General features: G+C 35.8%; 2 protein-coding genes across 3 annotated transcripts; one reads left to right on the top strand and one right to left on the bottom strand.

Annotated features, from left to right (window-relative positions):
- Positions 1 to 20,473: 20,473 nt before the first annotated feature.
- LOC132303375 (uncharacterized protein At2g33490) lies at positions 20,474 to 41,580 on the top strand. 2 transcript variants are annotated; one of them, XM_059800613.1, is made up of 13 exons: positions 20,474 to 20,613; positions 20,732 to 20,856; positions 26,834 to 26,906; positions 30,078 to 30,152; positions 33,554 to 33,615; positions 33,700 to 33,768; positions 35,138 to 35,166; positions 35,257 to 35,464; positions 35,568 to 35,813; positions 36,623 to 36,676; positions 37,195 to 38,230; positions 39,722 to 39,829; positions 41,260 to 41,580. In XM_059800613.1, the coding sequence occupies exons 2-12, from the start codon at positions 20,737 to 20,739 to the stop codon at positions 39,745 to 39,747; spliced, it is 1,998 nt and encodes a 665-aa protein (XP_059656596.1). In that variant the 5' UTR covers positions 20,474 to 20,613; positions 20,732 to 20,736; the 3' UTR covers positions 39,748 to 39,829; positions 41,260 to 41,580. The 2 variants fall into 2 exon arrangements, with proteins under 2 accessions (XP_059656596.1, XP_059656597.1); XM_059800614.1 differs by having other exon boundaries at positions 20,485 to 20,856; positions 39,731 to 39,829.
- Positions 41,581 to 43,469: 1,889 nt separating this feature from the next.
- Positions 43,470 to 47,597, bottom strand: LOC132303374 (leucine-rich repeat protein 1-like). The gene is made up of 7 exons (XM_059800612.1): positions 47,367 to 47,597; positions 47,102 to 47,234; positions 46,223 to 46,294; positions 45,178 to 45,321; positions 44,328 to 44,399; positions 44,161 to 44,232; positions 43,470 to 43,839 (listed from the first exon to the last, which is right to left on the bottom strand). The coding sequence occupies exons 1-7, from the start codon at positions 47,437 to 47,439 to the stop codon at positions 43,764 to 43,766; spliced, it is 642 nt and encodes a 213-aa protein (XP_059656595.1). The 5' UTR covers positions 47,440 to 47,597; the 3' UTR covers positions 43,470 to 43,763.
- Positions 47,598 to 72,089: the final 24,492 nt, after the last annotated feature.

Genomic DNA, 72,089 nt, shown 5'->3' with positions numbered 1-72,089 from the left:
TGAGTTTACCCCATCCCTATTTGCCATGAGACAAAGAATTGCCTTTTCCTCATCACTTTCGGATCCATTTGAGTCGTCATCTTCCCAAGTGGCTTGCATTGCTCTTCTTTTTTTCTTTTCCTCTTTGTAGGCATGACAATCAGCTTTAAAGTGTCCCGATTTTCTACAGTGAAAACAGGTAGAGGTATCACGTTTGCCTTGCTCATTAGATGATTCTCCCTTTTTTAACCTTCCCTTGTGTTGCTTCTTCAATTTTGTCCTTGTATTGTAGTGCTTGTTTTGATGAATGCTTTGCTCTGTAATTTCACTCAAGAAGACATTAGTAATCATAGAACATGATTAATGAATTATGATCATCAAAAACCTTTGATTCAAGGTCAACAGAGACGACACTAAGCGAAAAGAAACAGAGCTCAGAAAAGAAAATTAAACGAAAAAAATTTATCCGTAAAATTTTCAGGAAAAAAGGAAGGGAGGTAAATGACTGGGTTGTTACAACCTATCCTCCTTAAAGGAATTTCATCCCCCGAAATTTAGAATATACAGGAAAAGAACAGAATAGGGGCCAACCAATTGGTCAAATGAAGGACAGGTCATAAAGAACTGAAGAACAAGTACAGAAGTCTCAAGATTAACTGAAGGGACACGAAACCACGAACTGAGACAACACCTCACATGAATCGGCACGTCAACTCAATGTCAACCACCGAGAGAATCCCAAGACAACAAAACGCTGAATCGCGATAAAAGAAGAGAGTGGCAAGGCAGTACGAACAGCAATCAGAACCCGCCCACACTTACTTTGTTAGTAAGGTAGCATGATGGTATAAGGCACTAGTTCATAACATGCCCCAAACCAGGTCAACTCTGGAAAACCTATTGATACAGATGACATCAATGTCGGAATGATCATTACCAAAAGCACTGTGAGAACCAGGCAACTGCAAGAGTGGGGTATGGTCCAATGATGTCTGGCCAGACCATCTTGGCCAATCCCAAAACTCTGACAACAATGTCATAGGCACCATTATGCTTAAGGCCTTAAATCTAGAAGTCACGAAGGAAAAGAATGAAACGGTACCTCCTTGGCTCACGTCTCACTCCACCAAAGAAGGACTACGACGCTACGCTCACATGAGCCTTACTCGCATCAACTGATAGAACAGACAAGAAGGTTCCCTACATGGGTCCTTACGGAATGAATTTCTCCTATCTAATGAAGAAACTCATAAAACAAGAACGTATCCAAGGGATACAGCAGACCCTAAGAGACAAGCTAAGACAACATGCAATGTCAAAACCAGACATGAAAGGAAACAGCTAGCATGCAACATAGCAACGAACTACCTACTCACACAAGTAGCAGGATCACATAAAACATGTCAGAATATACAAAAGAAGAACATAAAACATGACGATATGCTGCATATAATCATGTCAAGATGAACAAGTTTCTAAACAAGTTGCCATATAAGCAAACAGATATGTTATCAAATCAAAACATGTTATCAAGAAGCACGTAAATACACAATACGATAATACACGTGAATGCAAAATGTAAGGTATGCCAACATACGTCGCATACAGTCATGCTAACACAAACACAAAGACATGATATCACACTAGGACATAATAGCAACCTAAACCATGTTATCAAGAGCATATATGCACTTAAAGCATGCTTAACAAACAATAGATGTCTCAAAACATCTAAGCATATGAACATGTTATCATACAAGACATGTTATCAAACAAGGCATGTTATCAAGATACAAATGACATATTAAAGCAAAACAATGTGAGCATGATATGCACCCAAAACCCGTCGTCCAAGGTATTCGAACCCGGACGCTCTGATACCACCTGTAACAACCCTAGATTTTTGAACCCAGTGCGTTCTGTGATGACCAGAACCGGATCTAGAAATGCGGAAGCAGAAGGAGCAAAATGGCCTCAAGAGATGTACATCATCCCTAAGGCACCAAGATGACTCCCCATGAAGCCATGGAACTCAAAGAAAACAAGTGCGGAAGCAACGGTTCACAAACGGACAAGAATGAGCCAAAGGGCAAAATGGTCATTCCACACTAAAATAGGTCCCACCGTGTACACCATTGGAAAGACAACGAAAAATGAACGAGGTTGGACTCAAGAATCGCCTGATTCTGAGTCCGGACGGAAAAGATACGAATTTAAAACCAAATGGCCTTCGCCGTTTAAAGGTTACCATGAACCTATCTCACTAAAACTGGAATAACTCTCACTATGGGTGGATTTTTGATGAGTAGTTAGTACCAATGGAAAGCTAACTTCAACCTTTTGAATTTAGAATCAAGAATGGCTAGATTTAGATTAAAAACGAACAAGATATGACCTTCTAAAGTCAGAACAAGAAAACTGTCCAAGGAAAACTGGAAGGAGAAAGCTCCAGGGAGGATCGGTCAACCAACGGCAAGGATCAACCAGTCAAACCTCAACCTTCAGTCGGCCGAACCCCAATGATTAGCCAGCCGAAATAAGGTTTTGGCTACTGCAATGGTCTCGAGGCTTGTCAGCCGACTGATGATGCTCCATCAGCCGACTGACACATCTACTGCAGCTCAAAAAAGCTGATGCAATGTGTGTGTGTGTGTGTGTGTGTGATGCTAGGTCCATTTCTAAGGCTCTCTAAGCTTTCTACTTGATCCGAACACGTTTGAGAACATTTTCTAACATCATTAAAGCATCTAAAACATACCGAAACAAGGAGGAACTCAAATGACACCCCATGTAGGAATTTTTCATAAAAATTCATAAAAATTTCCCAAAAATAGGTCAAAAGTTGAAACTCAAAGTTTTTGTGAAATGTGTACATGCAAAATATGACCTTTTAACGGCCAAAAATACTAAAAAAAAAAATGGAATAAATGGAACCACAATGCAAAACCTAGAATGAAATGGTGTTTGGCCCTTGGTCACACCTCATACACGATCATAGAATCCCTGTGAAAAAAAAGGAATGGAATTCCCACACCCGATGCAAAAGTTATGAAGTAAAGACTTAGCATTTTTCAACATTTTCATAATGACTTTGAAAGTAAAAGTGCATAGAATACAAGTTATATGTTGTTGGCCTCCGGCCTCATCTTATACATGTTGAATACAATAAAAATGGTGTACTTATGTACATATTACATATATGGAATCAAATAATACAAGTTTTATACAAAAGGCTATGACAATGGAATTTTCATGCTAACACTTGCATGAAATAGAAATTGAAAAGCTAGAAGCCATCCCACTAAACAGCAAGCATCACGAACCCAAGTCTTCATACCTGATCAAATCCCCCAGTAACTTCGAGGTGAGTAAACAAGTTTACTCGTAGAGAATGACCATGCATCGACTCGATTTCTTTAGAGATTTTTAAGACTAACACGATATAGTTCAAAAGAGATCATGCCACCTAACGTCTATGTCAAAGATTAGACTCAGGGGTCATCCTAATCTACCATGGAGTATAAGCAACAAGAATCATGATACATCTACGTATATGAAATGAATCAAGGTTAGGATAATCCAAGGAATACGACAAGTTTATAGTTAACATGAATCACATTATCAATGTAATTGAACAACATAAAAGCATGTTATACAAGGTAACAAAAATACAATTCCTCAAAGCCATCGACTTGAAATCTAATGCATGAAAACAACAAAAGTGGGTCATGCCACCTAACGTCTATGTTCTAATTGAATCTATAGGATCATTCCTAAGCTACATTACAACATCAAAACACAAATCACAATATCGATGCCATTAACCAACATTGGAACCTCCAATATAATGCATAAAGCATGATATCTTAAAGTAAACATCTTGAAACTCAAAATGGGAAATCATATAAGGAACAACAAGTTACGATATCATCTAGTTATCAACTTGAAATGAAATGCAAAATCAAACAAAGTGAATACTTGGACGTCACGCCGGATCAGACCGACACCATAGTTACTTTAGAGTTACTAGCCCACGAGTAACCTCCCTATGTGCGCACTAGACTATATAGAGGGACAATCCCCCGTACTAGAACCAAGTCTTAGCCGTAGCCAAACAACGACATCCCCAAGTTTTCAAAATCAACAAGTTGTGCAACAACGTATATATCAACATGTTTATACAAGATATCGACTATCTACCAAGCACAACCAAATTTGGAAACACATACAATACATGCTCTAAGTCCACAACTACTATGGCATGACAAATGTCGAATCTTCAGTGTGCGATTCATTACACGCTATAACAAAATCATTCAATATTGAAACCTTAAACTCATGAATTTAAATACAATAACAATGTTATCAATTGCTCAAATATAACTAAGTGGATATGCAACAACTCCAAGTCCATGATTTAAGTATAGAAACAACTTCCAAGACGCAATTAAATTCCATGGAGCAATTAGATAGAATTTAATTAAATAAACACAATTAAATTCTTTAGATTCCAATGCAATTCCAAATAACCTCAAATTAATACATATTAAAGGACATAGCATGGTCATTACCTATATCTATTCTAAAACTCAATTAGGTTGTTGGAACAATAAAGTAGAATTTTAATTAAATCATGCTAATTTAAATACTAAGGTTCTAAAACAATTTCAAATAGTCCCAAATTAATATATGCTACTAAACAAGTCATGGTCATTACAAATATCAAGTTAAAAACTTAATTAAGCCAATGGAACCATTAGATAGATTTTAATTAATCCTTGTAATTAAAATCTCTGGATTTTCAAACTCATCCAAATGTTCTCAAATTAACATATGTTAGGGAACATGCCAAGGCCTATTGTAATATTACATCACAAGTTTATTTCATTCAAATTACAACCATGTGAATTAAACTTTCACAAAAGAAAAATATTAAATAAAATTTGTAATTCTTATTCAAATGATTCAAATTTAATATATGTTAATAAGTATACCAAGGCCTAAATTACTAGCATGCCACACTTTAATTCCAAGTTGTATATCATCATGAGGATTAAATCTCAAACAAAGAAATTAATTAAATGAAAGGTTTCAAAACCTAATCAAATATTCTATATTTAATATATGTGAAAGTATATGGCAACCACATCAAGAATATCAAGTCGAAAATCCAACGAGATGAATAGTACACTTGGAGCAATTTAATTAATCTTATTAATTAAATATTACTAGATTTCAAAACACTTCCAATTTCTCTCAAATTCACTTATGTTGAAGAGCATGCCAAGGCCTAATATAATATACTAACACATATTGATTTCAAGCTAGTTAAGGCCACATGATTTAATATTTTATTCAAAATAAATATTAAATAAAAACTTGTCCAAATAATCTAGATTTAATATATGTCAATGAACATGTCAAAGGGTAATATTCTATCATGCCACAATGTTTAAACAAAGCTATGGACTACCGGAAAAATTAAATCCTTCACAAGAAAAATAAATAGTACAATCTCTAGATTTTGTGATTCAAGCATGCAATCAAGTTGTATAAGCATCACAAACATGTAATATAGCAAGAAAATAAATTATAACACCCCCTACCTCAATTTGAGATGAAAATCTCAATTCCCCACCTGAAGAAAAGTGTTCCGAATCCGCCGAAATCAAAGGGTTTTGTCAGGAACAACACGATCTACATGAATCCGAAGGAAGCCCTATAAAAATCACAACTTGATTTCAAACCCAAACTCAAGAAATGGTCAAAAATGGATTCTAATAAGGGGGAATGGTAGAGCACGTCGAGGGGAACGATAAACGTGAAGGCCGAAGAATTTTCACTTAAGAAAAGTATATCAAAGGAGGAGAGAAAAGGTGGCAGCTCCATGGGCATCCATGGCTGCTTCAGGTCGTGCAAGGAGAGTGGGGAAGATGAAAAATGAAATATCTCATCCCCCTTTTATAGAAATCTCAAAAAGTGCCCAGAAAGGGCCCCACTGGGTCCGGAAAAGTGGATTTTGAGCAAACGCGCTCAAACGGTAAAAATCCGTGAAAGAAAAAGATTCAAAATGAGAAAATATGAACAGTAGAAGAAATGACATCAAAAACGAGTCCCGAGCAGAGAGATATGCCCCGAACAAGTTCGGCGGCTACCGGGTCCAAAAATTCTGAAACTGGAGAAAAACGATCAGAAGGAAATTCTAGGAGTCCACGACTCGACAAAATGTAAAAATGAATCCTGTACAAGGATCCAGGCTCCAGACGAGGCATTTTGCAATAACTTTCGTTAATTGCACAATGGCCCCTACAAAAAGGGTTAACTGCGAAACTGCCCCAGAATGAAAATATCTTCCAAAAGATATTTTCTTAGATACCCTTGAAATAAAATATCTTCAAAAAATATTTATAAAAAACACCCCAAGAAAAGAAAAAAATTCTGAAGAATTGTGCATCCATACCCCTATGGACACCTGGAGCAACCAGAGTACTTTTTTGCAAAAGTGAATATACGTATTTCGAGGAAACCACTGAAGATGAAGAAACGTGAAGTCAAAAACCAACTCCGAGCATAAAAAGTGAGGTTGTGCTAAAAACTGACAAACGGAGATAAGACAGAATAGGGAAAAGGACGAAATAGCGCATAGTGTCCGAAAAGTGAAAATGCAGAAATGACTCTGTCCTCAAAGGAAGTTGTCAATCCATGAAAAAGAGCCTCAGAAACCAATTTCGAGCACTCGAGACGACACTAAGCGACAAGAAACAAAGCTCAGAAAAGAAAATTAAACGAAAAAAATTTATCCATAAAATTTTCAGGAAAAAAGGAAGGGAGGTAAATGACCGGGTCGTTACAAGCTCTATAGCAGCCCCCCTTTTTGCCCACACAAAACCCTATTTTTCTGTCCTTTCTCTCTCCAAAATAATACAAAAACTGAATAATATGAATATATCCTATAGAGATATATATAACCGCTCTTAATAATCAGACTCCTGTTCAAAAACCCATTAAAATTGTGCATTCAAGTGGGGGAGAGAAAAATTCAAAACTGAAAATCTTTTGACAGCTCATTTATTCACAGGTGGATGTTTGGACGCAGCTTGTCAAGGCTGGCTTCCTCACGCATGCAAGGTGATAGCAACGACTGAATCTGGTATGGGGCGTCTGGACACAGAGATGGGCGTCCAAACGGAAAATCCATTGGCTACTAGAATTTTTATTTCTTTCTTTGGAATTGATTACACCAATGACAAAGTAATCCCAAACCAATTCCTCTGGCTTAACGGCAAAAAAAAAAAAAAAAAAAAAAAAAAAAAAAAAGAAAAAAGAAAAAAGAAAAAAGGAAAATACACACACACACCTAAGCCATCAGTTATGCATGTATATACATATATAATTATATAATATTTATATATATATATATATATATATATAACTGACTATCCATATATATTATTACTAATAATAATAATAATAATAAAAACACTATCCTTGTGACGGCTTTGGTTTTTTAAACCAGTGCGTCCTGTGATGAACCGAAGATTGACATGATAACGGATCCAGATGCGGAAGCAAAAAATAAAACAACTGTCTCCCAAGGCACAACACGCCTCTAAGACACTTTGATGACCTTCCATGATGTCGTGAAACTCAATGAGAACTGACACGGAAGCAAAAGATCGGAAATATGACAAATAAGCCCCTAGGGGCAAAATAGTCATTTTGTAAAAATATGAATTCGAGTGCTACCGAGCACACCGCTGGAAAGACAATGAAAAACTAATCATGATGGACTCAAGAATTGCATGATTCGGAGTTCGGACGAAGGAGAAAAGACAAAACAAAAAAAAAAAAACGGACATATCAAGCAAAAAGGGTAAACTGGTAATTATTCAGAAATATCCAGGTATAACCGAGCACACTGTTGAATAGACGATGAAAAATAGCCAAGTTCAAAAAAAAGTTTACTCGATTTGGAGTCCGGACATGGGTGAAAGGTCAAAAATAAAAACAATGTCGAGGCAGCCCGATGAGGGTCACGACTGCTACAGTGCTGCCGACCCACTACTACTGCAACTGAGAGTAAAAACGGGCATCTAAACAGACTTTTTTGAAAAACTCAAAGAAGAAACCCACCTAAAATCAAGTTTTCCACCCAGCAGCGCGGACGAAAACAAAAAAAAAAAAAAATGCATTGTAAAATGCCCGAAATGCCCCCAAGAAAATCAAGTCAAGAGGGTAAAAATCAGTCCTAGCTACTGCCCATGAAAAGGAAATAGGGCTTCAGGAGGTTTTTAAATTGCCTAAATTGAAAATGCAGTCTTAAAATACACCCACAAGACCCCCGGAAGTTTTGGATCGGTCGTCACACTTTTCAAGAAAAAGTCGATGAATAGTACCAAGTACACTTGTATTAAAATTCAACAAAAACCTGGCAGCGAGGATTTTTCGGAAAAAAATGGGTTTTTGAGGGTCAAGATGACGTTTTCTGGAAAAACCCAATGAAGAAACCCCCTCCGAAATCGAGTTTTCTGCCCGACTATAGGAGCAAAAATGAAAAAAACACATTACAAAATACCCGAAATGCCCCTGGAATAGAATAAGGTAAAAACTCAAAAAAATTGTAACCTTAAGTTTTTGTTTCATCAAGAAGGGTATTGTATGCCAAAGTGAACATACAAGCATATGTAATATGATAAACTAGACATACTACAATGGCCTACGGCCTCATGGCATATTGTATGTAAAATATAACCCTTTAATGCATGAAATCTCCTAACTTCCATAAGCAACAATGAAGTTAAAAATTTGCATACATATCACATAAAGTGTCGTTGGCCCTTGGCCTCATTTCATACAAGTCAAATACATTGCATAGAGTGTACTTATGTACACATTACGTAAATGAAATCAAATATACACATTTTGACTTAAAAGACTACAAGTGGCATTTCAAGCCAACCTTTACAAGAATTAAAACCTTTACAAGAATTAAAACCTTCAAGTCTACAATCATCCAAGCAATAATGAACATCACGAACCAAGTCTTCGTACCTGAACAAATCCCCCAGTAACTTCGGGGTGAGTAAACAAGTTTACTCATATAGAATAAGCATGCATAGACTTGATTTATTATAGATTTTTTAAATTAACATGAAACAGTTCAAAATGATCATGCCACCTAACGTCTATGTCAAGGTGAGACTCGGGGATCATCTTAAGTTACTCATGCAATTGAAATAAACTACGGCATGCAAGTATATATGCTCAAGTACACTAGACCGTATTAAAACATGATACACAGCATTCAAGTACACTAAATCACGTTAAATGGGATAAACAATATCTACCATACATACATAAGTATAAGATATATATATATATATATATATATATATATATATATATATATATATATGTATAGAGTACTCATAAATCAAATATACAAACACAAGTATACTAAGCTAAACAAATACCCAAAGTAAACATCAATTCTCAAGCTACAAGTAATCCATGATTAACAGCTTGAAATTAAATACGAAAACAAATAGTGAAAAGACTAGGACATATAGTCGCTAGACCAAACAAGTATTTTCGGGTAATTACGACCCATAAGGTACTACCTAGTGCACACTTATGACTTAGAAGACTCTTGTCTCCGTACTAGAGCCAAATCCTAGCCATCACATAATTTATGTCTTCACAAGCTTTCCAAAATCAATAAGTTCAAAACTTAACAAAATCGAATGCAAGTTACCATATTCCATGCACAAGTAAGGTTGAATCCACACAATTCCTATCCTAGAACTCAAGTCTAAATAGCATATGATAAATCATGTCCTCAATATGCAATTTATACATAAAGTAAGAATATTTTAGAACAATTAAGCCACATTACCATCCTAAGCCACAAGCACTAAATAAACTTCAATTTAGTAACTAGCTTCCAAGGTAAACAATTGTAATATTCTAACAAGCTATATACCTACACAAGATACATTTAAACAAGCTTTGCAAATCAATGATATTCTATATCATGTTAAGTTCAATTACCATTTTAAGAGGCCACAAGTACTAATTATACATCAAGTTAGTAGAATGCTCACAAGGTAATTAGAATACTACATTTTAAGAGATTTTCAACCTAATCATAGAAATTCTTTAGATTTCAAATCTATCCCAAATAACCTCAAATTAATATATGTTAAACAACATAGCATGCTCATTGCATATATCAAATCAAAAGGGCAAAATGAGTAAGACATCATCATGTAGATTTTAATTAATTTAAATTAATTAAATCTCTAATTTATCAAAGTTGTTTAATTGATCCTAAATAAATATATGACAAGAACTAAGTCATGGACATGCCATATATCAAGTCAAAAATGGAAAACAAGTAAGGTACAATCAAATAGAATTTAAATCAAATTAAATTCATTTAAATCTCTAGATTTGAAAACTCATTCAAATGGCTCTAATTAATTATATAACAAGGATCAAGTGAAGGCCATGCCACATACCAAGTTAAAAGTGAATTATATGCAATTTATAGTAATCATTAATTTCTCAAATTAACATTAAAACATGCATATCACTTGTATTCCATTACAAAAGCAATCAAAATGACTTGGAAAATAAACTATAACATACCCTACCTCATAAGAGGATTGTTCCCCTTGAATCCAAGGCAAATCAACACAAAATGGTAAACCTTTCACGGGTTATGTAGAGAAGGATGAGGGGAACAAAAAGTGTTCCAAGCTTCATGGTCAAAGGTGAGTGGAAAGGCTTCAAAAATCAAGGTCAAAGCTTAAACATCAAGCTCCTTTAATGGTGGCTAGGGTTTTTGGTGACGGAGGAAATGAAACAATGAGATGAAGTGTAAGTGGAGGAATTAGAAATCCTCCACTCACTATGTGATCTTACACCATGGTCAACACACACAAATCTTGGTCAATTGCACAAAAATCCCTCTTTAAAACCATAATCCCAAAGTGGCCCAAAAATAATTGCAAGACTTAATTTGGAGCATACACTTGTCACTCATCCAAGCATCCATTGTGGGCTTAATCCTAAGCCTACACTTGTCAACCATCCAAGCCAATAAGTGCACCTATCCTAGGTTAACAAGTGATTGAATCTCCACCCTCCACATGTCATCATCCAAGGCATCAAAGTGTCCCCACACAAATGCCAACAAGTGGACCAATGAGAATGTGACACTTGTCACACTTTTCAAAAATTGCAAAAAGGTCCTTTTTAAAAATATCTTTCAAATTAAATTACAAAATAGTCCCTAAGACGAAAAATAATTATTTTACATAATTACACTAAGACCCCACAAGTTAAGATTATTACAAAAAAAGTTATGCATCTATACCCTTTATAAGAAAAGTAAACACTTAGCATGCTTTTCTAAGAAAATAGAAATACACATTTCTAAGAAATCATATATTATGAGTGCATGCAAAAATGGAAGCAAAACCAAACACGAAAAGCGAGGTTGTGCCAACAAAGTGACAAACGGAAAAAAGATAAAAAGTGAATAGTGTTGAAAAATGAAAAATGTGGAAATGACTCAGTCATTAAAGTAAATTGTCAATCCAAAGGAAAGAGACTCAGAAACCATTTCTGAGCACTCGAGACGACACTAAGCGACGAGAAACTGAACTCAGACAAGAAATTTCAATGAAAAAAAATTCATCCGTGAAATTCTGAGGAAAAAGAAAAGGAAGGAAATGACCGGGTCATTACAATCCTTATATACACATATATATACATAAATATCCTTGGGTAAATATCCATACCTATTAAGACTCCTATCCAAGTAGTTCATGTGACCCATTGGGTTGGTTCATTACTACTATCAAAATCCAACTCTTTTTAAATTAAAAATAAAAATAGATATAACACAATTAAATCATTTAATTCTAACAATTAATTGTAAATAAACATACATCATTAAAACAAGCAAATCATACAAACGAATAATTAAAATACACACCATTAAATCACATAAACAACTAAAATCAAATTAACACATAATTCACATAGCCATAAAATCAAATAATAAATTTAAAATGTAATAAAATAAATAATTAAATCCCAATTCTATCCTTTTAAAATTAAGGGTATTACATTATTCCCCCAAAAGGAATTCCGTCCTTGGAATTCTCCCTTACGTTATTCCATAATTTCCGGACATTGTGAGCAAATTTCGTTCTCCCGTTCCCAGGTAGACTCAACCTCATTATGATGGTTCCACTGAACACGCACAAGAGGTATAACCTTATTGCGAAGTACCTAATCCCTAAAGTCTATAATACGATACGGTGACTCCACATATGTTAAATCTGGCTATAACTCAATCTCACTAACATGAATATGCTGATAACGATTCTCATCTAGCAAAAATTTTCGCAACATGGAAACATGAAACACATTGTGGACACGATGTAAATAGTTTGGAAGTGCTAACTGATAAGCTATAGCTCCGATGCAATCCATAATCATAAAAGGACTGACAAAACGCGGTGATAACTTCCTTTTCTTTCCAAAGCGCATTGCTCCCTTCATAGGAGATACTTTGAGCAAAACCTGATTGCCAACCTAAAACTCCAATGCACGAGTACGATGGTCTGCATAACTCTTTTGCCTACCTAGGTAATGCGCATATGATCCCTAATAAGAGCGATCTTCTAAAAGGTATTCATAATGAACTCAGGACACAAAAATTTGCTCTCTCCAACCTCTAACCAACAAATAGGAGATCTACATGGTCGGCCATATAATGTCTCAAATGGTGCCATACCAATAGTCATCTGAAAGCTATTGTTGTATGCAAACTCCACAAGTGGCAAATAATCCTCTGTGACCCTTAAAGTCAATGACACAAGAACACAACATATCCTCCATGATCTGATTAACCTTTTCGTTCTGTCCATCAGTTTGAGGATGATAAGTAGTGCTAAGATGTAACTCTATACCCAAAGCCTACTAAAAACTCTTCCAAAATCCTAACATAAAGCTTGAATCTCTATCCGGTATAATGGATAACGATATGCCATGTAACTTCACAATCTCTATAATGTAAAGTCTCGCCAACTATTCCGAATTGAAATCAAATATAATTACTCTCACACTGGGACCACAACTACATGTCACACATTAAAGCCTTGAGCAAAAAAAACCAAATTGCCCTGAAAGGCCACTTGTCACTTTCAGCATAAAATTATTGCTGAGGCTGTATAAAACAATGATGCTCAATTCAAGGTTATTTAACACAATGCAACATGCTGAACAAGTGTGAGAATATATAATTCAACTGCAAAAAAACTACACTACCCCTGAATATCCCTATAACCAATTTTCATATACAGAAACTCAAATATAACATAAAACTGGTTGTGAACTGAAGTACAATCATAATGCCATTGTGGACAATAATAGTGATGAAAGAATACCTCAACAACCTTGTGAAGCATAGTTTTGACATTAAAAGGGTAAACACATAGAACTTCAAGAACTAGCATGAGCCTTTAGAGAGCTAAGTTCAAGTTGTTTATGAACAACTCAGTTCATTTGTAGCCCTAGCCGGGAATGGTGTTTCATTCATAAGGTTGTTTGGGCTAGATGTGGGATTGACACCACATTGGTAAATTTAAACATAATGTTTTTCTAGGAATGATATTTCACTCATGAGGTTATTTGTACTAGATGTGGGATTGGCATCACATTGATAAATCCAAACATAATGTTTTCATAGAATGATATTTCATTAATGAGTCTTTTTGGGGTAGATATAAGATTGGCACCACATCGGTAAATTTAAATATAATTACTAAAGTTTGCTTGTGAGAGTATTTCACACTCCATGAGGATAACTTGGATTATATTTGGGTTAGCTCTATATTGGTAAACACTTACACTGGACAGAAGGTTGGGGGTTTGTTGTAATATATTCAGGTGACATACTATGATGGTATGAAGCAGAACATTAGTGAGATGTGTTTCGACCACATAGAGTTTACACATCTCATGAAATGCAGTAAACACCACACTATATTTTATAAAATCTTAGATAGAATCAGTTTTGAGATCATGAAACTGTTTATATGTTACTTGTCTACATATTTATAATCCACTATTGAGGAAGTCTAGGAAGGTGAGTGGTCTAAAGTATCGATATATCTATTTTAATAATTGTATTTTTATAAAATAAAATGAATGGCCACTCTACTTTTCTAAAGTGTTACAATCCACAATGATAATATATATATATATATATATATATATATATATATATATATTATAAAAACTTAGAGTGTATGGACCAAGTGGGAGATTATTGGGAATTTTTAAATAAATAAAAATTATTTTGTGGTCCCTTGCTCTACGTTTTCTAAAATAGGATTGCGACGTGATTATTGATACTTGATGAATTGGGTTGCACTTTCTAATTTTGTGGTCTAATTGAAAGTATGGTTTTATACCATTGAATTGTGATTTTCCAAATTTATTTGGCTGGATTTAATAATAATCGTTGGTATCTAAGTTTTCATGATAGGAATGGAGACTTAGGTATACTTTTCGTAAAGAAGCCATCCCCTTGTCGTTGTCCTATCTAAGGGTTTCAAAACCCTTATTCGGCCCCATTGAAAGACAACTCTTAGACAGGGAGTAGCGCACTCTAAAGTTTTTAAAAAATTCTCACAGGTCTCTGAGGAATTCTTAAAATGGTATTCTAATGTTTAATCTTCAATCAGGTATAATTGTCAAACTCTCATTTTTAATTAATGCACTATTTTTTTATTTCTATAAATTAGATAGCGAATTTAAACCTAACATATTATATACTGAAATGATAGTGTATCAATGAGAGTTACCTATATATTTCATCTAGAACATTTTCTATCTCAAATTCGAATAATGATCTGTCCTTGAATTCATGGTTTACCTTTATAGTGTCAAAAGTTTGCTCACAAGTTCATTCCTAATGTGTGTCACAAATTCTGGTATACTTAAGTCAACTCTGGTGCATTTAGGGGTAGTACGGCTATTCACAGTGTGTGTGAGCTTATTTAAAATACATTGAAGAAGGTACATTGTTTTATAAACCTTTGTTATAGGTTAAACATGTCACAAATCTGGTTTAAAATAACATCCGCCATTCCAGAGGTATTTTTGTCTTTTTATGCGTAAGCGGTGTACATGCTTGACACGTGTGAAGTGGTACGTCCTTATAAGAGAATTCCATGACAGCTGCACAATTCTTTGGCAACAAGCTTCACTATTATCACATACCTATAATATATGTGTATTCTGTTCTACAACTGCACTACATGACAAAAAGGCTGAGTTGGCAAGGGCAAAATAGTTATTTCACACAGAGAAAATCAGAATATTCTCCTCACCAATGATTGGTGGATTGCAGCATAATTCTATCCTCTTTTAGGGCTGTATTAGCACATATTGTACCACTATATATACATTGTTATATCAATTGCGTAGTGTGTGCCTCTTGTGAGCTATGAGAGCCTCTTTGTGAGCTATATTGTGTAAGTCATCTCGAGACACAAAAGATATAAGCATTTATGAGTTCCTGATTCACTGAGTGAGCTTTAATTCATCTTAGAAATCTGTGTTGTATGAATATTCATAGGAAGATGATGTATAAGGCCTTTTGAAGCTGGTTTGCTGGTGCAAGATGGTGGTTCAGAGGGTCATTTCTGGTCTAAGGCATCCCTAAGGCTCCTAGAAGGTTAAGGCAAGTTTGTTTTGGTATTTTACATATGCAGAAACCATATCTTTATTCATTATATCACTACAGTAGATTATAACTCCTCATACCTCAATGTTTGTGAATTTTTCTAGTTTATAGCTTCCGATCTAAGTACTATATATTGATATCTTGTTGTGACCATCTTGATTATCATCTAAGCAAGTTTATTTTGTTGATTTGAGGTTGTGCAAGTTGAGTTTTGAATTGTGAAATGGTCATTCCTGAATTTGGCCTTTCAAACCTTGACAACTATGGTTTTATGTAGAAACCAAGCCTTGTTGTGTATTGAAATTGTTATACCTTACTATACCTATCATGTTTATCATCTGAGTAAATGTAATTTGGTGATATAAGGCTGTGGAAATCAAGTTTGGATCTGTATTGAAGCTGCATTCCAATTTGAGTACTCATACCTTAGATTCTGCACAATTACTTAAGTACTTTTGTATTGTTTTCATCTTGTAGTTGTATAATCTCTTTAATATCTTGTAACAGCTATTGTAAGATGTATATCCATGTTTTATAATGTATTTGAAGAGTTGTGAGAGCTGTATTAGTCCAAGTAGGGGTGCTTATGACAAGGGGAATGCTGTGTGCACAAAGATGAGTTAGGATGTGTGTAGAGTGTGAGATAATTAAGTGTGTATCAATTTGAATACAAGTATTGAATGATTATGGGTTAAGTCCACGAGGCTTTTTTATTTATTTATTTTTTATCTCCATTGAGGGGGATTTTCCTTGTAAAAACCTGGTAACTTTGGGGCTTTAAATTAAGTTTTATCAAACACTTGTGACAAATTAGGGTTTCATCAACTTAGTAAAATATGTAAATGGTTTAAACTTATTGTGGTGTTATATTTGTTTGAGAAAAATATGTAAGTGTCAAAAAAAAAGTAAAAGTACCAATTCACCCCCTATCCCTCTTGGTTCATCATAACCATGCATGGACGTATAAATATCTAAAGGATAAATTGTAGGAACTGTAAAAACAACAAATAACAAAAGTAAGAGTAGAGATTTTGATCATGGCAAATAATAAGAACAATATATGTTATGGGAAAATTCATATAATTTAAAGAGGGAAAATCTAAGAGGTGAAGAGTAATTGTTTAACAGATTAGGCTATTCAACTTCTTTTACATAGATCCACTTCGGATATGGCCCAACGGTTTACTCGCTAAACTTTGGAGCTTAGCAAGTTTAAGGTCTGGGGTTCGAGTCCGGCTGGGTGTTCTTTGTGGCTAGCCTCCGCTGCCCCTATAGTGACTTACCCTGCCCGGTTGGGGAAGTACCCTTCCGAGTCCTCAGGAATTAGTCGGGTAATTAAGGGACCCTAAGGATTCGTGCCATCTTGGACACCCTGGATAAACTAAAAAATAAATAAACTTCTTTTACATAGGATAAACAGTAAATAGAGAAATAATATTTATTTATTTATTTTTTAGGGAGATGAAAAGATGAAGTTTAATAATTTATTTTAATATAATTGTATAAACATTTATCTAAAAATTAAAATTTACTTACACTTTTAATAGTATTATATAGATAGATAGATAGATAGATAGTGTTGTCTTTGTTTTTTCAGGCATAACACACTTTGTGTTCTGAAAAGGCTGGGTTGAAACCCCATCTGTTTGTCTGACGGGTGTAACACAAACACGTCAGAGTTGGGTTTCTGAAAATCCCACTGGCTGAATCTCCGTGTGAGGAACATGTAGATCCTTCGGCTGTGTGAGCAACACGAAATCGTCAAGGTTTAAATCCCAGAGAGTTATAGAGAGTCACGTTGATGGACTTCATGCAAGTCACGTTGCTGGACTTCATAACGTTGGAGCAACGACTTGTCAGACTTCGTGGCTGGAAAGGGATTACAAGTCACGTTGTTGGAATGGGGACTTGGAGATTTAAAGTGCTGTGACTTTTGTGTTTCTCCGATTCCCACAGACGTTATCCTCCTGAGATAAGGGTAAGGGATTTATCCTCCCCAAAATCTCGGTGGAATCATAAAAAATCTCTCTGTCTGTTACCATATGTAACGACAGTTACCATCTCCTATAAGAAGGTAAATAATCGACTTGAAAGATACGAAATAAATCTCATATTTAATCTTTTATAGGATATTCAATGGTGGGGTACTAACTGGACCGTCGGAGTGCACTCGGCCGGTACTATGCCGATCATCACTTCTCTTGTCTTGCAGGAATCACCACAGGCTCCGGAGCGTGCAGATTTTTGCATCAACAGATAAATAATACTAGTAATTGAAAACTGGAATATTAAATTGAGAAGGTAGTCTCTTTAGATTTCATTTTTTGATTAAAAAAATAGTAAAAAAATGTATAGAATTAATAAAAAGGGAAAATTACATATAAATGGAGTCAAAGTTTCATATTTACTTAGAGACTGAGTCAAAGTTCCAGATTTCTCTAAAATGGATTGCTGAGGTGGCACATGGTTTTTTACTGTTTAAAAAATTGTAGTGCCTAAAATGCCCTTCCCTAACAAAAAAGTAGTACCTTCAGTTCAAAAAAGTAGTACCTTTAGTTCAAAAAAGTAGTACATTCGGAGAAAAAGTAATACCTTCGCGGGTGTTTAAAAAACATGGTACCTGGACGCCAAAAAGTAGTACCTTCAGTTCAAAAAAGTAGTACCTTCAAAGAAAAAGTAGTACCTTCGCGGAAGGGTATTTTAGGCACCACAATTTCTAAACAGTAAAAAATCATGTGCCACCTCAGCAATCCATTTTAGAGAAATATGGAACTTTGACTCAGCCTCTAAGTAAATATGGAACTTTAACTCCATTTATATGTAATTTTCCCTAATAAAAAAATGCTTAGACTTTTATAAGTAGTATATGTATAATTATAGATTTTTGAAAATATAAATGACAAAATAATAAAAACTTACCAAACTAACTTATTTACGTGTACTATGAATTTATTAGTTTAATTGTAATTGTAGAGTGTATACACCAAATTTCACATAATTGCATATAATGAATGTGACTTACGTCAATTTAAAAAGTCTATTTTATTTTGTCGTTTTATTTATTTTATTACAAATTTATTAAATTTATATTATAATTTTTTTAAAATATATTAATCATAAGAAGATAATTAAAAACGACAAAATAACACATAATTACTAATTATAACCTTTGAGTGCATTATTATGTACTCTACATAAATTTATTCACTTAGTTGTTACTTTTGATTCAATAAATGCCATATGGCTGCATCTAAGGAAAGTGGTTTGAGTTTGATCATAACTTTAATTGTGAATTTATTAAAATTTATTATTATTTTAAAAAATATGCTAGTCACGAGAAGTTAATTAAAATGACAAAACAATACCAATTTATTAAAATGTCTTAGTTGTAACCTTTGAGTGGTCACATAAACTTAATTGTAACCATTGAGTGTTCTAACACTAATTTAACATAAATATATCTAATTAAGAAGTCCATTTTATTTTATTTAATTTTAATTTCAAATTTATTAAACTTTTATTATTAGTAGTATGTTGACTGCACATGGTTAAATTGAAAATTTATTTTCAATTTAAAATTAGACAATTTGAATCACTAAATCATGTATGAATAAAGTTTTCACAAATTAAAATTCGAAAAAAATACAATACAAAAAAGAAAGAATCATTAAACTGAATGAATGGGAGACGAAAGAACATCACTATTGTATTTAATGGTTGACTCAAAAGATGTAAGTGGTGTATTGTAACGGGTGGGCGCTTACTCATTTACTCAAAAGTTCGAATTATTAGATAGTGTTGCATATCCACCCATTTATACCCAATCACTTTCCCATCCGATTCCGATGTGGGACAAATGACCCTTGTTACATTCTCCCCCACCTAAACTCGCAACGCCCTCGTTGCGGTTCGGGCCACCCTGCCTACCTGGAATGCTAGCCCGGACGCCTTCCGGGCCAGGTGTTTGGCGTGACACCGGATCAAGGACTGAGTTTGGCTCTGATACCAACTGTAACGGGTGGGCACTTGCCCATTTACCCAAAAATTCGAACTATTGGGTAGTGCTGCATACCCACCCATTTATACCCAATCACTTTCCCATCCAATTTCGATGTGGGACAAATGACCTTTGTTACACGTATCCATTATATTTAGTGGATAACTCAAGTGACTTTTAAAATAAATAAAAAATGTATAAAAAAAATAAAAACGACTTATATATTTAGCTTAAGAAATGTGACTTTTGAAATAATTTAAAAGTTTATAAAAAAGAATAAAAAAATGTATATATAAAATAAAAACTACTTATTATATATATATATAGATATAGATATATAATTAAATACATATTTATTCATAAAAATAGTTTTATATAAATTTTCATTGTCAGAAAAGCTTGATTATGATATTGTGAAATCATAAAAGTTTCTTATCATCATCAATCAAATAAACAAATGATTCAAGACCATTGTTTTACATGTTTTGCTCAAGAAGTTAGAACTAAATTCAACAATTTAAAATTTAAATTAATCATAAATTTCGTTAAAAATTGATTCCAAAGACTGACACGGTTTCATGGGCAATGATGGGATTTGACCATTTTCGCGTCTCAATTTATTGAATGGACTCGTTAGAGAAAATAATTAAAAATTGAAAACCTAAGGAAGAAACTTAGAAGCAACATATTATATATATATATATATATTTATTTATTATGAAGTTTCCACATACTCGTCTTCGCAATTATGGTGTAATTCTATTTCTTTTTTTTAATATTTCATTTTTTCTTTTCCAAATTGTTCCGACGTAAGAAGAAAATCGAGAGTGCGTCTAAAACGGAGATGGAGGAGTTGAACAACAAATTGGTCAATTAGCACTGCTTTCTCTCTCTTTCTCTCTCTAGGTTTTCATTTCAGATATTTGCAGAAAGCAAACACATAACCTTAGATTTTGCTCTCTCTCTCTCTCTCTCTCTCTCTCTAGAGGAGATGAAGACTTGGAAACTGCGAGGTTTTGGACTCCACAAGCACAGCGAGGCCAGGGACAGAAAAAACCGTCGTTTTCAGGAGCCTCTGGCCCAATTGGATGAGCTTTCTAAGGCTTCTCAGGTATTTCTTTACGCCTCCGTTTGGTTGCCAGTAAAATGTGATAGAAAAAGACAAGAAAATGCAACTGCGTTTTAAAATTTCTGTATTCTCACTACTTCATGCGACTGTGATTGTGATTGGCTAACTCCAGACGATTTTTGTATTTCTGTGAGACCAAACGGACATTAATAGTCCAGATTTTGATTTCGTTTTGTTTGTTTTCTTTTTTCCTTCGTTTTCTCTGCAATCAGAATGTAGGGTTAGGTTTTCTCATCAATTTCTTCCTCGTCACTGGAAACATAACTCTAAATATTTAGGAAGGAAAAAAATAAAATAAAATTCTGAATATATATATTTTTTTGGGTTTTGGTTTTTGAGGTAACTTTACTGGATTACATGTGCTTGTATGTTAAGAATGATGATATATACTATCAATAAAATAAATATAGCACTCCCTAATTGGGGTAGTTGGCAAATGACTTTTGAGATTTTCCATTAAGTTGAAAAAGTATGCTGGTTGATTATTTGATTTCTCTCTTAATTTTGTTGAAGCGTTTGCTTGATCTTCACTGGGTTTTGGATCTCTTGGCAATTGTCGTGCCTTGAATGAAGATTCGTACTATGCATTTGTTCTCCGTTTATTTGTTACAGCATAGTTAAAGTGCCTTGGTATAACACTTGGTTAGGTGTATATAGACACAAGTCTACAATACAAGCCTATATATGTGGCACAATTGTAGTTCTGGAAAGCCTCAAAATATTAACGCTGTGTCAGGAGGGTCATCAAACTACATATGGTGTCTTCTTCTTTGGTAATTGAAAATCCACTAAAGTGTTCTAAAATGGGTGCAATCCAAGTTCATATTAAGTACCCTGTATACAAGAGTGATTACAAAAGGAAACCAGCAACCCTACTCCGCATATTCCTTGGAAAATCTACATAAGAGATCAACCTAAACAGAACCTTCCTTGAAAGCAAACTAATGAGCTAAGCATCAATTGTTTTAGGTAATGAACCAGAACTTCTGTCTGGTCCTTCCAGGAATACCATCAGTGACAAAGTACATTGCTCTCCAAGTTGACCTAACACTTTTATTTATTTATCTATAAGTAAGATATCAATAGAAGGCATTCAAGAGGGGAATGCATCCTGCAAAAGCTCAAGGACCAAATAGGGCCCCTAAACTCTCACCATGTCCAAAGAATCTACTATTCTCCCAAGAACGCAACAAAAAAGAGAACTAAAAATAAAGAATGTCATCACCCCAATAGGAGACTCTCGCCGTCAAAGGACCTCCTATTCCGTTCCTTCGATAAGCACCACCATACGCACAAGGGCGGTACCCTCAGAAAGTCACGGACTTGGAGCCCCACAGTAAAACCTCTCCAAGCCTCTGTCATGCCACTTAGAGATCGAGGCATAGGTCCCCAAACAAATCCAAAACCAAATCCCAGTTGTCTTGGGCCACTAGGCAATGCAACAGAAGATGATCTACCAACTCTTCATCTCGCTTGCACATGCAACACTAATTGACAATGACCTGTCTCCTCCTCCTAAGGCTATCCAATGTTAGGATCCTCCCCAAGATTGCCGTCCAAACAAAGAAGACCACTTTAAGAGGTACTTTTGTGGGCCATAAAATCTTTCACGGAAAAGCAGGCGCCACATCAACTGAAAGGCTCCTATAGAAGTAGCGAATATTGAACCTCCCATGAGATAAAGTTAGCCAGGTCCAGGAGTTAGGCCCTCCACTATTCACTTTCTCATTATATAGCAAAGCCAAGAACCTGATGGTGTCTTCCAACTCCCAGTCCTGAAAGTGCCTCATAAAGCGCACATCCTAGGTTGTCCTCCCGCTATTGTCGGCAACCAAAACATGTCTATCCTAAGCAATCTGGTACAGACTAGGGAAGGTGCGCGCCAGTAATCGGTCTCCACAGTCCACACTAGAAGTCCTCCCAAAAGCGAATATCCGTGTCATCTTGAACCCTGAATGTGATGTGTTTAGAATATTCATTTCACTCCTTCTGATGACTTTCCAAACACCTATCCCTCTTGGAATCCTTACCCTGACAGAGCACCAACCGCCCTTCTCCTCCCAAAATCTGTAAGAAACAATCCCCCTCCATAATTTCTGCCTCTCCACACCAAATCTCCACAACCACTTTTATGAACCCTTTTCCCCATCCAAGATTCCAATACCTCAAACAGCAAGCTTTGTATTACCCAATGCACTCGCAGAAGAGCCAAAGATAGCAATAAAAACTTCATTAACAGAACAATGAATCGGAATGTGTTTCTCTTTTGATTTCTTATACTTGTTTATGTGCAAGAGGCAACACCAATTCACAAGCTTCACTTTCTTTCTTGTCAGGTTATTGATGGTCAAATTCGTCCTTGGGTCATTATCCATGTGAAAGATACCGTAGCAATCCAATGCCCTTCGCGAAGTGAATCATACATTGGCCCTCACTCCCCCCCAACCCAATGCCTTATAGCAAAGCTAACCTTAAATTTACCATTTCTCATGGCCTTCGACCTTAAATCATCCTCCCTACCACTAACTGGAATGAAGACATGCGGGAGCTTAATAGGCTAGGAAGCACAGACACGCCTAAAAGGGCAAAGAATCCGTGTCGGACATGCCAAAAAACGTGTATGAATTATTTATTTATTTTTAATATTCGGACGCCGTGGACATATACGTGTCCGACCCGTGTGTCCCATTCTTGGAGATTTTTAAGAAAGTTTTAGAAATAAAGATGGGTTGAAGTGTACAAAATGAGGAGTTATTTAATAATTTTCAGTAATATGATGGTCATTACATAATTAAAACAACTTTATATTAAAACAATAAGATATTTATGCTTATATTTTAGTTTAAAGGTTCAAACTCTTGCACGATCATCTTTGACTCTCTCTTGTTCTCCCACCAACCAAGCTTCGCTGCCGGTAGATGGTCTCTCTCTCTCTCTCTCTCTCTCTCTCTCTCTTCCCTCTTTTCTCTATTCTTCTTCGCCCTCCTTTTGTTTTTCTTCTTTTTTTTTCTTTGTCTTCTTCACAAACCCCAGATACTTCGCTTTTTCCTTTCACCAACAAAATTCTTTTCGTCTGTTTTTCCTTTTTCCTCTTGTTTCCATTAACGTTTTCTCTTCTATTGATTTTTACATTTATTTTTAACAAAGCCCTAATTCTTATTCTAACAAAACCCTAATCCATTTTTTTTTTTTTTTTTCCCTCTTTCTATCATTCTTTCTTTTCCCAGCAAAACACATTTTCTTTTTCATTATTAGGTTGATAAAAAGTAATATTACTCTTAATTTCTTAAACTACAATATCTTATATATATACAAAATATTTATTATTCTTTTTTCCCCAAAAATGTATTCATTATTGGTCGTGTCCACGCCGTGTCCGTGTTCTAATTTTTTAGGTTTGTTGTGTCGCCATGTTGGTGTCGTGTCATATCTGTGTCCCATATACATTTCCATGCTTCTTAGTCAATAGGGATCTGTTTCTTAAAAGCTTTAAATCTTGTTAAATAAGATATAATAAAATGAACCACCATCTGAGATATTATTCCACTTTCAAGACGTAGTGTCCTTATTAACTAGAATTTAAATATTGTTGGGGAAGACATGCCTGAGTATCCTATCAATGCCAAATATTGTTCTCAAAGCTCACCCGGGCTTAGAGTTTCAGTACCACTCTAGCTACTCCCGTGCGGCACCAAGACGTTGCTTCTACTCTTGCAAGTGCTTGGTCAGCTTAACTCCCGCGCACACCTTAGCCAACACACTCCCCTCGTGCGCTTACTAGTGTTGTAGTGGCCCTCGCCTCTCTTCTCACTTGGCTTGCACACTCACACACACTAAGGCACTTAAGTTGGCAAGGAAAGAACATTTCTATTACTTCAAAGAATGCTTTGTACAAGACTAGCACTTAAACTCTCTACAAGGCTCTCAAGACTCACTTTAGGACTTGTTGGCTACAAAATGAAGTCCTACTCCTATTTATAGGCATCCCCATCCCTAATGGATGGCTATGATGCATTCTAACCAACGGTGGAGATCGATTCTCTAGAATCTTCTCCCAGCTTCTTCACACTTCCATACTTATCTACTAGTATCTACAACATTCTAGAACTCTCCATACTACTCCACACAATTCTGGAGAACTCTAGAATATACTAAACATATCTAGAATCTTCCACACAACTCTAGACAACTTCGGAAGACTCTAGAAACTCCACTCGCCATTTAGTTGCCATGCAGCATCCTCCTCAGCGTCTGTGTGTCGCCTGCGTGGCACAACCTCCATAGGCGGGGCGTGACACTATGGCTATTCCTTACTGTGAAGCTAAAATGCTTGGCGAACTCCTTAGTCATCACACAGTCCTACATGAATCTCAACAACCATACCACATGACCTCGAGCAAAGTCTACACGCCCTTACTTGCTCCTTTCTTACTGCACACGACCCTCCTTACAAAGAATGAAAAAAGAAAGCAAAAAGTACAAGTGTGTTAGGACTTAGCGTCGTAGGTTTGCAAATTTTGTAACTAAAGCCGGAATATGTACTTTTAATTATAGTTTGAGTCAGTTAGATAGAGTTGATTACTTCTTGATCAATTGGAGATGATTCATCAATAATGATAAAGATGCCAAAGGGTCAAAAGGTATTTTGAATAACTTTTTTGATCACTCACAGTTAGGTTTTTAATTGAACTTAAGTGAAGGCACAATTTTAATTTGATTTGATTGAATTATAATTAATTTGCATATTCTTATGAAAGTATTTCAGTTATTTTTAACTCAATTTAGTAGTCCACTAGGTTGTTATTGCATGAAAATTGGTTTTATTACATCAAAGGGGCAAAACAGTATTTTTGTATGGAATCAATCCCTCTTGCAGAAGGATCGGTCCTTCAAGTGCTGAGAGCAAGGGATCAATCCCTTTAGGCTAGAGATTTTTTTTTGATAGGTCCCTTTAGGCTAGAGATTGATCCATGGTTGCTGGAAACCAGTTTCCTTGGACTTCTAAAGCTTTCCAAAAATCTATTTATTGTGGACTACTCCTTTTAAAAATTATTTATACTTACTTGGGAGTGGTGGTGGTAGTATTGGTAGTGGGTTGCTAGAGGTGATGATGGGATTGATATGATGGCGATGTGTGGCTACAACAATGGGGTGGATTTGAGACAGATATAGTGGTAGTATTTGTGTTCCCTAAGTTTGTGGTAATACTAGTGTTCTGAAATGTTGCTACAGGTGATGGTGGTGGCAGGAATATTGTGCTAAAATTTGACGTTTAGTAGCATGGTGGCAATGAATTATTGTAAGTGTTTGTATTTTGGTGGATTTAGTGGTGACACTAGTCACTGGTTGCCAAAGGCCTGGCAACAGTTACAAGTTGCAGAAGATAGTGCAAGAGAGAGTTTTAAAGGTCAGTGATTGAGGTGGTGGTTATGGTAAGTATGTTGAAAATATTTTGTGGTAATACTAGAAGTTCATTGGCAGTGACAGAATGGTTTACGGAAATACATAATAGCCATAACATGATACTAGAGGTGGTGCTAATGGTGATTTTCTATGTAATATGCCAAATTGGTGTTGGTGGTAAGAGCAATGGGCTTGGCCTTGTGCAGAGGTGGTGGATGATGAAGGTAGTCTTGGTGGAAGTGGAGGTGGCAATGGTGGGGATCATGCAATATCACTATATTCTAATTGGTGACAATGATGATGGGGTTCTTACCCCCTTCTCTCTTCAAATTTAATCCAATATCCTAAGATCCAATTTGTAGATTTAGGGTGGGAACGAACAACTTCTGCAGCTTGGTTCTTTGTATCATATAGTTATATAAATCCAGTTATGTTTGGGAACTCTGGAAATATGAATGTCTATGCTGTATGGTTCAAGCATTCTGTTATTTTATTTATTTATTCCCTGATAGGTTGTCTAGCAGATTCAATGATTTATTTTTTTCATTTATGCCAGGACATGCAAGACATGAGAGATTGCTACGATAGCCTACTTTCTGCTGCTGCAGCTACAACAAACAGTGCATATGGTATATATTTGTTGTAATTTTCCATTTCAATTTCTGTCATTCTTTATCTGCATCTTGCCAATAAAATGACAATGAATGAAATGGCCATCATTTGCATGCCTCAGGTGAAGCATTATGATATTTCTACATTTTATCCTATGTTATCTCATAATTTGTGTTTCCTCAACTCATAAAATGCTGCAGTTGTGCTAGCAGGGTTCACATGCTATTCCAGTGCTTTGTTTATTGAATTGTGGTTGACTCAATTAACCTTAAAATGATGCAAACTGAGTCTTTTCCCCTCAATGGTTAGAAAAACTTATAGGTGAGCCTATGTGATACTTTTTGCTCTATTAGGTGGCTGGTTGGTCATTTAATGTACATGTCAGACATTATCATAATATGAGTTAACTAGTATTTTTTTTTTGGGTAAGTTAGTATTTTTCATCCATTTGCATATAGGCAAAAATTTGGAAGTGAACTATAGGTAATGGAAATCCAACAATATTGTGAATTTCCGAATTATGACTTAAATTGAATAAAAATAAGCAAGAAGAGTCGTATGTATTTGGATAGAAATGAGCCATCTATTGATGCCAAATAATGGAAACGTAGTATTCATGTAGCCAACCCCTAATAGTTGGGAAAAGGCTTTGGTGGCTGTTGTTGTTGTTGGAAACATTACTAGTATGGGGGCTAGACATCCATCATAGCATCATGAAATAACGTCAAATTTTGCTAGTCAGGGATTCTGGGTCTGTGTGTGTGCGCTTCCATATTTTACCTCTTTGATGCCAACTTCGATGCTGTCCTTGTTTTTATCGTGGGTTGAAGGTGATTAACAGGAAAATGGAGGTATTGCATGCAACACTATAGAGGTTCCAGGTGGACTATATTAGGTGGAAGTCGAGTTGAGACTGACTTGTGACAGAGTCACAGAGATGTAACAGTGCATCAGTCACCACCATGGCACAGACTCTGTGGGGTCAAGGTCTCGTCTAAGTTCCATTTGATTCTAAGTATAGAGATCTAATTGAAGTCTAAAGTTGTGGGTGGAGGATAGAGGTATGGATAATATAGATGTCTAAGTGAGTTCGAGTTCTAGGTATTTTGGTGGTTTGCATTGAGAGCTCTCTCTCCTAAGCTTCTCTTCTCAACATATGGTAAAGGACCTCTTATAATCAAATGTGAGGGTTGTGTGATGTTAAGTTGATGTTAGGGAATCATGACACATGACAATAGGAAAGCATGGTTTATCATTATGGTGGTAATGGCATGACAACGACAAGGTATGACAATAACAAGGACAAGCTCTGATAAAGACAATGTATGAGTTGTACTTATCGTCATGGTAGGAAATGTGATCTTATAATGTGATAAGATTAACTAATGTGAATGTTATACAATGTCGAAATGGCAAACCTCTATAGTAGGCTGTAGGCATTACTTACTCAGGAGAATATATATATATGGAAGGCATTTGGATTTGGTGCTCGGGAACCAAAGTGGTCTCTTTCTCTCTAAGTAAGGTCAAGGTAGATCTTGAGGAGGGGTTACCTTTGACCAAGCCTAACTTCAGCCACCAATCCAAGTACCTCTTAGGCTTTTAGAAAGGCATCATTCATGATTTTTAAGGTGGGTCATGACCGATTGGTCCTGCACCAAGCTGGAGAATTCCCCTGCATCTTGCTCCCAACTTAGGTAGTGCACAAGGTGCAACAGTATACTTTTGGTCTTCAAGTAATTCAGTTTCTTGTTGAGACTTATGCTTAGAGATGAGAGCGTTGCAAGTCTGTCTACAGATAATGGACAATAGCCACACAACCCCTTGTTATAGGTCCTTGAGAATGCACAAGAGTCGATAGCCACACGATCCTAGGCCATAAGTCCTCGAGAATGGATGATAGTTGCACAACCTTGGACTCAAGGTCCATGTGAATGGACAACAGCCAGACAATCCCTGGGCTTTAAGTTCTAGCATGCCAGAATCTAGAATTACCCGAATGTGAGTTGTGATATAGGTTATTGACCAGCAGTCTGGGGAACAATGGAGATTGCAGGAGGATTATTGAGTCCTAGTTGAGAAATCCATCAAGTAGAACTTACATATTTAAAATAAACATCTGCAAATACGAGCAGTAGTGAAATATGGATATGGAATTAATGAACTGATCACTGAAGTTGAGGAGGGCCAACAGAATCCTTCTTACAATCTTGTACCTTGAGTAGGTCTTGACGTAATGCTTTAATTTAGATATCATGCACCCAAATTAGGCTAACTAGATCATCTATTCTGATAGCATGTTTTATTTAGATATCATGCACCCAAGTTAATCAAATTTACTCTATGTTCCATTTTACATTTACAAATAAAATTTAATTTAGATTTACATGTCATTCTAGTACCCTAAGCACTTAGCAAAGAACAGGAGCCCTATTGAATTTGAGCACAGAATAAAAGGTTATTAATAACAAGAACGTAGGAAGAGGCTTACTCGGTAGAAATCCTTCTACCCTTTTTCAAGAGTGTAAACTGTCCAAAAAATCTAAAATATGCCTTTAGCTTGTACGACATGTTGGTAGTATTATTACATGCTTGACGTTCTTCATCCATCAATGTTTAAACAAATGTGTAGCCCCATTTAGTCAAGGTTTGGCTAGTTGCAATTCTTTTTGTAGGTTTACAACAGTATTAGAATATGGCAATAAATCGATTCAGATATTCAAGTTGAAGTTAAACTTTGTTTCTGCTATGTTGACAATTGGAGCATATCCTTGACGTAATTATGAGACTTGAACCAATCACTTTTTGGGAACTACCTTAGGTTTCAAGGGTTTGTCTGTAATGGAGCCTGTTGATAATGAGAACGGGTACCTGATACATAGTTATCAGTTATCACACAATAATCCAAAATTGTGCATTGCTGAATGTAAGAGTTGGTTTTATTATTCTCATTGTGAAGATGGTGATATTTTTTATGTGATCTGCTATAATGGGTTTGCTAGGAACACTTGAATATACACAAGCAGCAGTATTTTACTTGAGGACTTGATTGGTTTAACCCTTCACTTGCAGATTTTTTGATTTTTGAATTCCTTTAGTATCTACCCTTTTCATATTTTTTAATGGCAATATATTCGGGTGTTGTTAATTAACATGAAATATCATTTATCAACTTTGGCTATTTTCAGAGTTCTCGGAGTCGTTACGGGAAATGGGTACTTGTCTTCTTCAGAAAACTGCATTGAATGATGATGAAGACAGTGGTAAGTAAATGAAAGTTCCACTATCACTGGAATCATTTGTACAAATTATAGTTCATAATTTTAATATGCTTTGCTGCTTTTGATGTCCTGGGGACTTTTTTTTTATTTGGCTTATCAAAAGAAGTTTTGAAAAGATGTTCCTATGTATCTGTAGATTTTTTGTTCTCAACCATAGCATTGGTATTTAGGTTGTATATTCTTTCTTTATGCATCTTGCTTGTCTAGATGAGTTAGACATTGCATGCCAAATATAAATAATGTCTCTTGCTTTTGACTCACTCACAATTTCAGCTGAGAAAACAAAAGTTGAAATTTTCTAACTTTGGCTAGAATGCAACCATACTTTGGTGATGAGATTGATAATTGATTTATGTTTCTATTTTTCTTTTTATTCTATGGACTTCGCGAACTGTATGTGACCTCGACTAATTTTTCAAGCTGACAAGTGTACAGATGGGGGTTGAGTCTTAGAGCACGCTTTGTGCAAAATTGTGCCACAGATTAGGTCTATCTCCAGTCTTCTCCTACTTGCCTAGACGGTACATTGGCAGCACTACTGCGCGGCAGGTCTTGTAGGCCATCTACCCAGAATGTTCTCCCTTCCGTACCATCCTTATTTCTCTGCAAAACATGTATTCACACCCGCTCTCTTCCACTTCCCCCTTTCTCTTTTTTCAATCACTAGGTCACTCCATACAATCTGAATTGTCTTGTGTCTTGTGTATGTGCGCGTGTAAATGGATTTGGTTTGATGAAGTATCTTACTGTATTCAGGTAAAAAGAATAATTGTAGCAGAAGGGGATATCATAAGATACATTTGTATTAATAATTTTAGCAGAAGGGGATATCATACTGTTATAAAGTATGAAATATATGTAAAGAAAAATTAAACGAGAAAAACACAAAGATATTATGTGGTTTAGGCACTAGGGCTTACATCCATGACACAAAGAGCCCAAAGGGCTAACATCCACGACACGGAGCCCAAATGGCTACATCACTTTATGATACACTCTCAACTCATACACAATACAATGGTGGAGGCTCCTCTATATAGGAGAAGAAATTATGAGAATGGAAAGAGAGAGAATAGGAAACAAGAAGGATTTTTCTCCACTGATTCCTCTAATAACAGCAAATCGTCAATAATAGGAAGATTAGGTCTATCTCCAGTCTTCTCCTACTCGCCTAGACGGTACATTGGCAGCACTACTGGCGGCAGGTCTTGTAGGCCATCTACCCAGAATGTTCTCCCTTCCGTGCCATTCTTATTTCTTTGCAAAACATGAACTCAAACCCGCTCTCTTCCACTTCCCCCTTTCTCTTTTTTCAACCACCAGGTCACTCCATACAATCTGAATTGTCTTATGTATGCGCGTGTGTAAATGGATTTGGTTTGATGAAGTATCTTACTGTATTCAGGTAAAAGGAATAATTGTAGCAGAAGGGGATATCATACGATTCATTTGTATTAATAATTTTAGAAGAAGGGGATATCATACTGTTGTAAAGTATGAAATATATGTAAAGAAAAATTAAACAAGAAAAACACAAAGATGTTACGTGGTTCAGCCACTAGGGCTTACATCCGCGACACAAAGAGCCCAAAGGGCTTTCATAATACGCTCTCAACTCATGCACAATACAATGGTGGAGGCTCCTCTATATAAGAGAAGAAATTATGAGAATGGAATGAGATAGAAAATAGGAAACAAGGAGGATTTTTCTCCACTGATTCCTCTAATAATAGCAAATCTTCAATAATAGGAAATTACATCAATTACTTGAGGATTTTCCTCCATTGATTCCTCCATTAAATCTTCAATACTCCCCCTCAAGTTGGAGCATGAATGCCCAACTTGCCATTTAGATGACGAGTAGCACCAAGTGCGAATGATGAAGAGAGTTGAGAGAAGGTGAAGAACAATGCTACTGAACACACCAGCAGTCCAAACAAGTCAAACAAAAATTGTTGGAGACACGGCAAAGGCGAAGACAATGTTACCGAACACACTGGCAGCCCAAACAAGTCAAACAAAAATTGTCGGAGACACAACAAAGGTGAAGACAATGCTACTGAACAAACCGGCGTCCAAGCAAGTCACAAATAGTACCGAGAAACCCTTAGCAACGTTTCAGATGCTAAGGGAATACCCCAAAATAGGGGTCCAAACCTAGGAAGAGAAATTAGACTCTGATACCATGTTGTAAAGTATGAAATATATGTAAAGAAAAATTAAACGAGAAAAATAAAAAGATATTACGTGGTTCAACCACCAGGGCTTACATCCATGACACAAAGAGCCCAAAGGGCTACATCATTTTTATAATACGCTCTCAACTCATACACAATACAATGGTGGAGACTCCTTTATATAGGAGAAGAAATTATGAGAATGGAAAGAGATAGAAAATAGGAAACCAGGAGGATTTTTCTCCACTGATTCCTCTAATAACAACAAATATTCAATAATAGGAAACTATATCAATTACTCGAGGATATTCCTCCACTGATTCCTCCATTAAATCTTCAATACATATAATACATTTGTATTAAAGACCCTAGGGAATCACCTAGTGTTCCTAGAGATGTATGTTATAAAATACCATCATGTCAATGCTTTTTGTTCAATAAAAGCGGAAATACCTTCATAAGAGAATCAAGGGAATATTTGTACCAAAGTTTAATAACAAATGAAAAAGAGGTAAAAATGGCAGGCTAAATTGTTCAGGAAATGTCTTTAAGGGTTCTTATTTCCATGTAAAGTCATTATGGCCACTCATGTAGGGGTCCTAGGGATGTATACCATAACTTCGTTTGTACAGGTTGATTTTGAGTTTGGCCTCTTCCTACCCCATCACGTATAGTATGATGCTCAATAAAGATTTTGCAGAGCCATAAGGAGGGAAAGGGAAAAATATTTTGGGTAGATGATCCCTAAGAGCCCTTGCTAGAAAGGATGGTGCCAGTGTAGTAGAGGAATGTTTCTATGGAAACTTAGCACAGATAGAAAATCACAGAGAGAATCAGGTTTGGAAAGTGTATGGTTTTCCGTTTGCCAACACTGTCAATTTGTTTTTTTTTTCCACAAAATGACGATTTCTTGTGCACTTTTAATTATTCGAATGACATGGCTAATGGCACAATACAGACCATGGGTCTTTGTAAAGGGACATGGTTCGTTGTAGGAACATTTTAACTTGGGATAAATTGAATTATTTTTAACTCGAAGATCCTGATTTTGCCAATATAATCATTACATATCATGCCAATATCCACAAAACTGTCCACCACCTGAGACTTTTAGACGTTATCTTATATCTTGTGAATATTTTGTTATTTCTGTATAGTTGTTTCATTTTTCCCCCCAAAATCTGAGTCTTCTACATTCTTATGCAGGAAGAGTTTTGCTAATGCTGGGAAAACTGCAGTTTGAACTCCAGAAACTTGTTGATAACTATGTGGGTCCTTAATGTTCTATGAAAACCAATTTAGAATCCTTTCCTTGTTTGTTTTTTAACAAGTTATTTTACTGTCTATTTCAGCGCTCTCATATTTTCCGGACAATCACAATCCCATCAGAATCCCTTCTTAATGAACTTCGAACGGTTGAGGTTTGTTATATGGACTATTTAATGTAATCAGTGTATACATGTGCTATTGGTGTTCTTATGCGATGCATAAACATGTTTAAATTCTTCATCGTCTGGCTTCTAGAATTTTCATAACTTTTTCTTTTAAATTTAGCTCAAAATCTTGTCATAAAAAGTTTGATTTAGGGGTTGAGATTTGAGAGGGTGGTGAGATGTTAGAAATAGTTAAAATATTTAGGCTATATAAAATAATTAGAAGTGAGCATCAAGATGGAGGTAGCATGATCGGCTGCCTGAACTTTACACACAGATTTGCTGACTCTGAAATGCGTAGTTAAACGAACACGGGTATGTTCTGTGCTCCTCCACAGGCACGATCAAGCTTAATATTAGAATAAGAAAAAAAGTGTTGAATGCTGTCTATTGTGTAAGTAATGCTAGTCTGTATTCCTTCCTAAGTATGGTAAGCAGCATTGGATCCTACCTTAGGGTAACATTTAAAGTCAAATCTCTAGTAATTAATAATAATGTCAGAGATTAAATTTATCCCCAAGCGAACAATCAAGTACTAGATTTTCTTGAATTATGATTAGAAAAAACTTACAAATTTATGTCTAGTAACTCTAAAACTTTGAACTAAATATCCTCCAATAACAATTCCAAGGCGCTGATTCAGTGCTCCCAAGCGCAGCGTAAGGTAAAACGGGAAACAATTTTTTTTGTTATTCTTAAATTAAAAACTTAAATGTTGGTGAGATTGACAGTTCACTCTATATGCTTGTAATTGGTTGAGAGCTTCTCTGGCAAAAAATAACATATGTATACCTAAAATTTTTATCTGAGCTTGTATTCAGTGTCTTCATGTATATATCCATTCTAATAATTACTACATGGTTAGTATATAAGGGTTTTATTTATTTATTTATTTATTTATTATTATTATTTTTTTAATCATCTAACATGCTTATTCTCCTCTGGGAGATATTTGATACTCCCTCCGTCTCAAATTAAATGTCCACCTTTCCATTTTTGGCCGTCTCAAAATAAATATCCCATTTGAAAAGTCAAAGTACTATTTTTTGTAACATTACCAATTTAACCATCTTACATTGAACTTATAAAAAGTAAACCATCACATCTTGTGAACCCACTATGGACATATTTGGTAATTCATTCACTAACAATACAATAAAAAAATATTAAAACACATACTCTTAAAAAGTTAGATTCCCGAAAAGGGACATTTAATTTGAGACAGAGGGAGTATTAGGTTTGGTGCTTCTATGCATGCATTTTTTCACATTGTCATGTGTATAGGGCTATCCAAGCCTTTTCTTTTTTATTTTACACTTGGCAGTTGATGGGTTTTCCATTTTCTATTTTGATGCAGGAGATGAAGAAGCAATGTGATGAAAAAAGGTCCAAAATTATTTGTCCATAAATTATTTTATTTTATTTATTTGACCTCTTGAAATGAATGTCTTCTTACCTCGGGTTTATGATCTTCAGAGGTGTATATGAACACATGATAACAAGACACAGAGAAAGGGGAAGGTTGAGAAGCAATAAAGGAGAAACATTTTCTCCACAGCAGTTGCAAGTGGCTCATGATGAATATGATGAGGAGGCAACCTTATTTCTATTCCGTTTGAAGTCTCTGAAGGAAGGACAATCCCGAAGTCTTCTTACACAGGCAGCTCGGCACCATGCTGCTCAGGTAATTTTTATTTTTATTTTTTTCCCTTCAATATTTTATGCCGTCGTCATTGTTCTTGTCAGTGGATGACTGTTGAATTGCCTTCTTTCATGCTTGAGAACAGTTGTGTTTCTTCAGAAAGGCTGTTACATCGCTTGAGACAGTTGATCCACATGTCAAATTGGTCACTGAACAGCAACATATTGATTATCAGTTCAGTGGACTTGATGATGATGGGGGTGATGATGATAATGATGACGACTATGATGATGACAGTGATAGCTATGATGATCATGATGATGGCGAGTTGAGTTTTGACTATGGACCAAATGACCTACCGCATGATATTTCTACAAGAAACTCAATGGAGGTGAGATTCTAATGTGTTCTGGTACTGACTGAGAAAGATCGACCCTATTTTGGTTCTTTCATGGAACAGTGAATAAGATAATTGTCAAATCATAGACTATATATATTTATAGGAGCCAATCATAAAAGAAGAATTTATCCTTGGACAGTTGTCTTTTCATCTTAGTCCTGTAATCATGGTTTGTTGGTCATACCATTACTAAAGGCATTGATGGGAGGTTCATGCCAAACAGGTTCACTTCCAAAAAATTTCCCCTTCTTATTAGGTTGTCTTTCTATATCTATTTTATCTCATTATTTACTACCACTATCTTACAAAGGTATGATTCCGTAAGACCAATATGATCCACTATAATGGATGAAAAATTTAGAACCTGTAATGATTTACCTAGAACTGTCAAGCATGATTTTTTGGTTTAACATTATTTATTATTCAGCTACTAATTCCAGAAACATAAGGAAATCCTTAGAAAAAGTGATCCTGTGTCACTCAGTCTTTACCATCATGCATATGATTGAAAAGATGATTTGATCAAGAATCTCATTTCTTGGCATAGTAATGCTGAAAAGCATTGCTGCAAATGTTTTGCAACAAAAGGAGGATCGGCTAGAACATTTCACTCTCATTACTGTGCAATTTTTTTGTTTCGGTGAGGGAAAAAAAGAAAGAGCTGGCATCTTGTTTTGAGTATTTTTATGTTTTCAGTACTGATTTTTTTCCCCCAGAATTTTATTACTGAAATTGTTGCCTAATAACATAATGTCCATTTTATTGTGATTGTTACTTTAATCTATACAATTTTTCTGCAGTTGGATCACGTGGACCTTACATTTCCGCAAGTTGCTACAGTGGACATACCAAAGGTAGAAAACCTTCTGTTTTCTCATGAAATAATAACAGGCAGAATGTCCATTTAATGCAGACATGGGTCCGTCAGTTTAATCTGATTAGCTGGATGCTGTTGGTCATTGAGATTAAATGCTTTCTTAAAGATCTGTATCCCTCTATTTAGTGACTAAATTTAGTAGATATGGATATATGTACTTTATGTTTATTGGTTTTGGACTTATTCGATTAAGAAAAAACATTTTATCCTCTGTTCATTTCCTGGGTGGAATCTGGAATCAGTTAACAGGTGTATTTGCTTAGACATTATGTATCCTTTAGTGTGGCTTTTTGAAGTTGTCATATGCATGATTAATATATATAATTTTAGTTGCTCCTTTTTGAAGGTGTTCTGAATAATTTGATCTTTGATACAGCCAACAGCTATTTTATGGATTCCAAAATTCATGCCTTTTGTTTTGTTTATTTATTTATTTATTTTTTGATAAGTAAAATGAAAAATTGTAACGGTTTTTTTTTGTTTTGTTTATTACAGGAAAATCTAGACAAAATCCCTGATAGGGATTCTTTGGCTTTTGGTCGAGAACAAAAAACATGCAGCCAATCAGCTCCCCTTTTTGCTGAGAAAAAAGTTGATCCTGCTGAAAGGTTTAGACATATGCGGCAATTATCCACAAGGAAGTTCCACACTTACGTGCTACCAACACCAGATGAGACAAAGGGTCAAGTTTCTACAGGATTAGATTCTCAAATTCCTCAAACAAGACGGGCAAGTATCAGTGGGGGTGTACCTAATTTATGGCATTCGTCTCCTTTAGAACAGAAAAAATATGAGAAGATTTTGGGAGATGAGAAATTGCCTAGGCCCACTGTTATAAATACACATGCAGTACTCAAGGAGAGCAACAACAACACTACATCCAGTCGGTTACCGCCTCCTTTGTCTGAGGGACTCTCATTGCCACAGATTGATCGTCGTGCTTCTGATACTAAAAAAATTAAAAGACAAGCTTTCTCTGGTCCATTGTCTAATCAGTCATGGCTAAACAAGTCTGTTTTATCTTCCAGAGAACCTGTCATCTCAAAAGTACACCCTCTGCTGTTTTCTGGACCTATTTTGCGCACTCCATTGCCTCTGTCATCATCACCCCCCAAAGTATCTCCTACTGCTTCCCCTCCCTTTATGTCATCACCGAAAATAAGTGAGCTTCACGAGCTTCCTAGACCGCCAGCCAATTCAAACTCCAAGTTAGCTGCCAGACCATATTTAGTCACTCATTCATCCCCCTTGATGTCAAAAGGTCAAGAGCATCCTGCTACAAATAAATTTGTGGTTTCCAATGCAGCATCTCCTCTGCCAACGCCTCCTCAGACCGTCCCTCGCAGTTTCTCGATACCCTCCAGAGGTCAAAAAGCGACTCTATTACCTGTGTCCGAGGTATTGGAAGCACCTCCCAAATCGAAGATGGCTGAAGATATTGCTTCACCTCCTTTGACACCAATTTCCTTATCAATTGTCCAGCCATCATCAACTGCTTCTGAGACTGTCATTCCAGTTGGTCAAAGCAGAGGTAATTAAGTATAAACACTGCTTATTTCTTTTCTAGTTTTTACAGTTCGTCCTAAATCATGTGTTAGAGCCTGTTTCAATGTTCTAATGGGTTTCGAGGGTGGATTCTTGTAGTGTGGTTTTAATTGATCATGGAAGGGAAGATGTGCTAGTTTAGCCATATGCTTTATTTGTGTCAAAACCAAAAGTTTCTTGGTTCTTTACAATGTGCCCTTCACTATAGTAAAATGATTTATTTCATGCGCTTTACAATACAAAGATGGATAAGTGAGATATGTATGTTACTACCATATAGTAGAAATTCAGTATTTATCCTCTGAAAAGAAAAGGTAATGGAAGTTTATTTGGTTACAACGTAGATTGAAAGTCATCTGATGGTGTTGTTCCCGATTGGAATGTTGTGATATATTGACACTATTAATTTATACCTGACATGTGAGACTGATCTGCATGAAGATTGTGACCTTTTCCATTTGGCATCTATTTTAGCTGTACATCTTCAGTTCCTTGCATAGTCTGCCAAACACCAGGGTTATGCCTACTCCATATTGTTCAGCTTTTTAGTCTCTGATATATTGTGATTCTTTCAACATAAAACACTAAATAAAAATTATTACTAATCAAAAAAAAAAAAAAAAAAAAAAAAAACACTAAATAAAAATTATTAAAAATGATCAATACAGAAAGTTGGCATGCATACAAAGTTGTCATGATCCCTCCTAGCAATCCACTTGTGGGTATTGCTTGGCATGATGGTAAAAAATCTAAACAGGCAAGTGTGAGGACGTAGGCTTAGTAGTCTTTTTGTGCAAAATAACGCAAAGGTTAGGCCTTCTCTCATCTTTTTTCGCATAGGTATGACGTACTCTAGGTATTGCCAACAAAGTTCAGATGTTCCAAGTCTAGCATTTGAGGATTTGCCAAATTTGACAACTGGTGTCTGTAAAAAATGAGAAAAATATCTAGATTCATTGTGTAAGCTATAAAAATTAAAAGCCTATTTAAAGAGCGTTGTAAATTATATTTTATATTCTCCCTATAGTATTATTAATTCTCCTTTTTAATTTTTGTTTTGGGAAACGGGGAACCTTCCAATTTGGTGACCTTTGATACGCGAGGCTGCAAGGTAAACCTCGGGGATATGTTCAATCACCCCCAAACCACACAAGTAACTGACAGTTTTTTTGGAAAGTTTAGGTGCTCCTTGACTGTTTATCGTTTTTGCATGCTTTATTTATAAATATAAAAGAGTTAATATAATGCTGTAGGTTATAGGTATGCAGTAATAGACGAGATATAATGCCGACCCAATTCGTATGGGATTAAGGCGAGGATGAAGACGATAATAGACAAGTAGCAACTTAATATGTTCAAAATGTCTGAGATTGTTATGCATCTTCAAATGCCAGTATATTTATTATAGCCGAGTTATGCATATTGTGTCTTTTTATTCATAAATGTAATTTTCTAGTTCTGAGTGTAAGTCTTCCAGTGGACACAGGTGCCAGGTTGATTTGAATCGATGCTGTTCTGGAAATATCTTCTTCTTACAACCTGTCAACTGATATTATGGGGCCAAAGACCTGATTCTCATTATCAGGTACGGGTCAGACCAAAAAATTTCTCATGTAGAGGTGCAGATATGTAAATATGTCCTTTTTATCTGTTATTTTTGCCTGTCATCTTAGACTTTGTTGCATGTCAGTTATTCATTTTAATGAGTGCTCAGATTACTTCAATGTGTTCCTTCGCTTGAAGAATTTATTTCATCGCCAAGGAATTAATCAATTCTCCATAATTTTTGCTTTCTATTTTAAAACTCACTCATAATCTGCTTCATGATGATGCTTTCATGTAAAATCAAGTTTAACAAGCTGTTCAGCCAGCCCAAATGAGAATGTTTTCTCTTGACATAAAATTAGGTGTGCTTCTACACACTGAAAAAAGTTTACAAAAAAAAAAAGAAAAGAAAGAAGAAGAATACTTAAATGAAGAACTGATAGCACTTGATCATTCTTTCAGCATCAAACTATATACAAAGATTAGGTGTTAACAAATTTTCCTTTAATCAATTAGGGTACTTCCGCAAGTCCGAATTTGTGAAGAGTTAAATGTTATAGTAAAATTGCTCAAATAGTTTATGAAGAAAATATTCAAACAATTTTCCAATGTCAGGCAAACTATAACTAATTGCATCTTTATGAATAGTTTGATGCGTGTAGTAATTTATTTTTTTATAATTGTAAAACTCTTTAGAGGTTTTCCTAGGCACAGAGATGAATAATATTTACTTGATAATGTCTAATGGGCCATCAAACATTTAGGCTCCATTTGGATTGAATGATTTGAAATGCATAGATTTTTGTAAAATAATTAAAAAAATTATAATAAAAATTTGGAATGTGTGATTTATGTTTATGTTTTGATAAATGATTTGAGAGCCTTATATGTGTGGATTCAAAACAACAGTACGGAAGGAGGTTATTTGGAATCCATGCCGGCAAGGATTTTAACCACACAATGATTGCAATAAAATACATCTCTCCTACCTTTAATCTAATATCCCCATGAGTTTCGGGATCCAACTTCAATAGAGAGTCTTATGTAAATTGAAATCCTTCCATTTTTTAAATGGAGCCTTTTTGAATTTGTATGTCTTAAATCCGATAGGAGGGAATATTGGAGACTTGCATGATCTTTGGTATAATTTTTGTCAAGTGGTTGCGCTCCGACAAAAATGTGATTTTGCACTTGTTAGTCCAAACTTATTCTTGTAATTAGTAATTTACATTCTTCTCAAAGTTGTTTGTCAATATAACAAGACGATTAAATTATACGTAGTAATTTTGTTACTTCTATGGTCCGGTTAGACATTTTCTCTTGAAATATGTTGGACGGAACAGCATGAACTTGCTCTCAACGGTAATTCTAAGAAACCATAAATAGCTCTCATACAGTTTTGAGTTATTCATGTGTTCCCTACGCATCTAACACTTTTTATTTTTTATTTTTTATTTTTTTTATCCCCAGAAAGCAAACGCCAAACTCAGCAAACACAGCCTTGTGGAATTTTAAGCTTGGGAAAGGTTTTTGAGGCCAAGTTTTCGTCACTCTCAACAACGTCAGGAGTCTTCCTAGCCAAAACATCGTCCCTCCACTGGATCCTACCAATTTCTGTAACTATTGACTGGAAATTTCGGCTTTTCCTTACTGTAATTTAGAAGTTTGTATCTTGTGATTTTGTTGATAGGTGTTTCTAATATTTGTGTTGTGCCTAGATTTTGTACAGAAGTAAGTTTTAGCGAGTATATGACCAATTTTCCCCCTGCAATACACAACACCTTGGCTGAACTCTCACCAGTCTGTTAACCAGTGGATGAAGGCGGGAAATCCATTTGCTGAATGCTATATGGGCATGCTAGAACGCCCCCCTTGAATTGAATGGCTCCATTAACCTTTGGCCTGACATTTTAGTGAAAATTTCATCCTCTTTTATGGATTCACCTAGAAGACGACGAGGTTACATTGAGATTGACTTCATATAATATAAGCATCTTTTTATTTTTCTTTTTATTTTTTTATTTTTTAGAATAACCCGGTTATCCTGAGGACCCAGGAAGGGTGCATCTCTACCCCGGGCTGGATAAGTCGCTGAGTATGACAGTAGAGACGTGGCCCCAAGTAATCATAAGCTCTTAGTGGGAATCGAATCCTAGATCCAGTGCTAGGAAGGCAGCAAAGCCTAGGTGATTTTACCACTAGGCCAATCTCTTAGGGTTATGGTAAAAAGTTCTTTGCTTGACTTTTGATAGATGATTAAGATCAAAAGTATAAAAATTTTACAACGAGATTTATTTGGAATGGATCAAATATTCTTCTTGATCTTTATATGTAATGTCACTAATGGACATTAGCTAAAGATGGTATGATCTTTTCTTAAAGTAGATTTTTTGCCTTTGAACTCGGGCAAGGGAAATTTTGTGAATATTATGTTGTGGGGTGTGTAATATCATTTTAATGGAATTTTGAACTTTTATCTATTTCTTTTTATAGGTAAGATCATTTTGTTTTTTTAACCCTCCACCTACCTTCAAAGTAAAAATGGTATACAAGAATGCAGGACATGCATTTATTTTAGACGCTGATAATTAAAGGCTCGTAAAATAGCCACCCACTTTACCTAACCAAAATAAAGAAAAACTTGTGCTATGTCAATTCTAAGAATTGATGTAACCAAAATAAATGCATGTCCTGTTAGCACAAGATTTTCTTTATTTTGGTTACATCAATTCTTAGAATTGACATAGCACAAGTTTTTCTTTATTTTGGTTAGGTATAGTGGCAACATAAAAAAATAAAATAAAATAAAATAAAATTGAGGGCAATTGCAATTTTTTATGATAAGCAGAATCAAACAGATTAACCAAAATATGCACTTGTGCTATGTCAATTCTTCAATCCGATGTCATGTCCTACTAATAAGCTAAATAGAACTAGAATCGATATTGAGTACGATAAAATTTAAGTAACAGAGTAAGAGTAAGAGTACTTTACCAAATCATTTTATCCTAGTATGTTAAAACAACAAAATTCAAGTCACAGTAGGAGTGGAAACGTAATAACCTAAATAAAACTAGAATCAATAGTGAGTATGTCAAAGGGACAAAATTTAAGTAATAGAGTAAGAGTACTTTATCAAATCATTTTATCCTAAACAAGAACTAGAACGAGAGCGAGTATGCTAAAACAACAAAATTTAAGTCACCGAGTAGGAGTGGAAACGTAAACGCGTGCAGAACGTTAAGAGCGGTACTCATTATTGATTTAGGTTCTGCTGTCAAGAGATTCAAATGCTCAAAGTCTCTCCTTTTTAATTTATCAATCTACATATCAATATCCATGAATGAACTACAGTATAAAGATACAAACAAATATAAATATTCCTTTTCATATTCTCTTTATTTTTTAATTTATCAATCTACATATCAATGTCCATGAATGAACTGTAGTACAAAAGATATTAGTAATAAATATAAGATAATCATTTTTTCTATATAATATGATATATAAACATCCTTAAACCAAGCAGCCTCCACACCTCCATTAACATAATATATAAATATATTGCAACAAAATGTAACATGGAGATAACAATCTCGTTACACAAAAACTTGGGCCTAGCCTATATATATATATATATATATATATATATATATATAAAATATAATATAATATAAGTGAGAAAAGAAATAAGAGCCTTCACATTTAAGGGAACAACTCAACAACATATTATCACTGCTAAACTTATGACCCTTTGTTGCAGCCTCCACACCTCCATTAACATAATATATAAATATATTACAACAAAATGTAACATGGAGATAACAATCTCGTTACACAAAAACTTGGAGGCCTAGCTTATATATATATATATCATATAATATAAGTGAGAAAAGAAATAAGAGCCTTCACATTTAAGGGAACAACTCAACAACATATTATCATTGCTAAACTTATGACCCTTTGTTGCAGCCTCAGCTGCATTGTCCTATGTCATATCTCACAAATCCCATGAGCTCTGGTCCTTCCAGTCTTGGGTTATTCATAAAACTGCATGAAAAAACCAATTGCCAAAAAAAAACACATTTGTAAAATAAATAAATAAAATAAACACTAAAAAGAATTAGAGATGCTAAATACAAATGTAAAGGAAAAAATGATAAAAGTCTTAAACGGTTTTTATAACGAATTTTTATAATGAACTGATGTGATAATCGTTGAACTAAGTATTTTAAACGAAAACAGAGGCTGAATATTATTTAAAAGTTCTTGTCCGATGCTATTTTTAAATTTGCCTAAAACGATCTATTCGGACTTCATAGCATTACTCAATGTATAATATGTGCCTGAATAAACAAAGTCAAAAATTACCTTTCTTCCGTGAACTTTGAGAATGAGCCAATTGTTGGAATGGTTCCACATAAATCGTTGTGTGACACATCTCTGCACTCAACAATATATATATGTATATATATATTAATTATAAGTGTGAGGGGAAGAAGGGTAGTTTGGGCAATAAAAAAATGATGGATACATACAAAATCTTGAGGTTTCCAAGCTTGCTAAGCCCTCTTGGTATTCTTCCCGTCAGTCTGTTACCGTTCAGTCGCCTGCATTGACATTACGTGATCCACAGGTCATATCATACTGATGATCATACTATAACACAGTAAAAAGATCATATATATATATATATGGGAGATGATAAATACACTCTTTATTTCACAATGCACTTATTTTATTTTCTAAATTTATTTAAATCATGACTAACATGCCCTAATACGGTACTTGATTTGATTCTTCTATTTATGAATTGATAAAATTAGGTGTATTTTGATAAAATTGAAAAATAAGCCTGAAATTTTTTAACTGAATTTAAATTACAGAAAATTTTAAGTAGTAATTTAAAAATAAATATTTTTTGAACATTCAACATTTAGTGATAAATGATATTATCACTGAGTAGAGAGTCACGTAGTTGAAAAAAAAAAGAGAGAGTGCAAATATGGGTTAATGCATAAAGATATACTTCTTCCGTCTTTTTTTAGTTGTCCGTTTCGTAAACTGTAACTTATAATGTGAGTCACAGTTTACAAAGTTGTAAGTCACAGTTTACGAAGCGGACAACTAAAAAAGGACGGAGGTAGTATCTATTTTTATACAGTTTGTAATCTACTCTATATATTATGGGTAGTTATAATTTCAACCAACCCACACTTGACCTAATCACTTCTGAAATACGTACATTGCATGTATTAGTCTTAAATACTCCAAAAGTGTGCAACATATTTTTGTGTGTAGATGTAATGACATCTGATCATATTTATTCCATACACCAAAACACACACACACACACACACATACATAGTGGAATAAATGAGTGCTTACAGAAATCTGAGATTGGAGAGGTTGGACAGTGATGGAGGGATGGAGCCAGTGAGGTTATTGCGGTAGAGGTCCAAGCTAACAAGGCTCTTTAGTCCTCCAAGTTCATGTGGTACTGGGCCCACTAAGTTGTTCATGTAGAGTTCCCTGTTCGATGTACCCAAACAACACACCCCAATTAATACCATCACATTCAATGCCTGCTTCAATCACCCCTAACATTTGCTCTCAATGCCACAGGTAGGGTAGGGATGAGATTCAAGTGTATCATGCTATTTTTATTTTTAATTTTTATTTATTGTTTGAAATAAATTAAATATCTATTTTCAGAGAAAAAATAAATAAATATGAGTGAGCAGCATAAGACAAGGATCCTTTCCGACGCAGGAGAGGTCTAGCACAGTATCCACTGGTTGAGATTGAATCATCACTAGTGATCTCATTTATCAATTTAATCTCAACCACTGAATTCTGTGTTGGAGAGGATCCTTATCTAAGCAGCATAAATTCCCTTGACTTGTAAGATTTTGAAATAAACCCTTTTTAAATTTATTTATTTATTATTATTATTTTTTATTTGCCAAACAAACCCCCTCCAACTAACCGAGGGGTTACTTTTGTTAAAATACTCCCATGGAGGGAATTATTTATATATAATTAGACTATTTACATAAAATTCCCATTGATTTGGTGGGGGTACTTTGAACAATAAGTCAAAAAGTAACCCCCTCAGTTAATTGGATGGTGTCTTTCTTCTTCTTTTTTTGAAAAAAAAAATAAAAAAAAAAACTCTAAACCGATGGAATTATTGCATTAATTTTCAGTTATTAACAAATCGAATATGAATTCGTTAAAGTAAAACACATTGAATTACTGCATGGAGTCAAATTAAAGAAGATCGTAGCTGAATTTGAATCGGATCAACCTAATTCGTTGCAAATGACCTGCAAACTTTGTTTGACCCAAGAGAAGAGAGAATTGCCTTGGAAACATCACAAGATAATGAACAGTCCTAGAGGTATTAGGAAAACCATATTATTATACTCACAGATATTGAAGACGCTCAAGCTTTCCTAACTCAGGGACAAGATTGCCCGACAGCTTTGCATTTCCAAGGTCACTGCATGCACATATATATCCCACATTAATATATAATAAATAGGGTACTTAAAGAGAACAAAATATAGTACTATTAGAACATATTACTACTCCAAAACAGTATTGAAAGAATATTGAGAGACCCAATGAAAATGTCTTGTACAAGACTGCATTTCTTACTTTCGTTTCTTTTGAGATCACTTGTCTGTTAACAATTCCAGTTATCTTTTACTTTACTCTTAAATTGATGTATGGAAATAAAATGACAATTGAAGTTAGAGTTGAAACTTAAAATTTAGTATAAGAACTCCGCTTTGAAGTTTGAACTCAATCCAAGTGTTCCATTTTTCTATTACACACACACACACGTATACAATCTCCTTACCCTACAAATAAAAAAGGAACATGGATTGTCAATTTGGGCTAAAACAGAGATAGCTTAGTTGCTTTTTGTTTGTATTATTTAATTAGATTCCATTGACAGCATACATATTTTCTAGCTTTACACAAACCTTCATATATTTTTAGCCCAAAAAAAAAAAAACCTTCATATACTCACAAATCATATATATATATATATATATATATATATATATATATATTTATATATTTATATCTAATAGGAGATCCATCGTTGTACGTAGTATTAAAGAGTAAATGAGAGTTAATTAACTAAGGTGAGAAAATCTTTCTTCAAGAATTAAAAGAGATTGAAATTTTCTAACTCTGTTAGGTCACTAATGAGTTAATAAATAGAGAACTCGAGACTCTTATCATAGAACTACTAACAACTAACAAGACGCGAAAGCGAAAGGGAGATGTAGCTTACAGTCGGGTGACCCGGTTGTCGGAGTCGCAAGTAACATGAAACCAAGTACATGGATCCACCAAAGTCGGATCCCAGCTCTGCAAGACATTTTGTGGGTCATTCACAGCTCTCCTCAATGCATACAGAGCATCCCCTGTTCAGTCACAACAATGACAAGAACATATACACCTTCATCAGTTAGTTACCATATAGAGAAAATGATGAAATAATGATCAGAAACAAGAAATCTGGAAAATACACAGATCAAAATTTTCTGATTATATACCTTCTAAATTTGCATTTGTGCTAATTGATGATAGAAGAAGAACACAAAGATAAAATGGAATCCAGACAGCCATTTCAGAATCTTGGAAGTTGTGGTCTAAACTTACAAGCCTTTGCCCACTTAATGGTCAAGCTTTGTATTAGATACTGTCTTGTGTGTGTAAGAGAGAAAGAGAGAGACTATCTCTTGTGTGTGTGTGTGTGAGAGAGAGAGAGAGAGAGAGAGAGAGAGAGACAGAGAGTTACTTCTTGCTTTAAGGCAAAGAGGCAAGGAATCTAAGCTTTGTTGGGGAATTTATAGAGCCCATAAAGGGTCTGCACACTGTGGCAGCAACACAGTAATTACAAGTTCTATTCAATCCATGACTGTTATATTATACGTACCAAAATATCCATATTTATTCATTGTTGAGACGAAAATATCCTCCAGCCATTGGGTGCAACACATTTTTTTTTTTTTTTTAATTTTAAAAAATGATTTGATCGGATTTTAAAACCAACTAGAGAGTCTATCTTATTGTCTTATTGATTATTGTATAACAGCCTTTGTCGAACACTACTTGTTAAAGCCAGCCAAAAAAACCAATTCTTGTAACATTACTCCAATTGAAAGGCCAATAATGTATATGCTAAGTTTTCTAGCTTAAGTGAAAATTGACTGCTCCTCGTCCACTTGGAGAAGGTAAACGGAGAGCCGGTTATATCGAGTCATTGATATGGCCAACTAATAAAAATTTAGTAAATTATTACCTCCGTCTCATATTAGTTGTCGACTTCAAAAATTTTGATTCACAATTTTTGTGAATCAAAATTATTGAAAAAGATATCTAATATAGATTGGAGGTAGTATATAAGTTTATAAAAGGAATATGATTAAAAATGATCTCAAATGACTTAAAGATAAATGATGGTAGTGAGTTAACTAATATGGGACGGAGGGAGTAGTTTGTAAAGAGTAGTATTAAGCAATTTTTTTTTTTCAATAAATGCGGAGACTAATTTATTGTATGATAGATTTTCAATGACCAGGTATACTAATGACATGACATATTCACTCATCGAATATTTTCTTATTCATTTGATGTAGTGGGAGACACATCCACTACACTGCATCAATGGTTGTGGGTGTTTGGAAATAATCTTCGGCTGGGAATTTCGGCTAAAGTAACAATGCCTTTTTTTTTAAGAAAAATAAAAAAAAAAAAAAAATTCTTCCCGCACCGACTATCTAAGTTAATCTCTCTCATACACGGGTCAGGACGTGGTCATACCCCATGTGAGATAGATAGGGATAAGATGGCATCATGTAAAACAAAGTCGAACAACCTACTTGCGGAGGGGAATTTCCCACCAATGAAGATATAAAACTTGTACTGCAACACAACATAACACATGGCAGTGCACATGCCAACAAGGACAACATACCTAACCAGCCGAACAAGGTAAAGAGGCCGATCGACCCCCCAAGTTAGCCAAATGATAAGCTGAGATCCCACAAAATTATCAAGGAACAAAATTAGGTCTAATATTGCACAATTTACTCAACAAAAATCGAGGATTAGTATCAATCCAGCATCTAAGGAGATATGAATCAAATTTGACTCTTAGTATAAAACTAAGAGAAATCACTAATAAATGGATAGAGAGAAAAGATTTTATATTACCGCATTCTTGTGTTCAATAGGTCTAGCCTGGCAATAATAAGAATCTTGATATATTTCTTGAGTGTAATTGGTGTCAGTTTGCTCTATTTTTGTTTTCATAAATTTCTGAAACACACACATTGGTGCCGTCTATGCGAAGATGAAAAAAACAAAAGCCGTAACAATGGTGGATATTAAAGCAAATACCTATGGAAATGATGTGAAAAACCAGAGAGAAATGGAAAAAAAAACGATAACATTAATTATGAAGAAAAAAATAAAAAAAGTAAAGAAAAAAATAAAAAGATACTGTTAACCATTTATCATGATTGGTTGATTAAAAGAGAAATGATATGTCTTCGACCTATTTTACCGACTTATCCTCCGATTCCAACGTGGCTAGGCCACATCACAAAATTGCAGCTTTCAATTTTCTTTTTTCTTTTACAACGTGAAAGGTCAAAATTGGGAAGCAAAACTTAATTCGATCTCTCTCTCCGGCGGATTTCTTCTATCTCTTCCTCTTCTTCTTCCTTCGTCGATCCAGAAAACTAGCTTGTAGTCTCTCTGACATTGATTTCGTGAACTGTGTCTTTGGGATTACAACCCCAAAATGGCACCGTCGTTCGATTGGTGGACCAAAGAGCCACACCAAGGAACGCCGGTGATCGTCAAGATGGAAAACCCCAACAATTGGTCCATGGTCGAGCTCCAAGGCCCTGCCGACGACAACTTCCTCCTCCACAGCCACGACGACTCAACGCCAGGTCTCCATCGCGACAAATCCCGCAACAACAACGCCAAGCAGCTCACGTGGGTCCTCCTCCTCATAGCCCACTGCTCCCTCTCTTCATTCCTTCTCCACGATTCCCCTCTCTCTCCCTCTGTTTCTACCACTACTGGCTCCTCCACCGGTACGGGGAGAGAGTATGAGAAAGAGAGCTATTAGATATCGTGAATATCAAACAACAATCATCATCCAACCAAGAATTTCATCTCTGAGTTGCTTGGAGGAGCCGCTAGAAACTTCACTGCATCAAATCACCGTTTTCGACAACAACACCGCACATAAAATCTAACCCAATTTTGCCTGATTCGAAGCTTTAAACCCCAAGACCACAACGTCGGTCCCAAGTGATCTCCTTTGCCTTTGTTGTCGACTTCACAGGCCAAGCTTTCACCAGATCTGAGCTCCATCTAGAAGTCATTCGAGCGATTCACCATCGACGGAGAGCGGAGCTTGGACCTGGCGTACTCTGATTTGATGGCTTATTCCTCTCTCTGGTTTGCGGCTACTCCCGCTGCCGGTAATTGGATTGGTTGTTTAACCGACTGGATCTGAAGAACCGGGCGTGGTACACCATCCATTCCCTGATTCTCGCAGCGTTTACCTCGTTTGGGTTCAAAGGTACAGTTGACGACGACATGGTGCAGACACATCCATAGCCCCAATTAGAGAGCATTTTGTAGTGGTTCGAGGACCAACGAAGCTGCATTTTATTCAGTTGCCAATCAAGCTAAATTGGATATTTTTCTTTATACAAATAATGTTTTAACTAGTACCAGATTTGAAGAGAGAAGAACAATAGCAGAACTAGAGGGAGAGCAAGAGGGGAATCATGGAGAGAGAATCGAAGAGAGAGAAAGAACTGTTTTTTTTTGGGATTTGACGTGGCCAGGCCACGTTAGATTCAGAGGATAAATCGGCAATTTAAGTCGGAAGTTGTATCATTTCTCTTAAAGAAATAAAAGAAAAGAAACGTTAGTAGTCATGTTAGGGGAAAGAAAAGAACGAAAATTATTTTAATGATTTACTGCCATATCCATTTCCATAGAGTTTGTCTTTAATAAAAAGGTTAATTTCAATGACACCCCCTCAAGTTTGGCTAAATATGACATTGAAACAATTTTAAAAAGTTTGTTTCGTCTTTCATTCACACCCTAATCGTCACTTGCACATGTGTCAGAGCTTGTAAAATGACTTAAATACCTTTTAACTTTGTCAAAAGAGCTCTCTAACCTAAAATACTTTAAAAAGACTAAAATACCCTAAACACTTTACAAATTTACTATTTTATATATAAATATATATATTAATCGTGTCGCCTATTCTCTCTCCCTCGCCACCACCGGTGCTGCCGACCACCACCAACTACCACATTCTCTTTATAACTTATCTTTAATAACTGCCCAATGCCACCACTCACCGGCAAACCCCTCTTCTCCGGCAAATCTCCACCACCACCACCCAACCAGCAACTTTGTAATCCAAGCTACAGTTGTGTCGATTGAAGAACCAATGCCCAAAAAAATTTCCACCACTAACAACATCCGATAGATCCACACCTCAGAGAAGCATCACCACCTCTAAGGCGGCGAAGCTTCGCCTCTTCCCAGTGTCCTCTCTGTTCTCCTTAACTGCGTCCGGTCACACCACTTATAGAACATTATTATGTCGCCGTGGGCTTCAATGGCTTAATTGCTACTTTTTATTCCATCATCATCATTACTGTAATGACTCAAACGCGGAGGTTCAGATCGCTAACCGGGTTCTACACTACTCGACACCACCTAAGGGTAATAAGGTCATTATAAGGTGAATGATAGAAATGACTTGACTCTAAATGAGTCAAGGGCAGTCTATCTAAGTCATCACAACCATACAAAATCATTTGGTGTGGTTCTAGACACAAAGGCAGTAATCCCACATAATTAAGCCTTTACAATTTTGGAGCAATCCTCACTACAATGGTCATAACTTCCTCTACAGTTGGAATTAAGTTAATATCATTGGAAAGCTAACTTAAAATTCTTGAATTTAGACTCAAATTTGACCTAATTTGGAGTTAAATGAGTGAGATATGGTCGTTTGAAAACAAAACTTCAAAACTGTCAAGTAGCAGGAACAAGTCGGCTCAATTGTGAACTAAGTTGACTTTTTTAGACCAAGAGCATGAATTTTGAAAAAAAAAAAAAAATGGTTTCCAAGTGAACTGAGTCGGCTTAGTTGAAAAAAGAGTCGACTTACTCCTGGTAGCAAGGCAAAAAAATGCAGAAAACCTAAGTAGAAAGTGCCTTTATGCATTCTTAACCCAAACCATGCATCCTATGGTCTCAAAACTATCCCAAATAATCCAAAAACATGATTGAATATAAAATGAAGATAAGATGTGTCATGCATGATAAAACCATTCATCAACTCGAATCCCTAATCATTCAAACTTGTAACATTTCTAACATAAGTCGTAAAGGTCAATTATATGCCCAAATCACATTTGAGATATTCCAAAAGAATGTAAATACAAGTCTAGACCTTTAAGGTCACATTTACAACGCTTCTCAAAGGAAAATACATCAACTAAGCCTTAGTTACAAAATTGTTGAAAGATGCTCCCGTCAACTCTAACTACACATGTGAGGGTACATCCACAACTGTGTCATTGTAATAACTTGAAAAATATTAATGGAAGGGGTGAGCATGGAGATGCCAAAGGCACCAACTTTGGACTCCCTTGAGTCACAAAACATATAATGGGAATTAAGAGAAAACCGGGATCATGTATGGGGTTTTTATAGCATTTAATTCAGTAATCAATTTTAACAATAATACTTAGGCATTTTTAACACAAGTATGCACAAGATGTAATGCAATGCCTATATTTCCCAACCTTGGTCTCAACCAACCCTAACTCGACCTTTACCGGCCCTAAACTTAGTCTCTACCGACCCTAAACTCACACTTTGAAAATTGTTAACCGACTTTACCGAGGTGAGACTGATGACTATCCTTAGTTCTAAATCTGGCAACCATTGGGGCCTAGTATCAACTTTTTCACGTCCTAAACCGGCATGCTGTCCTTCTAGGTCGGATTAGCACTGGACTCACGAAATCCGGTTCCTTTTATAAAACCTTCCAAAATTCATTTTTTTCTTAGTCAAGTCCCAAACCATGCTATGCATGCAACCATGGCTTGAATGTAATAATCTCTAGAATTTAACCCATTCATGGCATTCCCATCAATATAGTCATAGTCATAAGCATAACATTTTCATTTAAATCAAGCATAACAAGACACTTTGTTGTAACCACTCACAAGCATGCTCATCATAAAATTTCATGTCATCATAATTCATGCTATATTAAGCAACTTTACACCAAAATCATATGATACAGATACTTGCATGCTTCCACATTTAGTATATAAGGCATATTATAACATCATGCTTCACACTTGGCACACAATCACCTAGCAACCTTTATAGAATATGAATTTCTCATTTAACATTCACAACTATCATTCTTCCTTCACATATAAGCATGCTTGATATAAAAATAAAAAATAATTACTCAACAAAAGGCAAAGTTCAATACATTAAACATCCCTACCTCATGTGTGCTAGCCAAACATCCCTACCTCATGTGTGCCCTTAGCCAAGCCAAACAAGACCTTATGAAAGTCCTAAATTCGAGTCTCTCTAAACCCATGCAAGAATGGTGTCAAATGGAAGCTCTCAAATGTGCACTCCAACTTCTCCTCATTGCTCTCTTCTCAAATCTCACCTTAAAGCCCTAAAAAAATTGGCTTAAAGAATATTGAATGTATGTGTGTGCATAGATATAGAGAGAGAAGAAGAAGACTAGAGAGAGAAAGGGATTTTCAAAATGAAGAGGAAAATGAGGAGGGTTTGGTCTTCATTTTAGGGGTGTAATCCAAATAGTGTTGCTCCCGAGCCCGGAAATCGTCCCGATTTTTGAAAAATTCTAAAATTAATCTCGTCGCCTCTAATTGATTTAAAATAATTAAAACACACTTCTAAAACCCTCGACTCAATAAAATGACCTAAACGGCCATCAGGGCCCGCGTGGCACGTAAAATGAGGCATGAAAATAAATAAAAATAAAAATTTGAAAAAAAAATTCCAGAAAAATATAGGACATTACAATCTACCCTCCTTAAAGAGATTTTGTCCTCGAAATCTACCCTTCTTAAGAAGGAGGCCCACAACTATACATCTTCCCGAGAAACATCTCACAAAACCGGCAAAAACTATAAGCTCACCAACTTTATTGCCTTTGACACTGGATGTCAATAGACAATCACACATCACTGTCATTAGCAACACAATGCTCACCGCCCTATGTGGATACTCATCACACAACACCCTACGTCTCTACACAAGGCTTCGAAAACCACAAAGAAAAAGTTACTAGACCACAAGGAAACAGTCGCTAGACCAACGACATCCAACCCCATCTTATCCTTTAAAAGATACACGAACTCGAGACAAGGGAACCCCGACTACTACCTAGCAAGTCCAAATCTAAGTCAACACATCGTCGACAAATCACACATATGTTATCTAACACGAAGCTGCTTAATCACATAATCGTATAAGTGATTTACCAATTGCAATCATCTAGTAATCAATATACTTAACCTCTCTCAAGATGGCTAAACGGTAAATCTCCCGACAACTACATAAACGTGAGTCACTTAATCCCAAATCATATTGCCAAGTACTTAGGACACTAATTCTTAAAACAAGATCTTCAATAATTAATGGTCATACCGCAAACCTTTATCAGACACTTAGTTTTACCTAACATAACTCGTCACCCAAGACAAACTACCTGTATCCATACTGTTACACTGATACAACACACAATACCATGCTTTTACTGTTACTAATAAGTCGAAACAATTATTGACCTTTGACCCAACATTGTGTTAAAGAGGGATTGATTCAGAAGAAATGGTTGGCCAAGTTACTCTTATCATCGATCCAATCTCAACACTAATGTCGTTCCCGTCCTCAGGTCCAAACCTCAATCACAGTCTCATACCACCACAAGACAACCATGAGATCCACTCATTATCCATCCATCACTCTAAGTAAACTTAATAAGTATATTGTCATACACCTCATAAGACTATTTCTTGCCTGCAACCTCAAAACCAGAGTTAATCATTACCATTATTCCTCAAAGGAATCCCATATTCTCTTATCTAACCACACAACACTCAAACAATATCAACATTTGTTCCCAAGACACAGCTCAATGCAAAAATCTATGAAAATATATAAGTACGTGACTTACATCACATCACGTAATCATCATCACATTTATGGTTCACAACACATCCCCTATCTATCACCGCTAGCACCAAACACTAGGAATATACGATCAATACTCGGTAACTCCTACCTTGCACTCCACCAGCTGAGACCACCCTTAGGATAACACTGCCAAAACCAGAGACTTCACATCCTTCTATGGGAGCGAGTCCAACGATCAAATTAATCCCTTACCAGGGACCTCTAATCAAGGAAGAAAACTGTTACCGACCCGCCTATCTGAAACATGCACCATTTCTACGTGGATAAACAAGACTCATGACCAACAATGTCCTTGTCAGGACTAGAACAAACGGAAAGGGTAATGAACCCCGCTCTCATAAGAGACTGATAACCCATACCTGAGTGTACCTAACACCTTGCCGCACATTACTCATCAAATGTCCAACTATGGACACCTAATCTCACGCGAGATAGAACCGAACTCCTTATATACAAGGAGGTGAACCAACAAGATACCCGTAAGAAATTTTAAACTCATAACTACACAATCTCGCCACTAATCAACTATTTCGCACAACCAGTGCCTAACCGGAAAACATAAGAAAACCCAACATTGAAACCTCGCATACTCAACGCTAGATACAAAGAATCTAGTACTCAATACATGTACGTCAAGTGCTAAAATACGGTCCATAACAGGACCATAGCACAAGAACATCAATGCTCGCAACGCTCTAACACTAAGAATGATCACTGCCTGCCGGACACCACCTCCCATTCTACTCAAAAATAATCTTCCCCAAATGGTAACCTCTACACTATAAAATGATACCTTGACATCTATTCCATCTTCATTATCATAGATGACAAACCACGAACACCGTGTACACAAGTTTCATGACCTCGGTCACAGTGACCCATTGCCTCATCAGAAGAATGAGGTACCTATATGGCAACACCGTCCTTATTGGCTCTAAAAGATGAAACTGTCTGCCACCGTCTTGACTAACGCATAACCCCCATCACCTACCTGAAAACATACAATAAGCAACTCATACTCTCTAATCCACATTCGGAATCACACATTAAACCGTTTTACTCACCAGCATTAAGACACAACGCCATAACAGCTCTACTACCACCATTCCCGAATGGTAACTCGGACTCACATCCCACCGACTCAACAAGTTACTACTAAGCGATCTCCCCTCAAGCATCCCTGGGATGACATTATCACAACAAGATAATATGCATTACTCTCGATACTTCCCACAACAACCACTACCTACCATTAGAAAAGAATCTTTATACGGCAATGCTATGCCGACAAATCCCAAACGAAAAAATGAGCACCGAAACCAGAATGCTCAACGTCCAACTGTCTCCTCAAAACCAACTACAACACAATCAGCCTCTAACACTTAACCAGTTACTCAAACCACCCTTCCCAAGGCAATCTACGTGCCCAGTCAAGGAAACTTCACGCTCTTGCTTTAATATCATTACATCTTTTCTTCAATGTCTTTTAGAACATCCTTGGCCCCGACAAAAGTCAAATGGGGCTACTAGCTAAACCTACAAGATCACCCTTGTTCTAATCGTTCTAGTCAACAGTCCATCTCTTTGGATCCTTAAACAACAAGTATTACTTTCTGATACTCCAAACACAATCGGAATACAACTTCAGTCCACAGCTTTCAAATTCTAAAACACGTCCCAAACGGTGGCATAGTACCTATTATCCATTACCTTATTCGTGAACTACCAAACCTTTCAATGACCACACACTACCTGCCTTATCGTGCAATCCTGCACTATACATCTAAACTGACCACTATACACAAACTCGAGATTCTCTCGACAACCGCACTATATAATCAACTCATCGAGAGTTAGAACATTCATGACATGCCTCCGGCGGTTTCCAAAATGGAAATCGCTTCTCAACTAACCATTCTCTAAAACAAACTTTCACAAGACCACGAAATAAACCACATCTAATGGTCGGTCACCCGGCACTGGCATGACTCCAGTTAATGCCCTCGTCAACCTACATTTATTGAATCTAACAAGTCCCCTTAGCAACTATAACCAATCCATACTAAAGTACCCGAAACATACGTCCACAATCCCTGGACCATACCTGTGACCTGTAATACCCCTAATTTTAAAAGGATAGTCTCGGTATTTATTTATTTGTTTTAATTGTATGTTTAATTGTTTAATTAATTATTTGACTAATTGCTTATGTGTTTAATTGAATTAAGTGTTACTTGATTAATTGGCTATTTGTCTAGGTGTTATTTGTATTATTTATTTATTAGATTGTGTGCTTAAATGATGTGTTTGATTAATTGTAAATTAAATGATTAAATATTTTGTTTTATTTTATTTTATTTTATGGTTATGATTAGTAGTAATGGGTAACCAATTAGGTCCCATGGACTACTTAGATAGGAGGTTTAATGGGTATAGATAATTACTCATAGATAGTTGTATATATATATATATATATATATATATACACACACACACATACACACATATATACAAAAGGAAAGTAATTTATTAATTAATATTATGGTAACTTTAGTATTAATAAATAATCTGATGTATATATTTTATATATTTATATAATAAGGATATACATAGATTTTATACGTATCATGTTTTAAGTTACCTTTTAATATTATGCTAACTTTAGTATTAATAAATAATCTGATGTATATATTTTATTTATTTAATAAGGATATATATAGATTATATATGTAACATATTTTAAGTTACCTTTTTAATATTTTAATTTAATTTTTTTTTCTTTATTAAGTTGACTTGGATTGGAAAAATGAATAGAGTTATTATTTATGTAACGACCCGGTCATTTGCTCTGTTTCGTGTCGCTTAGTGTCATCTCGAGTGCTTAGAATTGGTTTTTGAGACTCTTTCATGTGAATTGACAACTTTCTTTGAGGACCGAGTCATTTTCGCATTTTTTCGTTTTTCGGACACTATGAGCTATTTCGTCTTTTCCCTATTCTGTCATTTTCCCTATTTCGTCTTATCTCCGTTTGTCAGTTTTTGGCACAACCTCACTTCTCATGCTCGGAGTTGGTTTTTGACTTCACGTGCCTTGATCTTGAGTGGTTTCCTCGAAATAAGTATCTTTACTTTTGCAAGAAAGTACTCTGGTTGCTCCCGGTATCCACAGGGGCATAGATGCATAATTCTTCAGAATCTTTTTCATTTCTTAGGGTGTTTTTCGTAAATATCTTTTGAAGATATTTTATTTCAGGTGCATCTAAGAAAATATCTTTTGAAAGATATTTTCATTTTGGGGCAATTTCGCAGTTAATCCTTTTTGTAGGGGCCATTGTGCAATTAACGAAAGTTATTGCAAAAATGTCTCGTCTGGAGCCTAGATCCTCGTACGGGATTCATTTTCACATTTCGTCGAGTCATGGATTCTTAGAATTTCCTTCTAGTCGTTTTCCCCAGTTTTAGGGATTTCTGGCCCTAGTTGCCGCCGAACTTGTTCGGGCATAACTTTCTGCTCGGGACTCAGTTTTTGACGCCGTTTCTTCCGTTGTTCATATTTTATCATTTTAAATCTTTTTTGTTCACAGAGTTTTTCCGTTTGAGCGCGTTTGCTCAAAATTCACTTTTCTGGACCCGGCGAGGCCCTTTCGGGGCACTTTTTGAGACTTACTATAAATATGGGACTTAAGAACAAAAAAATCAGATTTCTTCTTCTTCTTCCTCTCCCATGGCTGGCCAAGCTCCCTCCCATGGTTGCCACTTTCTCTCTCCTCCTTTGATCCACTTTTCTTTGATGAAAAGTCTTTCGCCTTAACATTTGTTGTTCGCCTCGTCGTGCTCTACCATTACCCCTTATTAGAAACCATTTCTGACCAAATTTCAAGTTTGGGATTGAGGTCAAGTTTGGATTTTCATGGGGCTTCTTAGGGATTCATATAGATCGTGTTGTCCCCGACAAAACCTAGGAGTTTCGTCGGATTCGGAGCCGTTTCAATTCGGTGGGATTTGGGATTTTCATCTCAAATTAAGGTAGGAGGTGTTATAGGTTTAATTCTTGTTATATAACATGTTATTGATGCTTATACAACTTGATTGCATGCTTGAATATGAAATCTAGAGATTTTACTATTTAATTTTCTTGTATTGGATTTGATTTTCCCGGTTGCTTATGACTTGTTTTAAATATGTAGCATGGTAATAAAATACTCTATAATATGATCATTGACATATATTAAATTGAGGGAATTTGAACAAGTAATAAATATTTTATTTAATATTTATCTTGAATAAAATATTAAATCATGTGGCCTTAACTAGCTCAAAATCTATATGTGTTAGTATATTAAATTAGGCCTTAGCATGATCTCCAACATAGTTGAATTTGAAAGTAATTGGAGGTGTTTTAAAAATTAGTAATTATTAATTAATTAAATTAATTAATTTGCCTCGAGTGCACTATTCACTCTATTTGAATTCCGACTTGATATTCTTGATTTGCATGCCATATAGCTTCACATATATTTGATTTAGAATATTTGGTTAGGTTTTGAAACCTTTTATTTAATTAAATTCCATGTTTAAGATTTAATCCTCATGGTGATATACAACTTGGAATTGTATTGTGGCATGCTAGAAAACTAAGCTTAGGTATAGTTGTTCACATATATTAAATTGGGATTAATTGTATGAGAATTGCAACTTTTAATTTATATTTAACTTTAGTGAAAGTTTAATTCACATGGTCTTAAATTGAATGAAATAAACTTGTAATGTGATATTACATTAGTTCTTGGCATGTTTTCCAACATAGGTTAATTTGAGAGCATTTGGTTAAGTTTGAAAATCAAGAGATTTTAATTAAAAGAATTAATTAAAATCTATTTTGTGGTCCCATTAGCTTAATTAAGGTTTTAACTTGATATTTGTATTGGCCATGACTTGTTTACTAGTATATATTAATTTGGGACTATTTGAAGTTGTTTTAAAACCTTGGGATTTAAATTAGCATGATTTAATTAAAGTTCTACCTTGTTGTTGTATTTAAACTCATGAGCTTATGTTTTCAATATTGAATATATTGTTATCTTGCGTAATGATTTGCACACTTTATATTTAACATCTTTCATGCATAGCGTGTAACGAATCGCACACTGAAGATTCGACATTTATCATATCATATTAGTTGTGGATTTAGAGCACGTATTGTTTAGGTTTCCAAATTTGGTTGTGCTTGGTAAATGGTTGATTATCTTGCATATTCCTGTTGATATACGCGTTGTTGCTCAACTTGTTGATTTTGGAAACTTGGGGATGTCGTTGTTTGACTATGGCTAGGACGTGGTTCTAGTACGGGGGATAGTCCCTCTATATAGTCTAGTGCGCACATAGGGAGGTTACCTATGAGCTAGTAACCCTAAAATAACTATGTTGTCGGTCTGATCCGGCGTGACGTCCGAGTATCTACTTTGTTTGATTTCGCATTTCATTTTCAAGTTGATAACTAGATGATGTTGTAACTTGTTGTTCCTTCTTTGTCGTTCCATTTTAAGTTACAGGATGTTAACTTTGCGAAATTATGCTTTATGCGTTGTATTGGAAGTTCCAATGTTGATTAAATTGCATCGATATTAAAAATTGTGTTTTGACGTTCTAACAAAGCTTAGGATTGATCCTATTGATTCATTTAGAATTTAGACGTTAGGTGACATGAACCGCCACCGTTATTTTGTGCTTTAGATTCTAAGTTAATGGCTTTGAGAACTTATACTTTGTTGCATTGTATAACACACCCTTTTGTTGTTGGACTGCATGGGTAATGTGATTCTTGTTAACTTGTATTCAAATATGCTTTTGTCATGTTATATGGATTACTCTAGACCTAGTTCAATTGTATTGAAAACGCAATTCATGTTAATATATGCTCAAGCATTCTTCTTGTCGTGTTCTTTAGATTATCCCAACCATGATTCATTTCATACACGTATGTATATCATGATTCTTGTTGCTTAGACTCTAAGGTCGCTTAGGATGCTCCCCAAGTCTCATTTGGACATAGACGTTAGGTGGCATGAGCCCCTTTAACATGTTTCACCTTAAGGTGATAAATTTGTAAAATACTAGGTCGATGCATGCTCATCTCCTACGAGTAGCTTTATATTACTCACCCCTACGATACTAGGGCATATTTCAGGTACGAAGACTTGGTTCGTGACGCCTAGCATTCCTTGGATGTCGTGTAGCTTTCAAGTTTCCATTTCATGCGAATGTTAGCATGAAATGTCATTTTGTAGACTTATATGTCAAAATATGTATATTTGATTCCATGTATGTAATGTGTACTTAAGTACAATCCTTTTAATGTATTTAATATGTATGAGACGAGGCCGGAGGCCAATGACCATTATATTGTATTCTATGTACTTTTTAACTTCATAAAATATTATGAAAACCTTGAAAAATCGAAAGTCATTGCTTCACCATGGTTGCATCGGGTGTCGGAATTCCATTTTCATTCTTTCATAGGGTCTTATTAATCTTGTATGAAGTGTGGCCAAGGGCCAAATGGTCATTTGACTCCATTTTATATTTTTGGATTCCATGTTTTCCATTCCAAGTCCATTTTTGCTTTTTTGCCCGTTGGGGGGTCGGATTTTGCATCGGCTATATTTTTAAGCCATGGACCATTGTAGCACGTCTAAATAGGTAAGTTACGTTTGCGTGCATGGTCGTTTCTGGGCAAAACCTCATCGTTTGTGTTTTGAGCCTTCTACGGACTCATTTTGCACTTTTGTTGCATATTCTGATCTAGGGGCATTCTAGACTTTTCAATTTAGTTTTATTTCCTTATTTCAACATGGTTGAATAGAAAACATGATATTAGGGGGGGGGTTTCTTTTTCGTATTTTTTAATTTTTATTGCGAATCACGTAGAAAACTCAATTTGGAGGGGGGTTTCTTCTTTGTATTTTTCTAGAAAATGTTATATAGGCCCTCAAATTTCCATTTTTTCTGGAAAAACACCTGTTGCCAGGTTTTTGGGTCGCACCCTTACTGCCCCTTCACATCTAAACGTTTAGATGGGGCTTCGTAACCGGTTACATGTGCATGGGCAGTGTTTTGGTCGAGATTTTTGGCTTCCTAACCGGTTAGGAAGGTCTCTTAACCGGTTAGATGTTCTTAGTTGTTCCCTTTTTGACCGTTTTGCCCCTTCTTCTTCCGTAAGCCATATCTTTTTCATCCGGACTCCGAATCAAGCGATTTTTACGTCTAAGTTCATTGATTTTTCGTTGTCTTTCCAATGGTGTGCTTGGTGGAACCCACTTTTAAGCTAAAAATGACGATTTTGCCCCTAGGTTGTGTTCATTTTTGAAACGTTACTTCCCCATTTGATTCCTTTGGGTTCCGTGACCTCGTTGAGGGTCATAATGGTGTCTTAGAGCCATGTTATATCTCTAGAGACTGTTGTTTTGTCTTTTGCTTCCGCACTTCGGATCCATTATTGTGTCATCTTTCGGTTCATCACTGACGTACCGGGTTGAAAAACTTAGGCCGTCACAATTTAGCCTATAAATATATAACTATATGTTTGTAAAAAGGGATTAGAAATATATCACGTAATATATTTTAAAGAGAGAGAGTTAGAGAGAGAAGGAGGAAGAGGAAGGATGAGAAGAACCTTTAGAGAAGAAGATCAAGGAAGAAGAAGTTTAACGTTCGATCTAAAATTTTAAGGCAAGTTATTCTTCTATCTCTTTCCTTTTGATTTGTGTTTCTATACATGCATGTTTAATTGGATTAGAACAGAAGGTTGTACAACTTTATCTCATATTCTTGATTTAAATAATTCTTAAATTTTGATGCGTGATTTGGTGTTTAAGTTGGATCTTTACATGTTATAATATCTAAAAACAAATTAATATAGACTTATGAAATTAGATTCATGCCTTAGAACCCTTAACAGTGAAGAACGAATTTACAGTAGGAATTCTGGGATGATTCTCATAACAGTGCTTGATTCGTTGAAACAGTGCTCGAGCCTTGGAAATAAAGCTCAAGCCATAGGTAAAAAGCTCAAGCCATGGAAGGAAAGCTCAAGCCTTGGATACAAAGCTCGAGCTATTGATGCGAAGCTTGAGCCATGGACCGAAAGCTCGAGCTATTGATATAAAGCTTGAGCAATGGATAGAAAGTTCAAGCTATCTGGATAAAAGCTCGAGCCTTACCTGGAGAATTTACGTAAACAGCGTTTAAATTAACTTAATTGATCTTGAAGGGTCCTAAACATTAAATAGGGACTAGGTATGAGTTTAAATAAATAGACTTGATTATAATGATGCATGCTACATGAATTCTTTAAAGAATAATGGATTTAATCTTTTTAATTTGTTCTAACAATTGCGATTAAATGTTTAGCATGAAATGTACTTGGTGAATGCTTACTTGACTGTGAAATAAAATATCAGCATGTTTAAGATTCAAGTTGTGTAGGATGCATGATGTAAGAAGTTTAAAGAAATTTATAAGTTATTCGTATTTTGTGATAACATGATATTCTATTATTATGTTAATTTTTGGCTTAATTGATGTATTATTTTATTTGTTACATCGATTATTGGATTGTGTGGATGTAGTGCACCAGTATGGGATGGTGGCACTCTAGGGACGGATTAACTTATCAGTTAAGTCCTACCTATTTTGTATAAAGGAATGGATTAACTAAAATGTTAAGTCCTCCTTATATTCAAGTCAGGTCAGCTTAATAAGTTGAACGACTTATAGAGAATTACTTGTAGAGGATGATTTTATACTGAATAGGATGGTTACTGGATTATATATATATATAATTATGTACCATGATATGAGCTTGAGTCTCAGGATCAGTGGTAAGGGTGTGTATATCGCCAGGGATGTGTAGCTAGATATAGTGTAGTTGTGTGCCTTAGTAGGTCTAGGTACTCATGCCCACTATATGTGCGTTTTGCATGTTATCTACTATTCAAGTTAAGGCAACCCTATAGTCTAGTGAGGTTCTTTTAGTGTTTATTTATATATATATATATATTGATGAGCGCTGAAAAGTGCGTATTTAAACCCCTTAAGCTTAGGTATTCTAGTACTTTTATCTATCTTACTTTAGCGTTTTAGATTGATTTCGTATTATTTCCATTTTCAGGCATTTATCCCAAAAATAAGCTAACTCAGCCAAATAAGAGTAGAAATGACCTAGGATAAATCAAAGAAAGGAGCCAAGTGGAAGCAAAAGGAAGAAAGAGGTGAAAATCAACATCTTCGATCGATCCAACATGATCGATCTCAGCACTTCAAGATGGATCAGAGCCATGATGACATTTTCAGAGATCTCAAAAGTTCGATCGATCCAACATCATTCTTCGATCGATCGAACTGCTTTGTCCTTATCCAAATGATTGATCCTATCTAGTTGTACCACCCTACCAACTACTTTTGTCCTTTTCCCAAAAATATCTTCAAAATATCTCAAATTTGTCTTTATCCAAAAAGCGCCACCAATAAAGATCGATCCAGCCTAAGTTCGATGGATCTCAGCCATGTTCGATCGATCCAAGTCCAAGGTTCGATCGATCGAACTTCCTCCAGTGCGAAAAAGTTAAATTTCTAGCTCAATGAAAGTTGTTCTTTATCTAATCATTAGGGAATATTGTGTGCACGACCCCAGCTCATTTTTGGGTGTCATTTGACCTACCAATATAAGGATGAGGATTGCTTTTTACAAAAAGGAGCTAATATCACATCATACCATATCATATCATCTTTTGGAGAGCAAGCTTAGAGGAGGAGGAGGCTAGAGACACCATTGAAGACTCTTCATTAACCAAGGAACAAATCTCTACCATGGAGTTAGCCTTTGAGGGTTGGAGAAGCACTACCATAAGTGGCTAGACATCTTCTTGGGGCTAGAGTTAGCCCCAAACATGCTTTCTACATCTTGATTTTGTGTATTATTGAGGGATTAGTGTTGTAATACATATTTTGGCACTTTTATATATACAGATCTTGTTTATTCAATGATTTATGTGGTTTAATGCTTCCAATTGATCATTTCATTCTATCCATATGTCTATGTATGCTATAATAGATGTTCATGTGTTTGTCTCTATTTCTTGTGTTATTGATGCATGTCTATGTGTATTAAGGCTATAGATCTAGAGATTGTCAAAACATAGTGCTTAAATGAATGCTCTTGTGATTTTCTAGATGGTCCATGCTTATTTCTTGATGGATTATGCCTCTCCCTTAGCTTAATTAGTTTAATTTCATGTCATTAGCTTAATTGTAGTATAGTGGTAGCATAGTTGTTAAATGGGAGGACAATCAATGCTTGTTGTTTGATATTCCATACTTTTGAATACAAGTAGCATATGTCTCTAATCTTGTGGTGTATTTGGCTTGTGAGCTTAATGAAAGGATTAATGACTCGCTAGATATATTGTGTTTTTCACATGCTATTTAGACAATATATACATAATTGCTAGATATATTGTGTTTTTCACATGTTGATTAGACAATGTATGCTTAATTGGTTACCCTTGCTAATTGAATCAACCAAACACACACACACATCAATATTGCAACACACGTTACCCTCATTAGTCACTTGTTAAGGGTGTAGAAAAGCATTGCTTGGTGGTGACCTCTAAACCCCAAGATTTCTCTCTCTCTTACTTACTCCTTATTGCATTCAATTATTTAGTTTAATTTGCTCTCTAGTTTAATCAACCAACCAACCATTTGTTTAATCACTCAACCTACTAACCCTAATTGCGATTCCATAAACTAATACTACTCCAATCCCTTGGGACGATCCGCACTCACCCTAACTATATTTTTAGTGAAGGTAGTAGTGGCTTTGATAAATGTAAAACTTGGCCCTCGTCTTAATTACACACTCTTAAGCTTGTGGTGCGGCGACACACCCATCAGTTTTTGGCGCCATTGCCGGGGATTAGGCAACGTCGTACTTGTGGAATTCATTAGGAATTAGTACTCTTTTGATCGTGTCTTTACTTTATTTTTCTTTAAATTATTTATTGTGTTTGTTCATCTTTGACAAGAAGCATTGAGCTAGTAGGCAAGCAAAGGAGTATCCAAGTAAAGGAGCTAAGCAAGCAAGGAAAAATGCTAAAAAAATTTTTAAAAAATTGCTAAGCTAAGCTATAAATTTGGAGTTGAAGTGCTAAAGGACCTTTGTGAGCTTTTTCTTACTCAATCCCTTAGTTAAATCGTCGGCCCGCGTGGAGGCTTGTTTTTAATTTCTTGATAAATCGTGAGCCTGCGAGGAGGCTTTCTTAATTGTTCTTTGCATATTGTTTGAGCATGGGAGTATGGGATCATTGTATGTGGAGGAAGTTTGTTGATTGTTGATTTGTTGCGAAGGAGGAGTGCTTATTTGTTTTATTGTGATTTGTGTGTTGCTTGTAGTCGGGAATAGACCTTGTCATACATTCTAGGCATTCACATGGAAAATCTAGAGGGTAATCTTGGCTACTTAGACCCATGTTTAATGCAAAACCTACCTCTTAATCAACATGGCCCCGGAGTTCAAGCTCCAATTCCTCCAATAGTCCTTCGTGATCGTTATAATCTTCATGTATACCATGCACCTACTTGCATTGTGTCGCCTAATTTTGAGGCTAATCAATATGAAATCGAGCCCAAGACCATTCAAATGTGTCCACTCTTTTATGGCTTAGATGAAGATGAACCATATAGGCATCTTAATGAATTTCTTGAACTATGTTCCACCTTGAGGTACATGGATGTCCCGGAGGAAGTTTTTAAATTACTTCTCTTCCCCTTCACGCTTAAAAATAAAGCAAAGCATTGGTTCAATACTTTAGGGGTAAATTCAATAACATCTTGGTCACAAATGTAAAATGAGTTTTTAAAAAGAATTTTCCCCGTAAGTTTGACCAATGTAATGTGTGCTTCAATTAGAGAATTCTCTCAAATGGAAGGAGAATTGTTGCATGAGGCTTGGGAGAGATTGAATGACTTACTAAGAAAGTGTCCACATCATGGTATTCCAAAATGGCAAGTTGTCTAATACTTCTATGAAAGCTTATCCGACATGCAAAAGGACATAGTTGATACCTCATGTGGAAGTTCGTATTTTGGAAAACATGAAGATGACATTTGGCACCTCTTTGAAAAAATGAGTGAAAACTCTTTGCACAAATATTACACTTCTCGGCTTGATCATGGTTTTAATAAAAAGGAGAAAAGTGTAACAGCGTGTCAAATTGAAAGTTCAAGGGAAATTGTAGCCGAAGTTAAAAATCTTTCTCAAAAACTTGATCAATTCTTGTTGAATCAAAAACCGACTATCAATGTATCTCCTTTTCATCATACAACTCATCTTTGTGAGCCTTGCATGACATGTTCAAGTGTTTTGCATACTACTTTCGATTGTCCCCATGGACATGTTGTTAATGAACACTTTGAACAAGTTAACGCTACATTTGCTCACCCCTATTCAAATGCATATGTTCCATTGTGGAATGAAAGCTTAAGCCCTTATCAAGCTAAAAATTTTCAAAGAAAATACATTCCACCTCATAAAAGAAATGGAGGTCCTCAAGGGTTTGTTTCTTATTCTTCTTTCCATCATCAAAGAATGAATGACCTCTCACATACTCAAATGTATGATTCCCAAGTTGGCTTTCATTATCCTCAAGCACTTTCTAGTAATTCTACATTTGAAGATAAGGTTTTGATGGCCTTGGGTAGCTTAGAGAAGGATACCAACTTGTTGCATTCCCACTCTCGCTCTATATCAAAGCTTGAATCCCAAATTGGGACTATAGCTAATGCATTGAATGCAAGAGAAATTGGGAAATTGCCTAGTCAACCCGAGAGGAATCCAAAAGCCCAATTTTGTGTGGAAGCAAACCCTACATCGGGGTGTTCTTCTCAAGCTCAAGCGCAAGCCATCACCACCTTGAGAAGTGGTAAGCAAGTGGACAATAGGGTTGAACTACCAAAGGAAGATAGTGAATCGGTGCAACCTAAAGTTGTCACCCATCCAATTCCCAATTCCATTCCTACTTCTTTGAATGAAAATGTTCCTAACCAGAACTCTCAATCTTCTCCATCATCCTCTCAAATTACAAAGTCTTGTGAGCCAAAAGCTCCATTCCCTTATGCTTTAAAAGAAACTTCACCTTATAAGAGGCAAGAAGGGAAAACACATGACAGGATGGAAGTTTTTAACCAAGTCAACATTAATCTTCCTCTTTTGGATGCCATTAAGCAAATTTCACCTTATGCAAAATTCTTGAAAGATCTTTGCACACAAAAGAGGAAGAGCAAGGGACCAAGCCCTAAAAAAGTGTTCCTCACGGAGCAAGTGAGCTCCATTCTTCAACAAAACACTCCACTTAAGTTCAAAGATCCTGGTGCTCTGACTATTTCTTGTGTAATCGGGACCTATGAAATTCGTAGAGCTCTTCTTGACTTAGGTGCAAGTGTTAATTTGATTCCTTACTCCGTATATGTCCAATTAGGGTTGAATGAATTGAAGCCAACCTCGGTGGTGCTTCAAATGGCCGATAGATCCATCAAAACACCTAGGGGCATGGTTGAGGACATCCTTATCAAAGTGGATAAATTATACTTTCTGGTTGATTTTGTAGTTCTTGATACTGAACCGGTTGCTAATCCGTCCAACCACATCCCAATCATCTTGGGAAGACCATTCCTTGCCACCGCAAATGCAACAATTAATTGTAGATCTGGGATTATGGACCTTTCTTTTGGCAACATGATGATCATATTTAATGTTTTCCATGCAAGTCAATATCCCATAGATGAAGATGAGTGTTGCCTTGTTGATGTGTTAGATAAGGTTGTTAAGGAATCGATTCCAACGATGGTAATGAAACAACCAATTGAGGATAGTCTTTCATCTCTTTTATCCGATGATCCTCTTGCTTCTTGTCTTCTTGAAATGTATGGAAGTTGTGGATTTGATGATGAAAAATCAATGAATGAAGTAAGCAATCTCATGGAATCTATTGCTAGCTTAGATTTTTCATCTTGGAAAACTCCAATAGAACCTCTTCCTCTACTCTTTAGCACTCCACCGGTCTCATCTTTAGTCTCTCCACCAATTCTTGAGCTTAAAACTCTACCTTCCAATCTCAAGTATGCATTCTTAGGACCAATATAGACTCTTTCGGTTATCATTTCTTCAACTCTTGAAAAAGACTAAGAAGATGCTCTCTTAAGCGTGCTTAAAGAAAATAAGGAAGCCATAGGATGGAGTGTGGCGGATCTTTAGGGAATTAACCCTTCTATTTGTATGCATCGCATACTTATGGAAGATGATGCAAAACCCTTTAGGGATGCCCAAAGGAGACTTAATCCAAACATGAAGGAGGTAGTTAAGAAGGAAGTTGTCAAACTCTTAGATGCCGGAATCATTTACCCAATCTCCGACATCAAATGGGTAAGTCCAACTCAAGTAGTTCCCAAAAAATCGGGGATTACGGTGGTTGAGAATGCAAAGGGTGAGGAAATCTCTAAGCGTGTTGCCAATTCATGGCATGTATGCATTGATTACTGCAAATTGAATGCCGCCACTAGGAAGGATCACTTTCCCATGCCATTCATTTATCAAATTCTAGAGAGATTGGCCGGGCAACAATATTATTGATAAGCGCCGAATATTGCATATTCAAGCGCCCTTTCTTGCATTAGTTAAGTCCATTATTAGAGGATAATGTACAATTTTAATTCAGTTTTGTATTTCTTTCTGATTTCAGGTATTTTTCCCAAGAATGATCAAAGAAGCGGTTTTGACAACTTTCTGTTGAAATACGTGCGCCGTGTCGGGGAGTCATCTACGAGACCTTACCTCTTCAGTCGCCGTTTTTGTGAAGTCCGTGGCTTAGTGTGCATAGTGGAAGCCGCGTCAGTGCTCCAGCTTGGAAAGGCTTACGAAAAGCCTTGGTTTAAAGCTGGAATGGCAAGCCTCCGCGGGCGCCCGCCGCGCCACCGTGGGCACCCGCCAATTCCCTTATCTCTCTACCCCATTTCACGAGGCCTTGCTGAGCCCTCGCGAGCCACCGCGGGCGCCCGCCGACGTCTCGCGAGCGCTTGCCAACCTACAGAAGGCAGTTTAACTGCTCCTGTTTTTCAGTATTTTTGTCTCCTTATCTTTTTTTGTGTGGCTTAGCTTGATGCAGAGGGGGGAGCTCGGGATTTGGGGTATGGTGAGTAGGTTTTGGTTGGGAATAAAGGGAGAACTCACATGTTGAATCTCATATCTCAAGTTTTAGAGAAGGTTAAGTGCTAGAGAGGGAAAGAAGTGTTCTTGAGTTTAGGGTGTGAAAATGGATAGTGGTTCTTCCTCTTCTTCTTCATACTTTGTAGTTACGGGTAACTAATTCCCTATTTAGGGAGGTGATGAAGCTCCATCTTGTAAGCATTGCTCTATTTTGATTTATATTTGGGGATTAATGTATATGTGTGATCTTTCCATGAACTAGAGTAATTTATGTTATGTAAAGAACTCCAATGCTTATAAATGATCATTTTGGATTAACTATCTTGTTTTAGATTACTTTTCTCTCATGATTATATTGCTACATTTTCATAGTGACAATGGGGATGAGTTCATGGAAATGGTTTTATTGGCATGATATTTAGGAAGTTTGATAATCTATTGCTTAGGTTTTTCCTTTGATAGGTTATTCTTGATTTCTATTTCATGTACTTTTATTATAAAATTAAGGGCTTGATAATCTTTGACTTAGTAAGCATGTCTAAGGTTGCGACTTAGTTTAGGTAACTAAAACATGTAATGCTTTGATAGGTTATTCTTGCCTATTGATTTCATAATTTTCTTGAAGGTAATATAGCTACTTTATGTTGTTATATTCTATGGTCATTTATATATATTATTTCCCCAAAGTAAATCATACCCTAGCATGCTTATTGATAGGTAATGGATTCACCTCCCTAACTCCCATATTTTTTTTATTGTCTTTGTCTCGTACTCCCTTGCATTCTCAATTTTTGCACATTTTAATTCCTACTTTTAGTGACAATCCAACAAATCCTCTATAAACCCCTTTATCATTCTAAAAGATGATTCTAGTTACTTAGGTTGCCATAAGTAGCAGTCCCAGTGGTTCGACTTACCCGACCAATAGCCCTATTTTACAAAGATTTGTGCTATTGCAAAGGTTGATGTATAACTGACAATCGATCAATTATTGTTTCCTTGATGGCTATTCGGGGTACAATCAAGTAGCCCTCGACCCACTAGACCAAGAGAAAACCACCTTTACATGTCCATTCGGCACATTTGCTTATAGACGGATGCCTTTTGGTTTGTGCAATGCTCCAGCCACATTCCAAAGGTGTATGATGTCAATTTTCTTAGATATGGTGGAAGAGTATCTAGAGGTTTTCATGGATGATTTTTCTGTTTTTGGGTTTTCATCTAATGCATGCCTCAAAAATTTAGATCTAGTGCTTAAGAGATGTCATGAAACCAACCTTGTGCTTAGCTGGGAAAAGAGCCATTTCATGGTTCAAGAGGGTATTGTTTTGGGCCCGTTATCTCAAGGAGAGGAATAAAGGTAGATAAAGTGAAGGTCGAGCTTATTTCTGAATTGCCTCCACCTTCAACAGTGAGAGAGGTTCACTCCTTTCTAGGTCATGCTGGCTTTTACCTCCGTTTTATCAAAGACTTTAGCAAAATTACTCGACCCTTGTGCAACCTTCTTGCCAAGGAAACTTCTTTTGTCTTTGACCAAGCATGCTTAGACGCTTTTCATAAATTGCGTGAATTATTATCATCTACTCCTATCATGCAACCTCCCAATTGGTCATTGCCATTTGAAATCATGTGTGATGCTTTTGATTATGCCAGAGGGGCAGTTTTGGGAAAAAGAGTGGGTAAGCTTCCTTGTGCTATC

The sequence above is a fragment of the Cornus florida genome, unplaced genomic scaffold (genome assembly GCF_030987335.1).
Source record: "Cornus florida cultivar Cherokee Brave unplaced genomic scaffold, ASM3098733v1 CherokeeBrave_3.0.0_Hap2_Chr04, whole genome shotgun sequence".
Lineage (NCBI taxonomy): Eukaryota > Viridiplantae > Streptophyta > Magnoliopsida > Cornales > Cornaceae > Cornus > Cornus florida.
This window is presented reverse-complemented; position numbering and strand designations above follow the sequence as displayed.

Bases quoted from the DNA above. Each gene is read 5' to 3' on its own strand.
- LOC132303375 (XM_059800613.1), top strand. From the start codon at position 20,737: ATGAAGACTTGGAAACTGCGAGGTTTTGGACTCCACAAGCACAGCGAG. The intron at 20,857-26,833 runs GTATTTCTTTAC...CATTTATGCCAG, and splicing joins AGCTTTCTAAGGCTTCTCAG to GACATGCAAGACATGAGAGA. The intron at 38,231-39,721 runs GTAATTAAGTAT...TAAGTCTTCCAG, and splicing joins TCCAGTTGGTCAAAGCAGAG to TGGACACAGGTGCCAGGTTG.
- LOC132303374 (XM_059800612.1), bottom strand. From the start codon at position 47,439: ATGGCTGTCTGGATTCCATTTTATCTTTGTGTTCTTCTTCTATCATCA. The intron at 44,400-45,177 runs GTAAGCACTCAT...ATGTCAATGCAG, and splicing joins CTCTCCAATCTCAGATTTCT to GCGACTGAACGGTAACAGAC. The intron at 44,233-44,327 runs GTATGTATCCAT...TGTTGAGTGCAG, and splicing joins CTTGGAAACCTCAAGATTTT to AGATGTGTCACACAACGATT.